General features: G+C 39.7%; 2 protein-coding genes across 4 annotated transcripts; both read left to right on the top strand.

The window, feature by feature from the left end:
* Positions 1-10904: 10904 nt before the first annotated feature.
* LOC116720277 (tubulin--tyrosine ligase-like protein 12) lies at positions 10905-30749 on the top strand. The gene is made up of 13 exons (XM_032563431.1): positions 10905-10963; positions 11663-11761; positions 11888-12004; positions 13663-13857; positions 14013-14124; positions 15451-15599; positions 15692-15773; positions 16195-16263; positions 18717-18855; positions 20904-23943; positions 25683-25782; positions 26016-26943; positions 28303-30749. The coding sequence occupies exons 1-10, from the start codon at positions 10905-10907 to the stop codon at positions 21053-21055; spliced, it is 1173 nt and encodes a 390-aa protein (XP_032419322.1). The 3' UTR covers positions 21056-23943; positions 25683-25782; positions 26016-26943; positions 28303-30749.
* Positions 30750-39924: 9175 nt separating this feature from the next.
* On the top strand, positions 39925-57617 carry caprin2 (caprin family member 2). Of its 3 annotated transcripts, none has more exons than XM_032558497.1 (21): positions 39925-40071; positions 40501-40751; positions 40834-40896; positions 40985-41071; positions 43236-43474; positions 44052-44134; positions 47519-47629; positions 48190-48224; positions 48311-48541; positions 48668-48709; positions 48792-48920; positions 49682-49766; positions 50363-50412; positions 50556-50663; positions 50746-50835; positions 50924-51055; positions 52406-52550; positions 52636-52809; positions 52965-53026; positions 53255-53306; positions 56436-57617. In XM_032558497.1, the coding sequence occupies exons 2-21, from the start codon at positions 40512-40514 to the stop codon at positions 57008-57010; spliced, it is 2733 nt and encodes a 910-aa protein (XP_032414388.1). In that variant the 5' UTR covers positions 39925-40071; positions 40501-40511; the 3' UTR covers positions 57011-57617. The 3 variants fall into 3 exon arrangements, with proteins under 3 accessions (XP_032414388.1, XP_032414397.1, XP_032414406.1); XM_032558506.1 differs by having other exon boundaries at positions 52636-52749; XM_032558515.1 differs by having other exon boundaries at positions 40501-40649.
* Positions 57618-67042: the final 9425 nt, after the last annotated feature.

Genomic DNA, 67042 nt, shown 5'->3' on the forward strand with positions numbered 1-67042 from the left:
ACTACGAAAAAAAACCCATTATAAGTCAATGGGAAAAATCCTGGAAATACCCTATTTTTGAGGATTTTCTGTGTCGTCACAAATTCACCTAGAAATGCCATTCAAATTTCATTTTGTAGATACGTCTGTGATCTCTTCGAAAGTGAAGACGGCTTGTCGATACCAGTTACGGTTTGTCCACAATTTGCCTCTAAGCGACCCAAAGTTTCTCATTTTTCCTAAAGTTAGAGTGCTTCTCTCGCTGATTAGAGTGAGAGATCAAGACAACTTTTTCCACCCAAATCATTTTTGAAATCGCCATCACGGCCACAAATATCGCACGATTAGTATCAAAATCGGTCCTGACATTGATACGCCTGTCTGCTCCGGTAAAATGTTTTCGAAATTTATCTAGACCGTACGGTTTTCTGTCACGGTGCTTCAGAGCAAAGTCATGCGACAGGATTTTCTGAGGCTCTCAGGCTCTTTCACTAACACTTCACACCTTGGTGTGAAACTTATTTAACATAGCAACGGAGCTCAAGAGGCTATTGGCTGCTGATTTGGACTACAAATACGCATCATTGTAGTTCTATCTATCCTCAGTTGAAACAGATCAGGACTGAACTGGCCTTTATAACTAATTGCTGCTATGGGCTGTATATAACTGATTTAACTCAGTAACTGTTACACATGGGATTAGTTTTGAACTTTAAAATGAAGCTTAACAAAAATTTCACAATAAAAGCCTTGAATATTTTTACATCATGTAATTGCTCTTTTTGGCTTTATTTGACTTTTTCATCCAAAGCACTGTTACACATTGTATTAGTTTGGCCCTTTGAAATGAAGCTTAACAAAAATTTCAAAATAAAAGCCTTGAATATTTTTACATCAGAAAATTGCTCTTTTGAGCTGTATATAACTGATTTAACCCAGCAATTGTTACACATGGGATTAGTGTGGCAATTTAAAATTAAGCTTGATGAAAATTTCAAAATAAAAGCCTTGAATATTTTTACATCAGGTAATTGCTGTTTTTGGCTTTATTTCACTTTTTCATCCAAAGCACTGTTACACATGGTATTAGTTTGGCCCTTTGAAATGAAGCTTAACAAAAATTTCAAAATAAAAGCCTTGAATATTTTTACATCATGTAATTGCTCTTTTTGGCTTTATTTGACTTTTTCATCCAAAGCACTGTTACACATGGTATTAGTTTGGCCCTTTGAAATGAAGCATACTGAAAATTTCAAAATAAAAGCCTTGAATATTTTTACATCATGTAATTGCTCTTTTTGGCCGTATATGACTTTTTCATCCAAAGCAATGTTACACATGGGATTAGTTCGGAACTTTAAAATGGAGCATAATAATAATTTCAAAATAAAAGCCTTGAATATTTTTACATCATGTAATTGCTGTTTTTGGCTTTGTATGACTTTTTCATCCAAAGCACTGTTACACATGGGATTAGTTCGGAACTTTAAAATGGAGCATAATAATAATTTCAAAATAAAAGCCTTGAATATTTTTACATCATGTAATTGCTCTTTTTGGCCGTATATGACTTTTTCATCCAAAGCACTGTTACACATGGTATTAGTTTGGCCCTTTGAAATGAAGCATACTGAAAATTTCAAAATAAAAGCCTTGAATATTTTTACATGACGTAATTGCTCTTTTTGGCTTTATTTGACTTTTTCATCCAAAGCACTCTTACACGTGGTATTAGTTCAGAACTTTAAAATGAAGCATAATGAAAATTTCAAAATAAAAGCCTTGAATATTTTTACATCATGTAATTGCTCTTTTTGGCTTTATTTGACTTTTTCATCCAAAGCACTGTTACACATGGTATTAGTTTGTCCCTTTGAAATGAAGCATACTGAAAATTTCAAAATAAAAGCCTTGAATATTTTTACATCATGTAATTGCTCTTTTTGGCTTTATTTGACTTTTTCATCCAAAGCACTGTTACACATGGTATTAGTTTGTCCCTTTGAAATGAAGCATACTGAAAATTTCAAAATAAAAGCCTTGAATATTTTTACATCATGTAATTGCTCTTTTTGGCTTTATTTGACTTTTTCATCCAAAGCACTGTTACACATGGTATTAGTTTGTCCCTTTGAAATGAAGCATACTGAAAATTTCAAAATAAAAGCCTTGAATATTTTTACATGACGTAATTGCTCTTTTTGGCTTTATTTGACTTTTTCATCCAAAGCACTCTTACACGTGGTATTACTTCAGAACTTTAAAATGAAGCATACTGAAAATTTCAAAATAAAAGCCTTGAATATTTTTACATCAGCTACTTGTGTTTTGAGCATTATATAACTATTTTAACCCAAGGACTATTACGCATGGGATTAGCTTGGCCCTTTGAAATGAAGTTTAACAAAACTTCCAAAATAAAAGCCTTGACAACATTTTAAATCGTACTGAATGGTGCACGTCCGCCTCGCTTAACGTTCTTGCGGTTCTCCGCGTGCCACTGATTACGTTGCGGCGTTCTTTAGCGTCGATGCCGATTTGTAGCGTGACGACGCCGGGCCCAAACCCCACGGGCGCGCCTTGGCAGGCCCCGGCTAAATTTCTTCCGAAATTTTCTAGTATTCTTTATTTTTCTTCCGTAACCGTTAATGCGGCTCATACCGCTGGGTGCACACCTACAAATGAGGTATCAAAACGTGCAGAAAATTCACGCCATTGGAGCTATTACTTCTGGTGGGATTTGGGCTTAACGTGGCGACATAATTCGTAAAAAACTACGAAAAAAACCCCATTATAAGTCAATGGGAAAAATCCTAGAAATACCCTATTTTTGAGGATTTTCTGTGTCGTCACAAATTCACCTAGAAATGCCATTCAAATTTCATTTTGTAGATACGTCTGTGATCTCTTCGAAAGTGAAGACGGCTCGTCGATACCAGTTACGGTTTGTCCACAATTTGCCTCTAAGCGACCCAAAGTTTCTCATTTTTCCTAAAGTTAGAGTGCGTCTCTGGCTGCTTAGAGTGAGAGATGAAGACAACTTTTTCAGCCCAAATCATTTTTGAAATCGCCATCACGCCCACAAATATCGCACGATTAGTATCAAAATCGGTCCTGACATTGATACGCCTGTCTGCTCCGGTAAAATGTTTTCGAAATTTATCTAGACCGTACGGTTTTCTGTCACGGTGCTTCAGAGCAAAGTCATGCGACAGGATTTTCTGAGGCTCTCAGGCTCTTTCACTAACACTTCACACCTTGGTGTGAAACTTATTTAACATAGCAACGGAACTCAAGAGGCTATTGGCTGCTGATTTGGACTACAAATACGCATCATTGTAGTTCTATCTATAGTGAAACCCTCAGTTGAAACAGATCAGGACTTAACTGGCCTTTATAACTACTTGCTGCTATGGGCTGTATATAACTGATTTAACTCAGTAACTGTTACACATGGGATTAGTTTTGAACTTTAAAATGAAGCTTAACAAAAATTTCACAATAAAAGCCTTGAATATTTTTACATCATGTAATTGCTCTTTTTGGCTTTATTTGACTTTTTCATCCAAAGCACTGTTACACATGGTATTAGTTTGGCCCTTTGAAATGAAGCATACTGAAAATTTCAAAATAAAAGCCTTGAATATTTTTACATGACGTAATTGCTCTTTTTGGCTTTATTTGACTTTTTCATCCAAAGCACTCTTACACGTGGGATTCGTTCGGAACTTTAAAATGAAGCATACTGAAAATTTCAAAATAAAAGCCTTGAATATTTTTACATCAACTACTTGCGTTTTCAGCATTATATAACTGATTTAACCCAATGACTATTACACATGGGATTAAAATAGACTGTTTTGCATGAGCAGCAGATAGATCCTCTATTGCACATGTGTCAAACTCAAGGCCCGCGGGCCACATGTGGCCGGCTACGTCATTTTATGTGGCCCTCTCCCCCCTACCACCGTTTTACAGCCCCATTGATTGACTTAAAATAGGTTTTGAGCACGAATTGACTACAAACTACATATCCCATAATGCCTTCCGATTCTTACCAACCAACATTACGGCTTCTCGCCACTAGAGTGCAGCAGAGTCACCTCAAGCTGATTATTAATTTTCCCAGCGAATAAAACTGAAACATCGACAAGCTAACAAGCTAAAGAGCGAAGTCCCGTGATGTTTCAATCGAGGACTTTTACCGTCTACTGCCCCCTGATTTGATGCCACAGCTTCGACTCCATGCAGCTCGTGTTTTGTCCACGTTTGGAAGCACCTATCTGTGCGAACAGATGTTTTCAATAATGACTTTAAACAAGGCCAAGCACAGATCGCGCATTACTGACGAAAACCTACACGCCGTTTTGCGGATTGCCACAGAATAGAACTAAAACCAGACATCGACGAACTGACCAGGGGAAACATTGGTAAGCACGAACAAACTAAATTTAAATAGAATGAATGTAAAACCAAAACTCAGTATACTGGAATATGCATATAGTTTATTGATTTTGCTTGTGTTTTGTTTATTTACAGAACACAACACAATGAGGATGTGTGTGAGTTGGTGACAGGGTGAAGAGGGATCAGCGTTGTGTTCAAGGACAGGCAACGTCACCTCATTGTTTTGTTCTTATGTGAAATGCATGTTCGTTGCGTAATAAATAACGAAAAAGTTTTGTGAATGAAGTTGAGAGTTAATATCAAAACTTGTTTTTTATTATTTGTCTGCTTATCTTCAAAGCAGACAAAGAATAATTTTCCCAGCGAATAAAACTGAAACATCGACAAGCTAACGAGCTAAAGAGCAAAGTTTAGCTGAGCAGTTTAAAAATACTGAGCATATTTTTAAACTGCTCAGTTTAAAAATACTGTAATTTTTAAACTGAGCAGTAATTTTACATCCATGCAAACTCAAATGTAATATTTAAAACTTGAATACATAAAATCAGTTATTTAACAATATGAGGTGTTGTTTAAAAATAAAAAAGATAGCAATTTCTTTTTATTGCAGAGACATTAGATTCTTAAATTTATGGTATTCTTTAAATGTTGTAATTTTGGTTCATTGTAAACTTTACCTGTAAAAAGTTTGTAGAAATCTTTAACATAAGGTCAATATATATTTTTAAACTGTAATATGTTGTGTGTGTGTGCGTTATTGAAAATTTATATTTGTGACAATCATTAGGTAAATGCTAATGAACTGCCTTCCTGCAGTTTATGAGCATTGAACTGTTACTAAACAGTTCAGTGCAAGGTTCATTAGCGTTAGCATTTTAGCTTCAATAAGCTATTAGCTATTTATTTTACTTTTTAGCAATGTTTAGTATACTGAATGGAGTAAATCAATTACAGAAAATATCCTAGTGATTTCCCACATACTGATGAAAGCAATGACGCTAACATTAGCGTTTCTGCTGATTTTAGCTGATATACTTACTTTATAATACTGAATGGTGCACGTCCGCCTCGCTTAACGTTCTTGCGATTCTCGGCGTGCCACTGATTACGTTGCGGCGTTCTTTAGCGTCGACGCCGATTTGTGGCGTGACGACGCCGGGCCCATGCCCGACGGGCGCGCCTTGGCAGGCCCCGGCTAAATTTCTTCCGAAATTTTCTAGTTGGGGCCTGCCATGCAAAGCAATGGCAGGAACCTATTACTATTGTCGGAGAGAAGCGTCTCTTTAATCTTTATTTTTCTTCCGTAACCGTTAATGCGGCTCGTACCGCTGGGTGCACACCTACAAATGAGGTATCAAAACGTGCAGAAAATTCACGCCATTGGAGCTATTACTTCTGGTGGGATTTGGGCTTAACGTGGCGACATAATTCGCAAAAAACTACGAAAAAAACCCCATTATAACTCAATGGGAAAAATCCTAGAAATACCCTATTTTTGAGGATTTGCTGTGTCGTCACAAATTCACCTAGAAATGCCATTCAAATTTCATTTTGTAGATACGTCTGTGATCTCTTCGAAAGTGAAGACGGCTCGTCGATACCAGTTACGGTTTGTCCACAATTTGCCTCTAAGCGACCCAAACTTTCTCATTTTTGCTCAAATTACAGTGACAGCCGATCTCGGTTCAGATCTGGGCGCAACATTTCTTTCTCTCATCGCTGTAAATGTTCTGAGTGAGGTACAGATATGAATCTCGGGACTATCGCAGAAGACATATTGAACTGTCATACGCTTAAAACGCTTTTCGAATATGTATTACGGTTCCCGAACAAGAAGGATTTGTTTCCAATGCTTTTTGTCAGTAAAACGTGTTTGCTCAAACACACAATTGTGTGTTTGAGAGCTCAGAGCTCAGAGCTCACACCCTGCTGAGACCATTATTTGCCATAGCAACGGATCTCAAGAGGCTATTGGCTGCTGGTTTGGACTACGAATACGCATCGCTGTAGTTCTATCTATAGTGGACCGCTCAGTTGAAACAGAGGTTGACTGAACTGGCCTTTACAACTAATTGCTGCTATGGGCTGTATATAACTGATTTAACTCAGTAACTGTTACACATGGGATTAGTTTTGAACTTTTAAATTAAGCATTTTGAAAATTTCACAATAAAAGCCCTGAATATTTTTACATGACGTAATTGCTCTTTTTTGGCTTTATGTGACTTTTTCATCCAAAGCACTGTTACACGTGGTATTAGTTTGGCCCTCTGAAATGAAGCATACTGAACATTTCAAAATAAAAGCCTTGAATATTTTTACATCAACTACTTGCTTTTTCAGCATTATATAACTGATTTAACTCAGTAACTGTTACACATGGGATTAGTTTGGCCCTTTGAAATGAAGCTTAACAAAAATTTCAAAATAAAAGCCTTGAATATTTTTACATCAGAAAATTGCTCTTTTGAGCTGTATATAACTGATTTAACCCAGCAATTGTTACACATGGGATTAGTGTGGCAATTTAAAATTAAGCTTGATGAAAATTTCAAAATAAAAGCCTTGAATATTTTTACATCAGGTCATTGCTCTTTTTGGCTTTATTTGACTTTTTCATCCAAAGCACTGTTACACATGGTATTAGTTTGGCCCTTTGAAATGAAGCATACTGAAAATTTCAAAATAAAAGCCTTGAATATTTTTACATGACGTAATTGCTCTTTTTGGCTTTATTTGACTTTTTCATCCAAAGCACTGTTACACATGGTATTAGTTTGGCCCTTTGAAATGAAGCATACTGAAAATTTCAAAATAAAAGCCTTGAATATTTTTACATGACGTAATTGCTCTTTTTGGCTTTATTTGACTTTTTCATCCAAAGCACTGTTACACATGGTATTAGTTTGGCCCTTTGAAATGAAGCATACTGAAAATTTCAAAATAAAAGCCTTGAATATTTTTACATGACGTAATTGCTCTTTTTGGCTTTATTTGACTTTTTCATCCAAAGCACTGTTACACATGGTATTAGTTTGGCCCTTTGAAATGAAGCATACTGAAAATTTCAAAATAAAAGCCTTGAATATTTTTACATGACGTAACTGCTCTTTTTGGCTTTATTTGACGTTTTCATCCAAAGCACTGATAAACATAGGATTAGTTTGGCGCTTTGAAATGAAGCTTAACAAACATTTCAAAATAAAAGCCTTGAATATTTTTACATCAGCTACTTGTGTTTTGAGCATTATATAACTATTTTAACCCAATGACTGTTACGCATGGGATTAGTTTGGCCCTTTGAAATGAAGTTTAACAAAACTTCCAAAATAAAAGCCTTGACAACATTTTAAATCATACTGAATGGTGCACGTCCGCCTCGCTTAACGTTCTTGCGGTTCTCCGCGTGCCACTGATTACGTCGCGGCGTTCTTTAGCGTCGACGCCGATTTGTGGCGTGACGACGCCGGGCCCAAGCCCGACGGGCGCGCCTTGGCAGGCCCCGGCTAAATTTCTTCCGAAATTTTCTAGTCTTCTTCTTTATTTTTCTTCCGTCACCGTTAATGCGGCTCATACAGCTGGGTGCACACCTACAAATGAGGTATCAAAACGTGCAGAAAATTCACGCCATTGGAGCTATTATTTTTGGTGGGATTTGGGCTTAACGTGGCGACATAATTCGCAAAAAACTGCGAAAAAAACCCCATTATAAGTCAATGGGAAAAATCCTGGAAATACCCTATTTTTGAGGATTTGCTGTGTCGTCACAAATTCACCTAGAAATGCCATTAAAATTTCATTTTGTAGATACGTCTGTGATCTCTTCGAAAGTGAAGACGGCTCGTCGATACCAGTTACGGTTTGTCCACAATTTGCCTCTAAGCGACCCAAAGTTTCTCATTTTTCCTAAAGTTAGAGTGCGTCTCTGGCTGCTTAGAGTGAGAGATGAAGACAACTTTTTCAACCCAAATCATTTTTGAAATCGCCATCACGCCCACAAATATCGCACGATTAGTATCAAAATCGGTCCTCACATTGATACGCCTGTCTGCTCCGGTAAAATGTTTTCGAAATTTATCTAGACCGTACGGTTTTCTGTCACGGTGCTTCAGAGCAAAGTCATGCGACAGGATTTTCTGAGGCTGTCTGAGGCTTTCTCCCATGTATTTGAATAGAATTTCAGATCTGGGCACAACATTTCTTTCTCTCATCGCTGTAAATGCTCTGAGTGAGGTACAGATATGAATCTCGGGACTATCGCAGAAGACACATTGCCCTCTCATACGCTCGAAACGCTTTTCGAATATGTATTACGGTTCCCGGACAGGAAGGATTTGTTTCCAATGCTTTTTTTCAGTAAAACGTGTTTGCTCAAACACACAATTGTGTGTTTCAGAGCTCAGAGCTCACACCCTGCTGAGACCATTATTTGCCATAGCAACGGATCTCAAGAGGCTATTGGCTGCTGATTAGGACTACAGATACGCATCATTGTAGTTCTATCTATCCTCAGTTGAAACAGATCAGGACTGAACTGGCCTTTAGAACTAATTGCTGCTATGGGCTGTATATAACTGATTTAACTCAGTAACTGTTACACATGGGATTAGTTTTGAACTTTAAAATGAAGCTTAACAAAAATTTCACAATAAAAGCCTTGAATATTTTTACATCAGGTAATTGCGCTTTTTGGCTTTATGTGACTTTTTTATCCAAAGCACTGTTACACAATGGAATAGTTTGGCCCTCTGAAATGAAGCATACTGAAAATTTCAAAATAAAAACCTTGAATATTTTTACATCATGTAATTGCTCTTTTTGGCCGTATATGACTGTTTCATCCAAAGCACTGTTACACATGGGATTAGTTCGGAACTTTAAAATGGAGCATAATAATAATTTCAAAATAAAAGCCTTGAATATTTTTACATCAGGTAATTGCGCTTTTTGGCTTTATGTGACTTTTTTATCCAAAGCACTGTTACACAATGGAATAGTTTGGCCCTCTGAAATGAAGCATACTGAAAATTTCAAAATAAAAGCCTTGAATATTTTTACGTCATGTAATTGCTCTTTTTGGCCGTATATGACTTTTTCATCCAAAGCACTGTTACACATGGGATTTGTTCGGAACTTTAAAATGGAGCATAATAATAATTTCAAAATAAAAGCCTTGAATATTTTTACATCAGGTAATTGCGCTTTTTGGCTTTATGTGACTTTTTCATCCAAAGCACTGTTACACATGGGATTAGTTCGGAACTTTAAAATGGAGCATAATAATAATTTCAAAATAAAAGCCTTGCATATTTTTACATCAGGTAATTGCGCTTTTTGGCTTTATGTGACTTTTTCATCCAAAGCACTGTTACACATGGGATTCGTTCAGAACTTTAAAATGGAGCATACTGAAAATTTCAAAATAAAAGCCTTGAGAATTTTTACATGAGATTATTGCTGTTTTGAGCACTATATAACTGATTTTATCCAATGACTGTTATTCATGGGATTAGGTTGGCCCTTTGAAATGAAGTTTAACAAAACTTCCAAAATAAAAGCCTTGACAAAAATTTTAAATCGTACTGAATGGTGCACGTCCGCCTTACTTAACGTTCTTGCGGTTCTCCGCGTGCCATTGATTATGTTGCGGCGTTCTTTAGCGTCGATGCCGATTTGTGGCGTGACGACGCCGGGCCCAAACCCCACGGGCGCGCCTTGGCAGGCCCCGGCTAAATTTCTTCCGAAATTTTCTAGTTTCTTCCACTGCTATCTGACTGGTCAGTATTCAGGTCTGGAGCATACAATTACCACAAAAGTGAGAGAGAGAATATGTCATATGTGTATTTATTATTATGGATGCGACGATGGGCAGGAAGTCGTGGTGGAGCCGTGGTTGGTGCTCTGTTGATGTCACTTACAGCAACACTTGAGGCCGTGGTTTAATGGACGCAAATAAACACAGATTATTCTTTTTGCCTTAGAGGCAAACAGCCACAAGTTCAATGTAGTTCAGATGGAAACCTAAAATGATGTTACATCTCATCCTCTGTCTGGGTGTTACCATGGCTGTCTCAAATAAACCCAGATATTTGAATTTGTCTTATAGAAATTCATTGCTGACCTAAACATAATGAAAACAGTTAGTTGTAGCTCTGACTCCACTCCGCCTATTCAGATTCACCTGTTTGTGGAGTTTTCTTTGAAATGTGACTCCAGATTATTCACAGATCTCTTTATAGAGCATATCTGAAATATTTGAAAAGAAAGTAGTGCTGGAAAGCCAAAATACCTAGGTACAATGCTACTTAATAACAATACATTATAGTTATTCATCACTCATGCATATGTCATACATGACAACATGAGGTTAACAGGAGCAAAAAGGCTAAGGCAGAGTACTGAAACCAAACAGACTAGACAGAAATCAAAAGTAAAAAACATAACTGCAAACAGCTAAATGGATAAACAACCTGAACAGAGCTCTAAGAAAACCAAAAAATGAGACTTGACAGGGAAACATGATAAGGCTGGAGAAGAGACAGACGAGGCAGCAGCAGAACCAAGATAAAAGGAACAAGTGAAGAACATTAAAACTAAGAAAAGGCATAAACTGCACAAAATGTAAAAACTATTACAACTGTGGAGTAGAATGAGAAACAAAGCAAAGGCAGTATCATGATGCTTTGAGGTACGGAACAACAGACAGGGAAACCAAAATACTTGAACTAGCAGTAAAAAGTAAAACCAAAAATACTGAGGAAACAGAACCAGGAAAATGAAGACTGGAAAAGAATCACTAGAGAAATAGATGAGCAAAGAACCAACTTAAACAAAATAACTAACACAAATAAAACTTGATAATCTAGACACAAAACTGAACACAAACCTACATACAAGAGTAAAGCAAAGTCTTTGAATAACAAACGTATGGAGCTACACTATGAAAAATAAAACTTCATAACAAAAACTCTTAACACCCAGACATCATGACAGTAAGCCTGAAGGGTTCCAGGTCAAGTCAAGTGCAAACTTTGAGTGACTTGAATCTGACTCCAGTCCACACCAGAACAATTCTGCATTAAAAATGTTTTGATCTTATGTAATATTTGAATTTTTAGTTTTCATTAGGTGTTAACCAGAATCATCTGAATAAATAGAAATAAATAGTTCATCTGCATCACTCTTTGAGCAACGAATTAGTTTTACTGTTTGAATTGAATTCTCATCGACTGAGATGCTTCTGCAAATCAAACAGCATATTTCCAGGTCTGTAAAGTTCTCCGGGTTTATATTTCCAGGCCATCGCACGAGAGAACAAGGAACAGCTTCCTGTTGAAATCCAGCCTTCTACTGTTCCCAACGACAAAATCCTCAAGTAAGTCTGACCTCAGCAACACACTGGTGGAGGATGGAAGCTGGAAACCATCGGACTTCAGGAGGTCTGCTGTGATACCAAGGCTTCAGCCGCAGATCTTTTAAGTTGATCTGCCTTTGATTCCAGAGTCTTCACTCAAATGTCTCAAGTAAGACACAACCTGACACATCCTCGCTTTATTCTGGTGGAGGAAGAGGATGAGGCTGACATCATTTGGAATTATGATCACATCAAAGACTACAGGTTAGCACCACACATCCTGGTCAGAGCTATGGAGGAGAAGAGAGTCATCAGGCCCAACTTAAGCAAACAGAAAATGTTTGGAATATCGGATTGCAGTTTAAAGGTAATCTCAGTAAATTAGAATATGTATTATTATCAGTTATAGAAACTGTTGAATGCAGATGCTGCCTCTTGGTAATTAGATGAACCTAGCAGCAAAACATTTTGTTGTTTCATTCCAGTTCTGTTTATTTATTTAGCAACCTAATCACAGAAATTGTTGTCAGAAGTCAAAAAGCCCATTCAATTATCATAGTAATAATAATCTATATTGTTCACAGATGTGGAACTCTGCCTTTGGCTTCACATGGTGACTAAAATATTTACAATACATAATAAAAAAGATCGCAACAAGCTCACAAACCAGCAGCCACAACGTCACATGTGACTCTTGGTGAGGAACCTTGTTGCCTTTGGTATAAATGAGTTGTTCTTACTGACTTCCAGAGCGAAGCGAATTGAGCCACCCACAATTCATTGGCCTTTAGTTTTGTTTGCCTTTGGTATAAGCCTCCCAGCATCCTCAGCTCATACTGGTGATTCTGGACTGTCTATTTTTGTCATTCAGACACTGGTGTCCCTAGCAGGTGCACATTCAATGAGATTTTTATACACAGTATCTAAAATCTTTTTGTTGCATGAATTAATTTTCCTGATTAAATACATATGCTATGTAACTTTTTTATGTACAGACATATAGTCAATTCATGCAGTCAAGTTCAGTTTATTATTCAAATTGGTGAAGTTTTTCGTCTATGGAAACCTAGAAAATTGCATTTAGTCACTCATTTTGCAGCAATCTCTCCTACTGAGCGTACCTGTAGCGATAATGGAGCGTGAGAGGCCGTCTATCACGACCAACACACAAAACAACGGCGCTCCTATCCAGGGTACCTTCTGTGTCAAAGACAAAGTAAAGAGTTTATGGCAGTAGTAGTAAACCCAGGCCTGGAGGGCCAGTGTCCTGTAGGTGTGTCTCTACTTCAACACACTTGAGTCAAATAGTGAGGTCATTAGCAAGACTCTGGAGAACCTCACTGCACTGAGAAGGTGATTCAGTTATTTGATTGAAGTGTGTAGGACCAGGGAGACATGCAACAAGAGTTGCAGGACAGCGGCCATTGAGGGCCAGGATTGATCTAGACCCAGTTAAACACATGAGCTCTGAGCCAGTTACATAATTTGTGCCATGAAAAGCAGATCCAGTTACAGTCAGAGGCAGACATGACTCATTGTTGGGATAATTACTCATCAGCAGACGAGCATGATTTAGGAAGCAGCAGAAAATAACATTTTCAATTCGATTTTATTTCAAATATGTAATGAACAGAAATAAACACAATTAACTCCACACTCGATACCCAAATGACACAGAGCAACGCCAAAATGGAACAATAAAAAATAATCAAACCAAACTAGTGTAGCTTACATATTTGAAAAGGAGTGGGAAGAAGAATTTATTTAATCTCGCCCCCTCTGCAAAACTTACTAACAATTTGCTTCTCTCTTCCTTATTTAAAATTATAATAACTTCAAAGGACTTAAACAATTATCTTAACATCACGGATAAGTTGGATTTGGGTTTGAGCAGAACTTGTGTGGGTGTGCGTGTGTGGTAGGAAGCTGAGTGAAGAGCGGCCTCATGTCATGCTGAACCAGTTCCCCTGTGAGAGCTTAGTGACAGTGAAGGACTGCCTGGCTGCCATGGGCCGCAGGCTGAAAGGCGGTCCCACATCTGACTGGCTTCCAGAGACCTTCAACCTCCAGACGGAGCTTCCACACTTCATCAAACATTATCAGCTGAGACGACTCAGGTTGGATCCTGTTTTTTACTCAGCAGTATCACGGCTTTGTTTTCTAAATCAGCTTGACGTTTGAAAATCTTGTGGCATCGTCACAACCTGCTGCTTAACCTTGTTGTCATACAGACTCAGATGGGAACCTTAAAATACCTCTTACTGGTTTTCAGGGGAGAAGACAACTACTGGATCTGTAAGCCGTGGAACTTGGCCCGGGGTCTGGACACACACATCACCAGTAATCTGAACTTCATCATCAGACAGAGAGAGAGCACACCAAAGGTACCAGCACACTCGTCAGTCTGAGATGAAACCCAAACGTGAAAACCAGACTGTCTGAATTTAACCCCTTAACTGTCAACCCTCAAAACACTTACATGTTAATCAATGAAGATACAGGTGTCATCATTACAGCTACGGGGTTAATATCTGATCTAGAATTTTAATTGAAGTCTATAAAAAAGATGAGTCTTTGACATCATTGGGCAGCTAACATCTCTGCAGACCCCACGCATCCTGGAGCCTCATGTATAAAGTGTCCAAAAAAATGTGAGGCGCCATATTTTAAATACAAGTCGACATGTATAAAAATAAACATGATGTGAAAGTTTGCATAAATATACACAAACTTTTGACCTGCCTTGAAAATATGCAGCAGCCATGCAAAGCTTTTCTCTGCGCAATAACAAACTACTAAAGGTCAAAACTCACCTACATACACTGATACCTGACTGCATTCAGAGTTATTTAACCCTGAAATGCACTGAAAAAGAAAATGCGGGTTAGGGTTAGGGAAAATGCAATTAACTCCAAACAGTTGGGGTGGATGATTTTAAGGTGAACAAGGTGTAGATAATCACACATACACAAATAGCTGTGCAAAGGTGCTGCGTAATTGTGGAAGGCTTTCGCTCTGATGGAGAAGATTGCCAATGGAAGGAATCAGAGGGAATTGGAGTTTTTATTTTTATAAGGTGAACTCATGTACCCTGAAATGCACCTTTTTATATAAAATATATAATTATTATGAGTCGAACTACGTGCTCCATTTCCTGCAAATTAGGATGTATTAAGGAAAGGTGCCTAGGCATGTGTGTTGTGCATTGTTTTATATGTCAGAATTTTTTTGTGTGCCTCACTTTTCTAGATTTGTCCCTACACCAACTTTTAGTGTGAAAGCTGCACATTCTGATATGTGAGGCCCCTGGTCACAGACTGGTTAGACTTTTAGCTTCAGATTGGCGAGACCAGGAGATATTTTGATTATATAGAACAAAACATGACAACTGAAAACAGATACAATGGAAATAAAAACACAGACAAACCAACCCATACATAAATTGGATCATGATGTCTCTGTAAACAAAACTGCATCGAGCTCATTTTAATTCATCATGCTATTAATTGCTAAAAGCCTGCCACAATTTTGTTGTTTCACTTTAAAACAAATTTTACTGAAGATAATTTTACTGCATCCATTACTTATGAATCTGAACAGAGTTTCTATGATGTTTTGTTTCCTGGGGCATCAATATGATGTTACACAGAGGCCCACTTCCCTACTGGCCTCAGGGTGTCTGCGTGTGTGTATGTGTGTGTTCTCCTCAGGTGGTGTGTAAGTACCTGCATGATCCGGTGCTGTTCAGCAGAGAAGTAGGAATGGTAAAGTTTGACATTCGCTACATGCTGATGCTGCGCTCGGTGCAGCCACTGCGTCTCTTTGTCTACGATGTCTTCTGGCTGCGCTTTGCCAACAAGTGAGGAATGTTTTCCATCAGGATGGAGAAACGGAATGGATCCCCTTCCCTACTCATTTGGCAGCAGAATGAACCTTTGTTCTGTTGTTTAGGCCCTTCTCTTTGGATCATTTCGATGACTACCAGAAACACTTCACTGTTATGAACTATGCAGAAGGAGTGCAGCTTAAACAGGTACATGCTTTACTTTTGGAATCCTTCTGCAAAATGTTGACTGTTGGTTATTTCTAATTTTATGACGATGGAATTTCATTTGAACACTCCAGCAGCTCTTTTGTTTCACACCTCAGTAGATTTGAATATCATAATTTCAGCAACTGGATTCAAAAAGTGAAGCTAATATTACTCTATATAGATTCATTCCACATTTCATTCAGCATCTACTTACAGTGGCTCACTCTCTCTGTGGAAGCTGTGTGTGTTTTATTGATCAAAAACAGATTTTAGGTTTTTATTAGCTAATCATTAATAGAAACACACAAGTTTCACTTTTTGAATTAATTTAATGAAATAAATGATTTTTTCACTGATCTTTTTGGTTTATTGAGATGCAGGTCTGAATGAATTTCTGTCCTCTCTTTTGGAATCATTGCAGGTTCACTATGATGAGTTCATCCCCATGTTTGAGCAACAGTACCCTCAGTATCCATGGAAAGACGTGGAAGTAAGCCTGAATACATGGACCAACTCATTTCCCCTTTTTGGTGATAAAATATTTAGCTTCAATTAATTTGGTTTAATTAATGCAGCAAATATTTAGCATGAGTACTTCTTAGGACACATACAGCTTCACCTCAAGTAAATGTAACTCACAATATCCGTCTATGAATCTAAATTATGAAATATTGGGAATATAGGCCTATTCTTTTGTTGGGAAAATTCTGAAACCACTTGGGTGACTTTTTTCAATATTTATTGTTAGATAAAATTATACTGTTTTGGGGGGAACATTTTACAAGCATATCATATTTCTTTCACCTGATGTTAGCTTGAAAACATCATTCAGTTTTCCTTCTGCATGTAGAGGGTATAAAGATCATGTTTAGTCTTAACCGCACTGACTGTACAGAGTGAAATAGAGAGGCTGAAGACTTCTGAATAAAGAACTAAATGACACAAACAGGTTTCTGTAGAAAAGGTTTACACTTTTAGGTATTTCCTCAACACAACTGCATAATTCAGAAAGCATTACATGTAAAGCTGCTAGTTTTCCTGCCATGTGACATTTTGAATGTTACTGCATCTTGATTTGAATCTGACATTGTGGTTTCCACTAAACTGAAGTAGAAGTTCAAGAGTGATGTAAGTTGTGGAAGTTTTTACTAAAAATGACTTCAAAGCAAAGGACTGGTAGTAGTTATACTTCAATTCAATTTGTCACAGTACACATGTACAATGCGATTAAAAGTCACCTCCAACAGTGTGAACAATGTAGGAAATGTATACAATATAACCGTAAATATGGTGATATTTGCATTTACAATATTAATCAGTTAGATTTATATATACATACACATATAACATGTTTTTGTGGGGTGGGTAATTTCTGATGCACATCTTCTCAAGGGTTGACATCATTTTGTTTGAAAGTGAAGGTGAGCTTGCATCTGCAGACTTCGCCTGAGAAACCTGCACTGATTTGGCACCATCTGTCTTTTCAAACAATCCAGCATAGTTGTAGGATTTGGTTTTGCCTGCAAAGTTCAAAATGGCAAAATCCCCAGCTACAGATTCATGTCACCATATCATTATCATTGTGATTCTGGACATCTGAAGTCTCGATCAGTGATCTCTTTTTTGTTACAGGAATTTAGCATTTATTATTATTTTTTGGTTTGGACCAAAACCCCGCTCTTCTTATTTTCATTCCTTTTCTTTTCTTTCATTTTCTCTATCATGTGTTCTCCTGATCTTCTTCTGCTTCCGCGATGATTGCCCATGGTGCTTTTTTCTGAGCTATTGTATAGTACAGTACACAACTGCTGTCTTTAATGTAGTTTAACTGGATTATTTGAGGGTCATTTTCTTTTGCCTTTCATTCTTTTTCTTTTCAGCCATTTGATCTTTTTCTTTTTATACATTCTCTAGCTCCGTTTTCATAGATGTGTCAGATATGATTTTTCATTTTGCTTTCATTCTCCTCTTTGTGTCTGACTGACTCTTCAAGAATGTGATTAAATGACCAATTTCTCCATAAGTCGCCCCACTCCTCTTCACTTCGTCATAATAATATTTGTCAATTCAGTCATTAACCAATCAATCACAGTCAATTAAGTGCAAAGCCTTCTATTTATTAGATTATTTTTTTTAGGATGCACAATATATCAGGACCAACATTGGTATTGGATGATATTAGTCATTTGAGTTAGACTGGGGTGTCTGGTCATGTCATGTTTCTTTGGTTATGTAACAGTGATGGTGATGCAGCAAAGGATTGTGGTGAGTTTAACTGAATTGGTGAAGCATTGGTGAAATCAGTGGTGTGGTATTTTTTTTAAGGTATCGAAAGTGTAGTGAAATAATTATGATATTGGTAGATATCAGGTATTTGCCAAACAGAAATATTACATTGGATATTGATGTCAGCCCAAATTTTCATATCAGTGCATCCCTAGTTTTTTGTTGCGTCATACCAATGAAAAAGATTTGTTTGAATTTACTCAAATAACTGCAACTGGTGTAAATTTGAATCTGTTGGAACTTGGATTGTTTGGAAATGGACTTCAACAAAAGGGGACATACTTTTTTCTCCAGTAGTACCCTGGGAATTTAGTTGCTCAGAGTTGCCAATTATCTTTGTAGTTCTTGTTTTGCTGACATGATGTTGGTGTAGGAGTCGGAAAGGAACACTACGGTCAGTTTAGCACCTGCTTCAAACCAACATACATGGACATAAATGTGATTTTTACTGGCCTGTCACTTGTCTTGTGGTTAATAACACATGTCAAGATTGTTGAAGATCTAAAGATCCATGTGGCAAAGTGCAAACAATTCAGCATCTTAGAACAAGCAGACATCATAGCTACAGTATTTCCCTTATAATCAAACAAATACATCCGGGCTTGCTCATGACTGTTCTAATGAAGACCTTCCTGTTTCCATTTGCTTCTCTTTCAGGCAGACTTATTTAAGGCTTTCAAGGAATTCTTCCAAGCCGCTTCATCTCGGCCAGCACCATATGGAATCTGTCCATATCAGTCATCCCGGGCCATCTATGCTGTGGATCTCATGTTGAAGTGGTGTCAAGGGCAAAATGGTAATCTTTAAAGCTCCACTATCATCACTATCACTTTTTGCATGTTTCTGTATTTCCATTTGAATATCTCCTACTTCTAGAAACAGTCCAAGAACAACAACAACAAGACAAAAATACACCTAGCTTTTTTGGGGGTTGGGAATATGTAAATTTTGTGCTAGTTTGTGCAAAACAGCCTGTTTCAAAGACTTCTACATTGTTGGTCATATTCTCCCAGTCACAGAGAACAGAGCTTCATTTTATTTTTGCTTGCAATGTCCCTGCAATCTTGCCAAAGAAAGTTGTAGTTTGAGCTGATCCGTTTAGGAAGGAGGTCTTTAATCACACCAACAGAGCAGGACTTGCCTAAATACATGCACTGAAGGAAGGTTATGATCCTACTGTTAGTCACAAATCTGCAAATGTAAGTATAATAAAATATTGTGTGCTTTGAATTGTTATTCAGCACGAACATGGTTTGACATTAGCACAAGCTAACACTGAACGATAGTCTCTGCTAGTCCCATGTCTCACTCTGTTACCCACAATATCTGTGCATTTACTGTCAAAAGTGAGGATCTACATTGAGAACTGATCAGGTGAAATCTCAGTATTTGAGAATGATTTTGTGTATTAAATGTAATGGACATGTTTTGTATAGGCCACAAACATATCCCAGCTTGTTCCAGGGAACATGATAGTTAAAGTTAGTGTTTGCATTGTACAATATAAAATAACAGTTATGATTAAGACTATAATGGGAAGCTTCTGCTGTAAAAGGTTTGTGCTTGATCCTGCTGCTCGGCACAGTGGGCTGTTGTAAACGGAATATTTTATTAATCGAGTAATCTTGCGATTATTCTTACGATTAATCGAGTCATCGGATTTAAAAAATGATTAAATAAAATACTGGTAAATCTAACATAACAGCAGTGTTACTATCAAATACCAATATCAGTCCAATTGTTCATATTTGAACTTCCCTAACAAGTTTAAGAAATTAACCTGTAACAATAATAGCTCACTTTCTAAGTTAACCTGAAGAAAAGTTATACAAAAATCTGAAATTATATTCAGTTTAATAATAAAGAAGCAGGCTCACAAATACGCTTATATATTTTTTTTTAAAAACAACTTTTTGTTTATGTATTCATCTCCAGTCAATTTAATAGATGAACTCTCACCTTACCCCAAACATTTATAGCTTTTCTGTTCATGTTAGCAATGGAATTTGGCTCCTTAGTTCGTCACAGAAATTCATCTACCAGCTCTGTACCACTATAATGCGTTCCGCCACCCTTTTGTTGAGACCGGGACCGGTTCATCCGTAAAGCTATAGTTACATTATAAGTATCAACTACACAACAGCCACCCGCAGTGTTCAGTCTATCCGCTCACCTGTATAAATACACCTGCAGCGCTCTTCCCTGCCGTTCCCTCTGAACCGCCACCAAGCAGCAGCTCCGGGAGGAGAAAAGCTGCCGTACTCCAAGCATCGCGCCAGTTATTTTAAGGATGCTTATTGGCCCCCCGAAAAACAATAAAACCCTGGACATTATCATGAATCAATAAAATCCTCCCAGGGTGAACTTGAAAATGCTGCTAACACTTAGCTTTCATCAACAACTCAGGCAGAAGTGAGAGCGCTGTGCAACACTAATATTGACCCGGCTGGAACACGGTGTGCTAAATAATAAAGCATAAATTAACAGATACATTTTCCTCAAGGAATTTTAATAATCGAGGTACTTGAATCACTCGAGGAATCGTTTCGGCCCTAGATTGGACTTTCGGTATTACAATAATTCTTGACTTGTATGGATTTATAACATTGTTGCACATCTATTTTGATCATAATCACTGCTCCAAAACTCTTAAATGTTATTGCTGGGAAAAATCATTTGGAGTCCCACTGTTTGATGATCCCTCCTGTACAGCTGGTTAAAATATCAGAAGGTTATTGATTTACTAACGCACCTTGTTTACCATTGATATGTTTTGTGTTGCTTTTACATTCTTCATTTTTATGTACAATTTTAATAACAGTATAAATGTTCTTCTTGGTTCAGGTGAGCGGCTCATGCAGCCTCAGATCCTGGAGTTGAACTTTAGCCCTGACTGTGCCCGGGCCTGCCTCTACCATCATGACTTCTACAACCACATGTTCCAGACTCTGTTCCTGGATCAGCCTGAGAACTGTCCAGTCACTCAGATAGTGTGAACAAAGCTTCACTACAGATGACTCTTTATGGTTTAGGCTTTTATCAGCTTTTTCAGTATTAAACTGGCTGATGTGTTTCACTGCAACATATTTTGTCCAATCAATTATAAGGTAAACGACCTGCTCAGAAAGTAGGGGTGTCCATGTTTTTTGTTTTCAAATAGGAAATCTGACCCTGGTAGATGACAAATGGCACACATCTACCGACTGAATTTAATAAAAACAGGAAAATAAATATATAAGCAATTAATACAGCTGTATTATAAGAAAATTGAGGTGTTTGGGAACAACAGCATCTCAGCCACGAAATATTAGGCCGCGTAAACTGACAGAGTGGGGTCAGTGGATGCTGAAGATCATAGTGTGAAGAGGTCACCAACTTTCTGCAGTAAATTGCTCCAGTACTTCATATGCCCTTCAGATTAGCTCAAGAACAGTGTGCAGAGAGCTTCATGGAATAGGTTTTCATGGTGACCAATTGCATCCGAGCCATACATCACCAAGTACAATGCGAAACATTGGATGCAGTGGTGTAAAACACGCCGCCATACAGTGGGGGCGCATTCTCTGGAGTGACGAATCGCGCTTCTCCATCTGGCAATCTGATGGCAGATTCTGGTGTGGATGGCCAATCAAGTTCATCCACCTGGTTGGTGCAACCCAATAAAACACCTTTGGGATGAATTAGAGCAGAGACTGAGAGCCAGGCCTACTTGTCCAACATCAGTATGTGACCTCACAAATGCACTTCTGGAAGAATGGTCAAAAATCCCCATGAACACATTCCTAAAGCTTGTGGACAGCCATCTCAGAAGAGTAGAAGCTGTTCTAGCTGCAAAGGATGGACCAATGTCATACAGAACCCTATGGATTAGGAATGGGATGCTACTTAAGCTTATATGTGAGTCAAGGCAGGTGAGTGAATACTTTTGGTATTATAGTGTATTTTACCACCATCAAAGAACACATTATTAAAGTGACTCAATAAGTCCAATGTCCAGACCTCTTCTAAACTTTTTCATGCTCAATTTATTAGTAATCCTTTACTAATGCAGTTAACTTACAGCATAATTTGGCTGCAGCAATCAGGGGATGATGCTAAATCAAATGATTATAATAAAAAATCATCTCAATCTAAGAACACATCTCCCTAACTCTGAAACTGAATTTGAGAGACTGTGCATGGAATGTGAACCCCAATACAGGCCTGATGGAGAATGAGACCCAACAAAGTGTGTGGAAGGCAGGAGGCAGTCCCTTTTAACCAATTGATGATTGATATCCTTGCTGGCCAGTGAGACTTTGCCTTGAACATTGGGGCCCCCAGGCCTCAACAGATGGTTGAGCTCCAGTTTATAACTGCAGTCTTTAGTCATTCCTGGGTTGTTTCCTCACACACAGAATAACCCTCTGCTGACCCTGCAAAACGTGGCAAAAAAAAAATGCATAAGAATGTCATACTGAGAACCTAATACACCATTCACATGGTAGTGGCAGCATCATGATGTGGTATGGTGGGGCGCTAGACTAACTTTTTGCACTGGTGCATCTAACTTTTTCTTCTTAGATTCACTAGCACAAAAGTTATGTGCACCCAAATTTCTGACCATGCTGCAGTTTTAAAGTTCCTTTAAAAAAAAAACACTATAATATTAAGGTAATATTGACCTGCAAATGATTAATGGTTTTCTTCATCAAGAACAGCTAAACTGATCACAGTTGATTGAAGTTGGTTGGATGTAATGGAGGACAATCCTGGAGAAAACCTGTTTGAGGCTGCAGAAGACCTGAGTCTGGGGTGGAGGTTTGCCTTTCAGCAGGTCAACCAACCTAAACACACAGCCATGCTGTAAATCATTTTGGTGTCATGGTTCAAATATGAAGTCTGACCTATTGGGTTAGATCAAAAATGGGTTACATTTAAGGATAGTCCTGTATTCCTGTGTGGTTCAGTCTAATTCCATGCCTAATCCTACTGAGAAACTGTTACAAGGCTTTAAAAAAATCCACAGTCCACAGATGCTGCCCATATCACTAGACTAAACGTGTGCAACTTTCCAAAGAAGAATCAAAACTTTTGAATACAAATGCAAAATAAAGCATAATTTCTACTTCATAATTGTAACCTCTGTTATATGTTATATAAATTATAATAAAGTCAAAATTTGTAGCAGTTGTACTTGCATCATGACAAAATTGAAAATTTCAAGCAATCTGAACACTTTTGTGTATGGGGTGTGCATGCGTGTGTATGTTGGGTGCTGAATTTGCTAGGAGTTTGCATTTTCTCAACATGGATTCCCTTGAGGTTCTCTAATTATAGATGGCCACAACCTCCACCAGCAACCCTGCACAAATAAGCAATATAACCTGTAAGATTCATTAGACATGAGATAAATTTAACAAACTACCAGAATTCCAAACAATGGGATCTCTGCTGTTTAAATATATGAAGAGAGAGCTTATTGACTTATATTTAGTTGTCTACACGTACTTTTGAGGCATTAATGGAATTCCATATATATATCTTAGAAAATAACTAGACCGTAAAATACTCGTTGCTACATTGGTAGCCACGCCTTCCCATGACACCGCCAATCAGAGTTGACGCTGGGGTTATATAAACCCATCGGTCCAACGGTTAAGGTTTGCCCCTCCCACTATGATTTCAGAGTAATGCTATGTCAGAGTTGGGGGACGTTAGGAGAGCTCGTGTGAGTTGAAGGGAAGGGCAGTGGAAGTCGCGTGACCTCAGTCTAACTTATGTTTGTGGATTTGCCCGGCGTGCATTTTGGAAAACCTTGCTCGAAGTTCATTAGCGGAAAAAACAGGAAGTAACTTTCAAGTTGTGAACAACTGTACGCCTTCAGTAGGAACCAGCAGAACGAGTAAGTGCTTTGTCTTTTTTTTGTTCAGACCACCGAGGCATTTAGAGCTGTACACGGAAATGAAGTCATTCTGCTGTACGGACCTGAAAATGATTAAACCCCGGTTTACTTAACAGAACTAATTCGGAAACGGTTTGCGTCACAGCATTAATGTTAATGTTTTCTTCACCAGCGTTAGATATTAGAATTTCCATCTGCAAAAGTTTCTTACGTTAGGGGAGCTAGCGGGCTCCTGCCTGTTTATAGTGTTTACTCTGATGGTTCATCTGCTAGAAAGCTAAAACCAACATGGTGCCCCATATCACAAAATTGGCCGGGGCTGGGGGTCGAGCAATTTTGCCCCCGGCCAGTCTCAATTAAAACAAAATGACAGTCGCAATACTCTTCCACAAATAAAACAATTATGTTAAGTGTGATATATGTTCAAAGGACCCTCATGTGAAAGCAATTTAAGACTGATCGTCACAATGCCAAGTTGGAAACAGGCCCATTTTGTCGTTTTTGATTAATTGAAGGTTTAATTGTAAGCAACCATTACTTAAGCTCAGTCAAAAAATTGAAAAATCTGGTTTTGTCTTCAAAAATTCTCTTTTAATTTGCATAAATTAATATGAAATCTATTTTTAACAATTAACACATTGATAAACAATCATCTGATTCCTTTTTGCCACTTTCTTGAAACATTTTCCCAATAAAACTTAAAACTTATTGATATTTTTGAGTCAAAATGGTTACCAAATATTACCAAAATATTTCAGAATGAGGACACATTCAGAACAAATCAGTGATAGACTCTGGGCAAAGGTTACAACAGGTATAGCTAGTGGCAATGCTAGAATTGAACTTCTTTTAGGTAGATTCTGTGTATGGGTTTAAAGGACTCTTCTTTTACTTAGTGAGAAGAAAGTGATTTTGGGAGCAACAAGGTAAAATTCCAAGACATATTAACTCGAAAGTGATTCTAATATGGTACAACAGCGGGAATATAATTCACCTCCTGGAAAAGGCATCAGTTTCTTATTGTTATAAAAAAAGAGGGTGGAGATATATTTTCCAACAGGAAAATGTATGAAAGAAAGAATGGAAAATTGATAACCAAGTCTTAGCATCTGTCTGAATAACATGCAAATCGCTGTAGAAATGGCACTAAAAACTTTTGCATATTCTGCAGATGAAATGGGAATATTACATTTAGAGAGAAATTCCTCATAGCTCAGCAACATAAGACATGAGATTTTTGTCATTATGTTTCTAGAATATAATGAAATTGGAGTGGTACCCTCAGCAATTAAAAAGACAAAGTCTTAATCAGTCCTTAGGGTGTAGCATAAGGGTGTGGCGTGTCTGCAGGGGGGCAAAGAAGATGGAAAGTGGACAGATTAATCACAGCTCTTGGTGGACCAGAGGAAGCTGTTCTTTAGCCACGTGGTTGTTGAGGTACAAACAGTTTGTCCTGGGTGGGTGGGATCAGCGGCAATACAACTGGACTTTCTATGCAGTCTGCCAGTATACATTAGGTCCAGATTCGGTAACTGACTCCCCACGATCCACTGGGCAGTTTTCACCACCAAGACTAAGTCCTTTTTGTCCTGGATTGTGCAGTTGCCAAACCACAATCATACTGAGGCAGAGGATGCTCCCAATCACGGCTCTGTAGAAGTTCTTAAGCAACTGAGCAGGAAGTCCACCCCTTTTCAATTTCCTGAGGAAAAAAGTCTTTGTTGACCCTTCCTTGTCAGAAAGAGGTGTTCAGTGACCAGGTCAGGTCCGAGGTGATGTGGATTCCCAGAAATTTGATGTTGCCTGCGCACTCCACTTCCTCCCCTTGAATTCTAATAGGTGGGTGCACTGTCCTTCTGTAGTCCAGTACTGTTACTGTCACACTGATTATCACTGGCTGAATCATTGGAGATGGGACAACTACTTAGTTTAGCTTCAGTGAGCCACTGTTGGAGTAGATGGCAAAAACTCTTTTAAACCCAGGCAAGAAGCTAGGAATGTATAGATCTGTGCATTTAGGACTGTGTTTCTACATTTAATCTTTAATTGGCTGTGTCTTTTTATTTCTCCAGATAAGTCAAGTGCTTCCTAGAAATGTGGGCGTTCCTTCGGCCAAAAGATGATTCATGATCCTCTGTGAAATTACATGCCGCTATAACCAAGGAATGACATTTTGTCAATATGTACTGAAGATTACAGTGACTTGTTGTTCTACTTGGAATCAACTGGACTGGGCACAATCATAACAGATAATCTCAGGAACCAAAGACCTACCAATTTCACTGAAGACCAAAGCAAGCACTACATTCCTTGACTCAAACCATGGAGAGCCTTACTCTTTAAAATAAGGATCAGAGCCAGAATTTCCATTTCACAACTTTGCAATTTGGATGCCTCCCAGAGAAAACAGACCCTACATGTATGGTGGATAAGAAGGGACAAACTAACGAATGCTCAGCTGAATGGGCCTTCGGTCTTTGGTGTGTTTTAGTGTCCTTAAGGAAGAAGTACTTGGAGGCTCAACAAAGGATCCCTTGAACAATTTAGTGATGGAGTCTCCCCATTCAGACCAGTAATAATTTCACACCATTGTTTTATTTTTTCTAAGAAAAGTTCTGGAAGATTCTCAAAGCTTCCATCAGACAATGTTCTTACATTCACCTCTTCATTGTCAACCATCCACTGTCAGTGTCTTAACAGACAATATACTGACAAATGACCAAATATGTGAATGGATTGCTTCCATGGTTTCAGAATTTAGGTATGCAAGAGAACAAGGTGTGTTCACCAGCAGAACCTCTGAGCAACACGACTCTGAAACCAGCACATCACCTCCCAACTTGGTAGTCACCTCCCCCCAGGCCTCCACCTCTGATAAAGACGATGAGCACAAGCAAAATTTTAATCTGACTTTTTCTCAGCTGGGTTCTGTCACAGTTGGTCAGTCACCTGAAGAAGACGGTTTAAGGACAACTACAAAATCAAGTTCTGAGAAGAAAGGTGAGCAGGCTGGTGAACCAGATGACAATCATACATGTGACCTTTAACCTCCAGAGGTGTCTTTGGAAGAAAGATGGCATTTTTCCTGGGAATAGACTAAAGTAAGGGTGCATCAATAAATCAATCCCAATTTTCTTAATTTTAGGATATCAGCCAATATTTTCATGTACAACCAATCTTGTCTACCTCTGAAAAGGCCTGAAAATCAGCCAGTGAGCCTCTATTGCCCTGCTGTGAGAGGTGGCAGACTGATGACTTGCCCACCAGGCCACGTCGGCACTGCACAGTTAACAAGTTTCAGCAACTTTTCAGACAAAACAAATCTGTATCAGCCAAAATCAGAATTGGAAGATTAGGCTTTTTGATATTGATTGCCCAAAACACTGCAATTGGTGCACTCTACTAACAATGATTTTCTAAGCTAATAACAATAGAAAACGTTTGACCCAAAATGTTATGAAGCTGTACAATTTCTCAAAAAAATGTTTTCTTTTTCCCAAAACATTACATAAACTTGAGCAGATAAAACAGAAAAAAAATCACAATATTTTTGATGGATGTAAAATAAACTGTGACCCCCCCCTCCAGAGTCATTTCAACTAGCTGACTTTTGACCTGTAAAGTGGAAAAGTTTCACACAACTGATCTAAATCTTTGTTTGTATTAAAACATAGTGCTTATGCCATTCTTCCCTTATACAATGAGCAAGTTAGAATTATGTGTAATATGACATCAGCAGGGATTTTTTTTCTCCACATTTGAACCTGGAGAGATCTTCACTTTGGTGATGGTGTAATTTACAAGAGGGAAAAGGCATCACAAGTGGTCAATTGGCAGTAGGAGTGCACCAGTTTTTCTGGCCGATAACCAAACTTTAAAAAGACTGACCTGCCGATTCCGATTTTGGCCGATACCATTTATTTATTTTTTTGTCTGAATTGTCACTAAAAGTGTCGAGAAAGTCAATTGGCAATAGTGGGGTGAGTATTGTTAACTGCAAATGTGCAGACATGACCTGGTGAGCAGGTCTGCCAGTCAAACCTTTCACAGCAGAGCAAAAGACAACAGCAGTTGATTTTTAGACCTTTAGGGTAGATGAGATCAGGGATAAGATCGGCTTCACATGAAGAATCGTCCGATCACCGTTCTCCCAAAATTAAGGAAATCAATGCCGATGAATTGGTGCACCCCTACTTTCCAGATATGTTTATGGAGTAATGATGGATTTTAACGGAAAATGACATAACTGCACAAATGTTTATTCATTGTTCTGGAAAATGTACAGTTTATTCAAGAGTCAACTAACAATTATTCCATAGTGTGTAGGTAACATTTTTTTTTATCTTTGAACTCCTACAGAACATTCACAGATCCTGTCAGAAGTCTCCAGCACCCATGAGAAGAAGGATGAACAGAGTTCTGTCATTAACACTACCATTGATGACTTTAGCAGTGATGAACTGACAAAGGAGTCCGATCGAACAGTGACTGGCAATTCATCAGATAAAGACTCCATGTTTCGGTTAGATGGCAGCAAGACTTTAGATGACAAAGACGGAAAAAGTGAAGTTTGTCAGCAGCAAAAGGGGTATGAAATCAAAGAGTGGAGAGTAGTAGTTGCCTCGAGGTCAAGTACAACCAAAGAAGAGTCCAGGAAAGCTGGTAAAACTCAAACTGATGGAGCAAGCTCATTGGGTTCACGCCAACAGAACTCAACCAATGTATTGGACAAAAGGCTCCAACAAACCAAACCTAACCATCCAGCACAAAGCAACACAGATGGAACACCAAATTTTCAAATTCTAACTGATCCCCAGTATGATAATATTTCAGATGTGGAAGAGCCCTTAGGGTTGACTGCCAGATTTCTGAGGGTAGAGCAATATGAAGACATAAGTGAAGATGAGAATCAGGGCAGTGGAAAACGAGCTGGGAAGATGGGCTCTACCCCACCTGTTGTATCTGAGGCCTGCAGTAAAACATTAGAAAATGTGCAGATTTACGATTCCCCCAATACACCCACACTCGATGAAATAACAGATGTCCATTCTCTGCATTCTGTTGAAAATGCTGATGAGTCAGAACATAACTTGTGTATTGATAGAGATCATGGAGGGCAGACAAGCCACTTCTATGAGGAATTTAGCGATGAGTCTGATGAGGAGAGTGAGGTTGAGTTTGAAGTGGTACCTGTAATGATGTCAGACCTTAACCCTGAACCGGTGGAAGAGGAGCCTGCTTCAGGAAAAATTATGCAACATGACTGTTATCATGAAAACCAAATTCACCAGCATGACGTAAGTGCAAGACAAAGTTGTGCTCCAAAGCCAGTACCGGCATCTGCATTTTCCCAGATGGCCATCTTTGACACGCCAGACGATCAAGAACAAGCCATTAGATGTGGTCAGGTTTCCTTTGTCGCACTCCCCTGTGGCAGCCCTGAGTCAACATCAGGACAAGGTGAGGACAGTTGTGCCACTGAGGACAGTTGTTCTTATTCATCTGGTCCTGAGTGCAACTATATGACTGCGTCTAAGGAGCTATATAAGAGCATATCATCTGCCCAAAGAAAGACTGGCCACTGCGTCCCTGAAAACAGGGAGGATGTGCAAATGCCTCCAGATGATGGTATAATTGACAACCTGACTTTGGATGTGGAAGATAAGCACCGTGAGTCAGAAATGAAGAAACAATCTCAAACTTCACAGAATTCCAAACAAAATGATGAAAGTGTTGTGATTATTTTGTCTGACTCGGATGAAGAAGGTAGAGAAAAATACAATATCGCAAAGATGACTTCGACAGCAACTTCAGTAGACTGTGGCAGAGGTTCTTCTAGACAAGAGAGGAACACAGCAACTCCTGAAGTAGCAACATTGGACAAGAACCAAAAGAGCAGCAGGTCAAGAGTGAGTTGGCAACAGTCTGGCAATGAAGATCCGACAAGAGAGGTTATCTCAGCGGAAGCAGAGGACAGTGACGACTTCTCAAATGCAGGTGTAAATGTTTTGGTTCCTGAAAGGAAAAAACAGAGAACAGCCTCTAGCCACCCCAGACGGTTATCAGAGGCAGACATCACTAAAAATTTCTGTATAATTGATCGCATGATTGTTATAGAATCTAAATCTGGTGAGCCGGCTACACTTGTCAGGGTACCCAGAGACCCCAGGCAAGGTCTGCGTCAATCCATGCCAATGGCAAAGTCTTCATTTACAGAGAGGGATAGGATTAGAGAGCAACCTGACAAACCTGCCTCCATCCCCACTAGAACTCATGTAGAAGCCCACAAGAACTCTCGTAGACGCATCATGCATACTTCACAGTCTCCCTCCTCTGACAACCCTTCAGCAATGGATCATCCCTTCACTCCTGCAAGGTTTCCATCATCTTCAGCTCCTGTTCAGTCAATGCCAGTCACCAGCCATGCAAGGGGAAAAGTGTTTAGAACCTGGAAAGATCAGCATGTCCCTCTGCGCAGGGAGAAAAAACACAAGAGGGCAAATTCCTTCCAACGTCCTCGCTAGATGGTTCACCAGTAGCTCAGATGGCAGTGGTTTTTCCCAGGATATGATGATCACTGAGAAAAATTCTATTAGGTCATTTATATTTTATTCATAATTCTATTAAACAGTAAAATATGTATAAAGTATCACATTCTGGATGTTTAAATATATCTTATTGTCTTATTTCCAGTATTGTATCTCATTGTTTTTTGGGACAAATGTAAATTTGAGATGTCACATGTGAATGTTTTATCAACCTCATGTTGTACTGAACATTTGACTAAAATCCTCACTTTTCACCTACACTGAGTTTTGTTCTTTTCCTCGAGTGCAGCTTTGACTTCAAACTTAAACTTCATATGCCTTCGGAGCTGTATCACTGCTGTGTTTGTATTTCACCACAGGGTAAGCTGGCATGAAGGTTTTATTTCTTTATGATGCATTACTGAGTAAGGTTTATTTCATGTTTCTTCCTCATTTTAATACAGCAAAGTAACTGAAACCTGGAGGAGAGTAAAGGTTTTTACTGAGAAATTAGGTCCTACTAAGCAGTGTGTCTGTGTATTGGACAATATTTGCACTTGCTACTTTTGTTTTTGATACATTAGAACTGGTACGGAGAAAATCAACTTGTGATTGGCTCGTTTCCAAGTTATCCCGTTCATACTTGACGTCTTCTCTCTTCCGAAAAGTATCCTCGTCGCCAGTTGTAATGTCTTAATAAACAGAGGAGGCTCGGGCTACATTCATATCTCTTTATTGTCGTGCTATCCTCCTTGTAACTACAGAGAGAGAGCTTGCACGTCACAGAATACAAGGACTGTGTGAAGTTGCACAAAATTCGAGACCAAACTTCAGCTTTAAAAGAGAACAAACACAGCTTTAATTAACATTTGCAAATGGAGAAAACATACAAAGCTCACATCTCAGTGAGAATCGGATGAGTTCTGACTTGGGGCTGAACGTCCCCTCATTTACATAGGATACATCACACATTACTTAGTCACACCCCCTGGCTCAAGTGTCAGGTAAAAATCTATACGTTACTTATCTGTAAGTTTCCAGTGGAGCAGGGTTGCATACACATTCACAGCTCAACTTTAGGCGTTTCTCCAAAAAGGCCTCTCTGCTGATGGCTAAACAGATACTAGTAACTGAACTTCTACAAACTAGGCTTATCACCTTAGCCATGTCTCAGATTTCTAACTGCTGAACACCCTGTTCTTCACTTATTTGAGGCGGGTCAGAAGAGCATATGTCCTGTTGAGCTGCAACTGAGTGCAAACCTTTAATAGAAACATAAAGTGTACATTCAAATTTATTTAAACTTTGTTACTAATTTTTCCCATCACAACTGTACCAACTCAGGAAATCACAGGGGTAAATACACCACAGCAAGTATCAAAGGAAGTTGGCCATTTTGGATAGAAGTTCCGATTTTGACCCCATTTTTGACGTTTACAGTCTTCTTATTTGATTGAACTCCTCCTAGGGATTTCGATTGATCGGCTTCAAACTTTTTCAGTCTGTTCATAAGGCATGGCCGATTTTTAGTTATCCAAATGGTGAGTTTTTGAGCATGCTGAAGGGGAGTTACCAGGGGTCAAAGTTCACCTACTCGCCAGGAAAAAATAAATTAATAAAATAAATTATCTCCTACACAAAAACTCACAGAGACACTAAACTTTCAGTGATTGATCATCATTGGGTGTCCTACAATACCCTATGGTCAAATGATGACATCACTTAGGCCATGCCCCCTGAGAACAGGAAGTGTCATATTTTACTGTGAACGGTCGCTATCTTACCCCTTTGACCTAATCAACATGAAACTGTGTCCAGAGACAGAACACATGTTGGTGTGTTGTGGATTCCAACCCCGACCGGCTTCAATGGAGCAGGTGGGTGTGGCGGCGTGGCGAAGTGACCTGTAACGCCGTTGCCATACGTCTGGCTCTGAATTCCACAGTTTCAGGCCGAGCTGCTCCAAACTCACTAGGATGGATCCTTATCCACCCGCCGACAAGTACCATAACAAACTTTGGTGGGCATGGCCTAATTTCTCTATAGCGCCCCCTAGAATATTTTAAATGATCAGCCCCAAGCCATGCTTTAACCTAGAATTACGAAACTTGGTACACATGTGTATCTTGCCAGGACGTACAAAAAAGTTTTGGAGCCATGGTCTAAACCCAACAGGAAGTTGGCCAATTTGGATCAAAGCCGTCATTTTCTCTTTTTTATAGACGTATCTGATCGAACTCCTCCTACAGTTTTTCACATACAGACTTCACAATCACTTAGCACACTCTTGATTGATCAAAGGTCAAAAGTTATCATAGGATTTCTACTACATCAAAGCATGTGGGCGTGGCTAAGTGTCAAACTTTGACTATTTGCTATGAAACATCAAGGTACAATAACTCCCACATTGAAGGTCACAGCTGCATAAGACTTCATATGTCTCACTACAAACAAGTCCTGATCACATTGTGATGGTCATTTTATGTCATCACGTTAGCCCCGCCCACTTCCAACAGGAAGTCACCTGTTTTTCCTGCTGTATGTCTTACTTTTGCTCTGTTGTTTATATGGGTTTAATCATGTGCAAACTGATATAAATGATAATATGATGAACTCTGTCAATGCTCACTGCTGGCTGAACCGTGTGGGCGTGGCCAAATGGCGAATATCAGTCCCTCGCCATATTCATACAATTGTCTTTAAATCACACATGGATTATCCGATTGGCACCAAACTCGATATGTAAGACCTTTGTTCACCTCTAAAGAGCCCCAGAGCATTGAAATGTAATTTGACTCCGCTGCTCCCCCTAGGGCCTAGGGTTAATCCGTCAACTATATCTCCTCGCTACATCGACCAGATTTTTTGTGAGTCGCCGAGGAGCGCTGCCGAACGCATCAATGTGTATCGCCTGGTGGACAGGCGCGGAAATTGCTTGACAGCTTCTGCGGTGGCTAGCGGGCAGCAGTGCTGGAAACTGCGCGAGAGCTTCTGCTGGGACCCCCACGGTGGCCAATAGGCCGGAGCGGCGCTGAGCTGCGAGGGCCATACGAGGCTGCTCGCAGCTTTAGTTATTCTTCTTCCACCCAAAAGTTATTCTTCTTCCACCCTAAGTTAATACATCAGCTGTATCTCCTCGCTGCATCGACCGATCTGCACCAGATTTTTTGTGAGTCGTCGGGGAGCGCTGCCGAACGCATTCATGTGTATCGCCTGGAGGACGAGCGGGGAAAATGGGTGACAGCTTCTGCGGTGGCTGGCGGTCAGCGGTGCGGGAACCCCCGCGGTGGCCAATAGCCCGGAGCGGCCCCGGAGGGCCGTACGAGGTTGCTCGCAACTTTAATGCATTTTATGGTCGCCCACACAGTCACGAAGACATGGAAAATAGTTGTACCGAACATTAAAATGAAATCTGAAGAAAACTATGACGGTATATTTTTAATGGCTGTCCATATATGTTGTACAAAGCAAGGTATTATTTAGTTTTGTGCTGTTATGGATTCTGTTTTCCTCTCTTTATCTGCTTACACGCACAGAGTTATGCAGCTTACATAACCCTGTTTTTACGTGACTTTCCCCAGTCACACATAAACAGACTCCTAGTACATTTCTGCTTCTGTAAAAAGTACACTTTTTACAGTAGCATTTGATTAAAAAAAGTGTACTCAAGTACCCAGTTATCAAGTTATCAATTATTTAATATCTAAAACATTACACAATTAGAGGGCCCAAAATATATAAAGTTCAGTGGAAATGTTGGTATTTTAAAGACAAAATGACAATTTTGTTCAAATAATAGTGATGCTTCACAATAAAATTACTTGAGTAAAAGTAAAAAGTTCAGCATAGTAAGAGTAGTCTTAAAAGTACATTTGTGTTTCGAAAAGTTACTCAAATATATTTGAGTAAATGTAATTAGTCACTCCCAAACTCTGCCCTTCTCAGGGAACAAGAGAAGGAACTGTTAAGGAAATAAATTAATCTTATTTTGATATGAGACAAACGAATCAGAAATAACACCTAGAACGTATTCTGTTATTATGTTTATTCAGGAGTCAAGGAAAAGAATGATTGTTGAGATTCTAGCTGAGAGAGGGCCCATGGCTGACATGGTGAACGATGAGCAGAACCGTCTGCATTGTGAGCAGCACCAGAACTCCTGATGGATCTCCTTCAGGAAGAAGCAGAGAGATGGCTGACCCCCACAGAGAAGAGTTCAGCCAAACATCAGAGGAAAAATAAATGCTGGTGTGCTCAAACAGAGCAACCTCTTTTCTTAAACCCAACACACACACATGCACCCCCCCCCCACACACACACATGTTGTAGTTTACATGGTGTTGTGGCCCGGATAAAAACCTGTGCTAACTTCAATTTAATTGAAACAAAGAACAACCAGAAATGTGATAAACTTCAGACACAGAGTGAAAATAACACAATGAGATGAAAACTTTTGCCTCTATTATACTGTTATAAAGAACATTAGCACTGCCCTGCACATTTTAAAGTATCAGAACACCTGATACAAACGATAGCATTAGCTCATCCATTAATCAGACATTTATTGAGGCCAGGTGTATGACAGAAGGAAACACCTGAAACATGCAGAACAGACAGACCTGAGGACTGAGTGGTTTAAAGTATTTCACTGACACTTTCAGATTACAGATTTCCAAATGAAAGCATCCGTAAGTGAACACATTCATTATTCAATAAACCAAACAGTTTAAAAATAATTGTTAGGGTTACTATTAAGAAGAACCTAATATGTCATGTTTGTTCATTTCTACCTTGTAGTACATACAAGGTACTCCACTCACTGTTTAGTTGAAGAATCTTCAGTGTGATATGAAACCAAAAAATAAAATGGCTCCAAAACTTTCAATCTGTATCCTATTTTTGTAGCTTTGTTCTATTAAGATTATGTTGAGTTTATTTTAAGCCCCAAACAAACAATCAATTTTATTGTCTCTGGGATGTGAAAATATGAGATTTGATTAAATTAGAACTACACAGAGTAGAAGGAACACAGCTTTCATAACAATCAAACATATTTTGTTTATTCAAAACAGTAATATACAGATTGTTCTTGCATATCAATGCTATAAGAACAGCCAGATTTTGTTAAATGAATGTATTTGGCCGGGTGTTCCTGCTCCAGAAAGGTGAAGGTCTCTGGTCATCCTGAAGTTGTGAACCCACTGGGAGTCTGAAGGAAGACACTGAAACAAGAGGCCTGCAGGATGGTCTGCTGTGACAGCTTAACATCTGAAAACATACATGATAGAAACATTAATTAATGTGCGGCGACAACAAGCTGTACTTTTGAAAAAAAAAACAACAAAGGTTTCATAGTAGTCATATTTAATAAATTAGAATGAGTTCCAAAGAGGCTTATTAGATTAAAAGTACCTTTTGAAAATAACATTTAAGCAGGTGATCAACATATTTTTCACCGCTGATGTAATATTCTAATCCTCAATGCCATGTTTTCATTAACTAAGAAATCAACATTAACTTAAATAAAAGCTTTAAATGGTCTGTGTAATAATTACTCTATAAAGGGTTTATCTGAGAGCTGAGTTTCTGAAATATACTTACTTTTCATTAACACAGCAGTAATCAAACCACTTATAAAAAAGAACAATCTGGACAAATCACTAATGCAGAATTACAGGCCGATCTCCAACCTCCCATTCATCAGCAAAGTTATTGAAAAAGCTGTGTGTAAACAATTAACTAGCTTCCTAACTATAACCAACCGCTTTGACTCCTTCCAGTCTGGCTTTCGTGCTCACCACAGCACAGAGACCGCCCTCGTAAAAGTGTTCAATGACATCCATATAAATACGGACTGTGAGAGAACCACAGTGCTGGTTCTGTTGGACCTCAGTGCAGCTTTTGACACTGTTGACCATGACATATTACTGAATCGACCGGAGAGTTGGGTCGGACTCTCCGGTCCAGTGCTTAACTGGTTTGAATCTTACATAAAGAACAGGGATTTCTTTGTTTCAATTGAAAACTTTTCATCAAAGAGGTCAAAGGTCACATGTGGGGTACCCCAAGGTTCAATCCTAGGACCCCTTTTATTCAATATTTATATGCTCCCACTAGCTCAGGTTATAACAGGAAATAATATTAGCTACTATAACTATGCAGATGACACACAGTTCTACATTACGATGTCACCAGGTGACTCAGAGCCCATCCAATCACTGAACAGATGCTTAGAACAGATAAATGTGTGGATGTGCCAAAACTTTCTCCAGTTGAACAGAAACAAAACTGAAGTTATTATTTTTGGACCTAAAGAGGAACGATCTAGAGTCAATGCACTGCTTCAGTTATTACAACTGAAAACCAGCGATCAGGCCCGAAACCTGGGAGTAGTGATGGACTCTGACCTGAACCTCCAGAGCCACATAAAGACAGTTACAAAGTCGGCCTTCTATCACCTGAAGAACATTTCCAGTATTAAAGGACTAATGTCTCAGCCAGATCTAGAGAAACTCATCCATGCGTTCATCTTCAGTCGTATTGATTATTGCAACAGCGTCTTCACAGGTCTGTCCAACAAATCAATCAAACAGCTGCAGCTGATCCAGAATGCTGCTGCTCGCGTTCTCACTAAAACCAGGAAGATAGAGCACATAACACCGGTTTTAAAGTCCCTACACTGGCTCCCTGTAGCTCAAAGAATAGACTTTAAAATACTGTTGTTAGTTTACAAATCACTGAACGGCTTAGCACCACAATACATTAAAGATCTGCTGTTGTTGTATCAACCTTCCAGATCTCTCAGGTCTTCTGGTTCTGGTTCTGCTCTGCATCCCCAGAACCAGAACCAAACAAGGAGAAGCAGCTTTCAGCATCTATGCACCACAAATTTGGAACAAACTTCCAGAAAACTGTAAAACAGCTGAAACATTGACTTCTTTTAAATCTCAACTAAAAACCCACCTGTTTAGAATTGCATTTGAAACTTAATCAATTACAAATTTATTGATGGAACTTGACTTAATGCTGTGTTTTGATTATTGATTCTATGTTGCATTGTGTTTCTGTGTTTGTAATGATGTAAAGCACTTTGAAATGCCTTGCTACTGAAATGTGCTATACAAATAAAATTTGATTGATTGATTGATTGAACACTCAGGTGCCCAAACGTCTTGAGACCAAGATCTAGTTTTTCTCTCACCAGCCGGCTGAGATCTACCTCATGACACAAACACATAACAATTGTAAATTGAACTTTATTGACTTATTTTATATGCAAATATACATCAGTTATAGCAGAAATATTAAGGTAATAGAAAACCTAATGCAGTTTCTTCCTCAGTGAGATTCTGACACTGGGAGGAGGTTATTGGTTTCTCAGTCAGAAGCTGGTTGCAAACCTGAGGCCAGCAGGTGTCAGTCAGTTATAGCAGATCTGAACTCTGGCTTGATGACCTCAATATGAGAAATTTCATACTGATAGGAGGAACCACAGAGCTCTGTGCCACATCTTGTGAAGTTGGGATATTTTTCCTCCAACAGGTTCCAGAGGAATCACCTCAAAGATGGAGAAGCTGGGATGGCAAAACTGAGCAAGAGGTTTGGTACCCCACAACTTACTGAGACTATGTTCCCACATTCAGGGCGTAACTGAACCTTTTGCGGTATCTGTCTGTGTTTCCCCATCAATGTGCTCTATCTACTGGGAGCATGTTGATGGGGGAGGGGAGAATGCGTGCTCACACTCAACCTGGAACCAGTGCTCTCTTCTTGCACACAGAGGGACTAAACTCAGGAACAAGAAAACAGGACACAGAATGGAACAACAGCTTAAGTGGCATATCAGTTGAAACACATGAGGATGATGAGGTATTGCAGGTAATATCACAAAGTGTCCAAGAATACAATAAAAACATGAGGCAGCCAAAGTGAGAGAAACTGAACAGGACATAATAAACCAAGAAAGGATAATACTACAGGACTAGGCTAAAAAAGTAAGTAGGAATGCACAGCGAACAAAATGCAAGAATAAACTAAGAAAGTTAATGCATAGACAATTAAGCTATATGCCAAAGCCTTTTGCACAATCATTTATAGAGGGGACTGAACAAATTATGGCAAGACCATTACTGAATCAAAAACAGTAGATTATGATAAGTAAAAAAAATATAAAGGAAATAAAAATTCAGGAATGGGAACACAACTAACTGAAAATTGACCTCAAGGAAAAATTAAGATGGCCATAACTATGAAGCATGATTTTCCCAGCAGAGGTAAGTGAAGGAGCAAAAAAAATGTGATAAGCTAAGAAAGGCACTACTTCAACATATTTTAATCAGGTAAAAGTAAGCAGTATCCATCCAAGAATTTACTCAAGTAAGAGTAAAGAAAAAGTTTAAAATATTTGGTAAAAAGGTTACTCAAGTATTCAAGTAGGTATTTGGCAGCAACAGCTAAATACCTATAATGAGTAAAGCAAGTTCTGAGAAGTCAGCTCAGTGTCCAGGCAGTCAACAGCTGTGCTTTGCCAGTAATCAGCAACTCTAATGGGGTTCAAAGTTGCCCAAGGGAGGAAATTCAGACCACTAAGGTTAAAACATGAAAGCTCCTCACCACACATGTTGGATTCCACTCCAAGTCCACTATCCACAGGCTAAACACTAAACGCACAGAAGGAGCAGTGATCTGGTGAGCATCAGTGCTATCATCAAAGATGAAATATTGCAATATTTCAAAAGATTTCAGTCCTAGGAATAGCTAGGATACTGCAAAAATCCCTCAAGCTCCCAGGACTCTGGTATAGGATCTGAGCTTGAGATGAAGAGCCACCCAGGAGAGAGAGGGCTGGGTAAAAGAGTGGCTTATAAATATATATTCACTACAAGAGCGTTGAGCATATATTTAATGTTAGCAGTAATTGTTACTTTTACTACCTGTATTCTAATTCACTCAAAGGCACCCTTACATTGACTTTCTTTAGATCTGTTTCTGGAAAAGATTTTGAAAATAATTTATGATTTTTCTTCAATTTCACAGTTATGGAATACTTAGTCTATCAGAAAAAAAAATCATTTTATGATTGAAATATGACAAAGTGTTCAAAGCATATATTATTGTCTCTTGTAAGACAATGTAAAATACTTCCTTGTGAGAGATTAACTGTTTTTGTTGTTCAGTGTAAACCTGGAGATACATGGTTACTTCCTCTTTTAAATTTCCATCTTTGATCCTCTTTTTGTGCTCTTTATAGCTTAGAGTTCTTATTTGCACTGTTTTTAATTCGATTGTAGTGGGAATTTGTGCATTTAATTGGAATTGGAATAAAGTGCTTTCTATTTCACTTTTCAGATTATGAGTTTTGCTTTCCAAAAGCAGGGCTTTTTATGTGCTTTCCATTATGAACGTGTTACCTTTAAGGGGACAATCAACTTGAAGTTTCCAGAGAATCAGGTGCTTGAACCGGATGTGTTCCGGGTGGATGCTGCCGCCTCTAGTAGAGTATATAAAGGTATGGGCTGACACGGCATGACCTCCGTGTTCCCAAACATCCCGGGGGAAGTGCAGTTGAAACGTCGTCTCTGACGGAGCGGACAGGCGCGAGGTGCGGTTGTTTGTTTTGTTGTGTTCTTAATTAGCCTAGCTTCCTCCGGAAACTGTGACGGGCTTTCTCGTCCGTTTACCTCGCGCTTGATGTGTGGAATATTTAAAGAAGTTCACAAGAAAGCTGACAGCAGCCAAGCATAATTGGCCCCAAACGGAGATTTAATTGCTTCACCGATTACCTAATTTCCCCTTTCTGACGGCATGAATCTGAGCCAGCCGCCAGGAGAGTCAGCTGGATGAAAAGACAGTTTTTTACCGCATTTCTGTGTGTTTTGTTAGGTTTTGAGCTCCTATTGTCTGCGGTTCTGTACCGTCTGTAAATGCACCGTCACTGCGCTGGCAGCCGCCCAGACTGCGCTCAACCTGCCCGGGTTGAGACCAGTAGCTCCTCATTCCTCCTCCTGTTACCCTGTTCCTCCTCTTCCAGGAGTTCTCATCATGGTGCAGCTGTCTCCGTCTCATACCCTGCCTGTGACACAGGACTCAGCTGATGGGGAGGACAGGCATGGGGATCAGCTAGATACTATTAGTAGCCCGAAGGTGGAGGACCTGCCAGAGGGGCTGAACAGCCCTCAGGTCAGTCTGGAGGTGTCCACAGCCTACCATGGCTATGAAACATATATAGAAGATGGCCTCATCTGCCTGAAGCACAAAGTCCGTAACTTGGAGAAAAAGAAGGTAAAGTGTTTGCTGTGTACCAGCAAACACTGCAGGAAACATGTCTCCTGCACTGTTCATCATGCATCTTATTTACCCTCAGCTGAAGCTGAAGGACTACCAGAAGAGGCTGAGCCAGGGGGAGGTGCTCAACAAAGATCAGATGGTGAGACCAAGTTGCTAAGCAAATAGGTACTTGAAAAATGGCAAGTTCTTATTTCTATGTCTTCAGACGAATATGTTTTGTGCTGTAGGTTGCTGTAGAGAAGTATGACGAGGTGCTCCATAACCTGGAGTTTGCACGGGAGCTGCACAAAACCTTGGATGGTCTTACCCAGAATGCAAGTGTTCTTTATGTTTGCTCAGTTCCAGGGCTGTAGGGAACTTCTTTTGTATTTCATGAACTTGATAAATTAACACTTTGACATTCGACCATAAATTGCAATATATGCATGTCATTTTTATTAAAAAATATTTTTTGACATTTGTTGCTATTCCCACTGTTGTGGCAGTATGGTCTGAAACACATCAATTGTGAGAAAATTGAGCTCCTCTGACTCCTCCCAGGGCTAACTAGAAACAATCAATCAGAGCCAGGAGGTGGGACTAAGCCCTGTCAATAAGTCTTGTGTGGTACTGCTCATCCAAACCTCTCCCCTTGTTTTCTGCTGCCGCTGCAGCTTTCCCCCCCCCATCAGCAGGTCTTATTGTGAATGCTCAGGCTAGTTAGCATAGCCACCAATAACGGTGGATATGCGGTTTTCCTGTAACAGTAAGTTGTTTCACAAGATTGATTGACAGTGCTAAGACCCTCCTCCTGGTTCTGATTGGTTGTTTCTGGTTGAAGTTTTGCATTTCTTCAGATGGCAATATTGACTTGGGGAGGTGGAGAAGAACAATCTTTTTAAATAATCTGTCTCATAACAAACTGTCACGACATGGTGACAGTTTTAACAAATATGTAAAAACATTTTTATTATAAAAATGACATGTTTCAGCTTTAAAGTGAAACTTGCCTCCAGATCAACTTTTTTTTTGCTGATAAACTAAATAGCTTGTGTAAGGTTTTGTTTTTGTTTCGGTGCAAATTTTGCCATTTTTGTGCAATTATTTTAGTTTGACATTATTTACCTTAAAAATGTTTTACTGCTGGTCTCTTGGGTCAAACGGTTCTTAGGCAGTTGAATATTCCTGTGGTTGCAGCGGTACGGTACAATCGCAGCACTCCCTCCCTCCCAACCTCTCTCTCTCTCTGTTGCCTGCCTTGTGGTGAGTCAGGAACTGTAGCGAGTGTCGCCATGGCGAATAGCGAGCATTGGTCGATAGCTTTACTCAGCTTTACAAGTACGTGATTTATTTGCAATGTGGACACGGAGTGGAATGGATCTGCTCCGCTCTGACTGTTGGTGAAGGTTTGATATTGAACTGATGACTGTCAGACTGAGGAAGGAGGAGAAGCTAATGGAGGCTAATGGCCGTTCTCACTGCTAGCGCTCCTTAGCAGGTTGAAGCTGAGCTGCAGAGCATTGTCACCAACAACAGAGTTTCTAGATTTATCTATAGCTGTTGTTTTAAAAATGTCACTAGGAGTCTGAAAAATTGATAAATATAGCAACAAAGTGGACAAGGTGACTAAGTGCTTCTTTCGTCCTGATCAGCCTCACTAATCCCTCCCTCATCCCCACATTCGGCCTTGGCCCTGCCTACTTTGCTGAAATTTTTCAAAATTTGCTAGATTATGCTTTCAGAGGTGGGTTAGTTGCATCCATCCATCCATTTTCTTACACCGTTATCCCTTTGGGGTTGGGAGGGGTGCTGTTGACTATCTCAACCTGTCAATGGGCGAGAGGCAGGTTAGTTACACTTTAAGTTAATTGCTTACATGGTTGCAAAGGAAATCCTATCCTGTTTTGGCGTCCAGGGCGAACAACCCCGCTGGTTCCAAAGCTCCGCCTTAGAGTGGCAGTCCCCAGCCAAGCTCTGCCCTGTGGGGGCTGCACTTAGCAAACACCTGGTGGAACTGCATGTCTGCTGAGCTTATAATATGAACTACAACACTGTTGCAACAGAATTGTCATAACAACTACAATGTTATGATGTACTGAATAGGGAGTGTCTCTATGAGGTTATTAAAGAAACAGAGGCCAAAATCAAACATTGGATACAGCTGTGAAAGCAAGTTTCTTTTAAGATGTTTCTGATCTATACAGCATTTTTATTACTGAAGGTAATATAGTTACTTGATGGTACGATTTTATAGCACAATGTGCCTGAATGCATAATATGGCCCCCACCCCCAGTTAAAAAAAACAACTAACCATTATTGAGTTTTGGGGAAAAATTAGATGAATATAATGAATAGTATTGACATTAAGAATACTTCTGTAGAGTTAGATTTCTTTGGTATTGACCATGCACATTAACATTTCTGTAAATGCACCAGAATTAGCCAAAAGCTATTTTCCTCTCTTGTTCCTGGACAATGAGTGAACATCTTGCCTGCAGTTGCTGAAGGCACAGAAGAAGGTGGTTAAAAAGGAACAAATTGCAAAGATGGAGACTGAGAGGAGGCGTCTGGCCCTGGTGCTTCAGTTTCAACACCTTCTTGGTGGCCTACAACAGGAGCACATAAGGAAAGACATCATGGCAGGACGCAATCATGCACCCTACATCCCAGCTCACCAGCTGCACAGCCTGAACCAGCTTGCTGCTGTGATGGGGGTCAAAAGGGATGGCAGAATGAGGTGAGGTGCCACTCTACACATGACTTTTCATTTTCTATACTCACTATTTTGAGCAACCACAGCTATACTGCAGAAATGATTAAATAATGTTCTTAACTTAGTGTTGTTGCAGGTACTTTTCAACTCTATTGGTTGAAAAGTTTGTTGGCCTGTGGTTGACCCCTCATGAAGGCAAAACAACACAGAACATTATTGTTGTTGTTGGCCAAAATAACTCGTTTCAGCCTGACAGCCAAGAGTCCAGAAGTAATAATTCCAGTTGTATTCTAGATAACTGGGTGCTGTTTACGTTACACAGCACGGAGTATTGACTTCTCAATACAGCTCTTTGTATTTGTCACAAAATTGTTTTTAGTATTTGTGAATGTGGGCCTTTTCCCCACAAAATCTTCAAGCTGCTTAGTTCTTGCAGCTGAAAAGAAAAACATTTTCTGTTGGGGGGTGGGGGATGCTTTCATGTTTCAAACAATTTCAAGTATAGAGTAGCTTCCCCCACAGGCTAGTTTTGCAGAAAAGTGTAAACCATCTGAATGCCACCTGTTGACATCTTATAGCTCCTCTTTGCTTTGTGCTGCAGCTTGGCGGAGCAGATGGACCAAGCTGCCCTCGTCTACATAGACCTTCTGGATGGGAGGGACAAACCTGTGGCTGGATCCACATGTGAGTTATACTGTCACAGATAATTGTCATGTCTGGGAAAAAGCTTTTGAGATTTGTTTTAAGGTGCACTTGTTTTGCTTTCATAGAATAACCAGACTTTAAATGGCATACTTGATGTTTGAACTCATAATGCCATGTTGAAGAAGATCATTTCTATAATTCAGGAGGATGTGGAAGGATGATGACTTCATGTCTGCAAAATTTTATGGGTCAGGAGTTGACGTGTTCAGAATGATGCAGAGTTATGTTCACCTGTGGTGCAGCTGGAACTGGTGGAGAAGGTTTGCTCTGCACAAACATCCCTGTTGTTGTTGCAGGTACTTTTCTTGGTAGGAGAGTTAATACCTGATCCAGCTATAGCCCATAGCAGAATTTGGGGAGAAGCTTCTTAGCTGGATTTATGAGTGGAGAGTCAGCTGGGATTAATGACCTTCGACCGAGTGTCCCATCTCTCTTTATTCCATAAACTAACTTATTAGCAACCAGAGTTCTCACTGACCACACTTGTTAACAGATGCTCTCCTCTTTTTCACAACGGGCTCTTGGAATTTGCCCAGGTTTAATTCACCTTCTCTAATTTAGCATTAAAACAATATTAATACAAGTATTTTGCATTGGGTCTTCTTCAATTATTCAAAATGTTTAGATTCATTCTTTAAAACTTTCTGCAGGCTGGAAACTTATTTCCCCCTTTTTCAGGAAGCCTGCTGTTCCTGTTTCATGACACTGTCTCTGTCTGACTATGATTTCTTATGATTAAATACAGAAACAGAATTAAAGCAAAGCTTGCATGACACAAAACATAAAAGTACAATTTCAGTGATCTTATTGAAGTTTGATTCTACTATTAGGTCCCAGGGGTGTCAAACTCCAGTCCTCAAGGGTTGGTGTCCTGCAACTTTTAGATGTGCCTCTGCTGCACCACACCTGAATAGAATAAGTAGGTTATTAGCAAGGCTCTGGAGAACTTATCTACACAAGGAAGAGGTAATTAAGCCATCTGTTTTAAGCCAGTGTTTTGTACCTGTGGCACATCTAAAAACTGCAGGACACCGGCCCTTGAGGACTGGAGTTTGACACCTGTGCTTTAGACCCACCATCTATAGGGGTTGGACAATGAAACTGAAACACCTGGTTTTAGACCACAATAACTTACTAGTATGGTGTAGGGCCTCCTTTTGCGGCCAATACAGCGTCAATTCGTCTTGGGAATGACATATACAAGTCCTGCACAGTGGTCAGAGGGATTTTAAGCCATTCTTCTTGCAGGATAGTGGCCAGGTCACGACGTGATGCTGGTGGAGGAAAATGTTTCCTGACTTTCTCCTCCAAAACACCCCAAAGTGGCTCAATAATATATAGATCTGGTGACTGTGCAGGCCATGGGAGATGTTCAACTTCACTTTCATGTTCATCAAACCAATCTTTCACCAGTCTTGCTGTGTGTATTGGTGCATTGTCATCCTGATACACGGCACTTCCTTCAGGATACAATGTTTGAACCAGAATGGTTCGGTAGTCCTTGACAGTGACGCGCCCATCTAGCACAAGTATGGGGCCAAGGGAATGCCATGATATGGCAGCCCAAACCATCACTGATCCACCCCCATGCTTCACTCTGGGCATGCAACAGTCTGGGTGGTACGCTTCTTTGGGGCTTCTCCACACCGTAACTCTCCCAGATGTGGGGAAAACAGTAAAGGTGGACTCATCAGAGAACAATACATGTTTCACATTGTCCACAGCCCAAGATTTGCGCTCCTTGCACCATTGAAACCGACGTTTGGCATTGGCACGAGTGACCAAAGGTTTGGCTATAGCAGCCCGGCCGTGTATATTGACCCTGTGGAGCTCCCGACGGACAGTTTTGGTGGAAACAGGAGAGTTGAGGTGCACATTTAATTCTGCCGTGATTTGGGCAGCCGTGGTTTTATGTTTTTTGGATACAATCCGGGTTAGCACCCGAACATCCCTTTCAGACAGCTTCCTCTTGCGTCCACAGTTAATCCTGTTGGATGTGGTTCGTCCTTCTTAGTGGTATGCTGACATTACCCTGGATACCGTGGCTCTTGATACATCACAAAGACTTGCTGTCTTGGTCACAGATGCGCCAGCAAGACGTGCACCAACAATTTGTCCTCTTTTGAACTCTGGTATGTCACCCATAATGTTGTGTGCATTGCAATATTTTGAGCAAAACTGGGCTCTTACCCTGCTAATTGGACCTTCACACTCTGCTCTTATTGGTTCAATGTGCAATTAATGAAGATTGGCCACCAGGCTGGTCCAATTTAGCCATGAAACCTCCCACACTAAAATGAGAGGTGTTTCAGTTTCATTGTCCAACCCCTGTAATCCTGTGTAGATGCATCTAATAAATGTCTGGAGAGGAATGAGCTGACTGGTGTCTCCTTAATCAGAAAATAACACAATTTTTGAAACTTAATCTTTAGGAAATAAGTTAAAATACTTTTAATAGATTCTAAAAGGTGTGGGCTGGTTTAAGAAAAACTTCTTAGAGAACATGATCTACTGCATGAAGTTTGCATTTTCCAAAGAGGCAGTGAGGGATGTAAATGATTTTGAGCATTTCATCATGTCATGATGTTAATCCAGGGTACCTCTCTGTGTATTATAAGCCTGGTGGGCCACCAAGCTTTCTCCTCACTTACCCCCACCAGGCTTAGATTTTTTTTTTTCCAAATATTGTTTTTTGTACATCAGGAACAGTGATGGTAAAGACTGATTAAGATCGGTTTATAACTAAGGCATTGAACTAGGCTTGAGGGCATGCTCACCAACTGTGCTTATACCTGTCTATTGGCTTCACATGATATTTAAAAATGATGATGCCTACTCTTGCACCTCTGAATTTGTACCTTAACATTTCTTTACTTAACAAAAACACTGTGGGCTGCTGGTGAACTGCACTGGCCACCAGACTTGGCAGAATTTCTGGTGGAAAGTAATATATTACAGTAATAGAACTGTTGTATTAAAAAAACATACCTGGAGTGTTGTTTGGTTGTTGTCCACTGGTGTGGACTGGTGAGGTGTCCAGAATACTATTCTGCATCTGGCACCAGCTGCATCATCTGGAGATGTGCACTAGTCCACTCACTACTACCCTACAAGGATTAGGCAGGTGCACATTATGGATGAATCATGTAAAAGTTTGTTATACGTTGCATATCAACTGTAGTTTTCAAACATTGTTGCCCTGTGGAGAGTGACAGGTGGCACTCTCAACCAAAGTTACCATGCTGTGATATACTGTATATATCAATCATTGGCTCACTGTACTAGAAGCTTTTTAATGTTTTGAAATAATAACTTTTTGAAAATGTTTGTATGCCTTTGGTAACCTGTCTGTTGTTACTTCAGATAAGCTGTTGAAAGATGAGCTCATCAGACTGTTAAAGTACAATTTCTTCAGTTGTCTCCCGCCTCCACCCAAGGCTTCAGAGTTGTCTCTGACCTCAGCCAACCCGAGTGGTAAGATCATGGTAGCATAAAACCATTAAGTGGACTTCAAAATGTTTAGAAACTCAGGCCCATATTTGCCTCTATGCAGGTATGTTTAGATTTCATAAGAAAAGCTAAATGGAGCTGGATGGTTTACTGTTTTGCCAGGCTGCCAAACTTTATTGGCTGCTTTTTATGCAAATTTCTACAACAAAAAGTGCTTTGTAGGATTAAAAATTGTTTACTTTTAATCTCATAGGATCTGGAAGACCATTCCAGAAAATAAAGTACTGTAGTTATGGTGTGTTAGTTTGATGGCTGGTTCATCAGAACCAAGGAGTCTGGAGGGCCGGCATCCTGCATGTTCTAGTTCTCTCCCTGGTGGTAGTAACAACTTTCTCAGTATGTCAATGTTCTTTTCAGGACTTCTAATGAGCCATCATTTGATCCAGGTGTGTTAAACCAGCTAGAGAACTAGAACATGCAGGATGCCGGCCCTACTGCTTTAGATACTGCACTTTCACATTTCTGTTTTTTTTTTTTTCTGCTTCTTGGCATTTAATTTTTTTTCTTTTGTGCCCTGCTGTCAGCCTTAAAATCGATGCCTAAAGAAAATTCAAAGGAGGTAAAATATTCAATCTTTTCACCTATGTAGTTTTCTGTGACTGCAGTTATGCTCAAAAACCTTCTTACCTATTGGGTTTACCTCAGCTTTTCAACAGGCTCTACCTGACTGATTTGGAAACTTTGAACAGTCAGAACTGGAAGGAGGACTTTCAGGCTGTGAGAGAGCAGGAGCCTCCAGATAGCTGGGATTCAGAATTCCCAGATGGACCTCTGTCACCTCAAATTGCAGTTAACAAACCATGGAAAGGGGCTGCCACTTTCATACCCAAGGTTGTCCAAGTCCCCTCTAAAAAACACTCTACTGAAAGCAAACAGGTGAGCTTGAACATGTCCAGAATGGATTCAACTTGAACAATAAATGACTCTTTCAAATTCTACACCTACAGTTCACCTAAAATGTTGTTTGCTAATGATTATGTGACTTTATAAAATTATCTCCAGAGAAAAGAGAAGAAAACCAAAGGACAGCAAAATGCCAAGTTGGTGAGTGTGTAACATCTAGCTGACTGAAGAACTGTTTCTCCATGCTTCTCTGCTGTGAGACTGTATTTCTGGTTCCCTACAGCCCAACCAAATGAATTTACTTGTGGAAGTTTTCAGCTCCCCCTCTGCCTTACCCAAAGACCCCGTACTGCGGAAGCAGCACCTTGAGGACCTCATGACTAAGATCCATGGCTCCTTCAGTTTTATGCAGGTGGTCTTTAACTGTGTGTAAATCTAGTAAGTAGGGATAACTCATTTTCCTATTTCCCAATGAAGGTGAGCAGATGTTCATCTTGACATAACGATTTCAGGCTGCTGGAACTTGTTTAAAAGCTATAATCATGCACACAGTGTACTGGTCTCTGAACATGTAAACATAAAGAGCATCAGTACTCTAGTTTGACAATAATACCAGTAATTGTTTTACTGGTAATATTTGAAATTACCAAAATTACCCAGAAGAGAGGGAAGATTTTGTTGGAACCTGAGTATATCAAACCGATCACTATGGGATTGAGTTTTGGTAACCTATTGGAGTTTAAAACTACATATTAGCATCACCAGGTTGAGTGATAAATGAACTGAAGTGAATGCCTCTTCATCATAGCACCTGTTAAAGAGATGGATATACCGGAACATCCTAAAAAAAACAAATCTGAAAAAGTTTCAGATGTTTGGTCATTAATTTAATAAAGGTGAATCTTTCTGTTTTTATATAGATTCTTGCACTTGGCTGAAAATGAGCATCCAAAATGCAGTGTCTCAGAAAATGCAAATTTTATATACTGGTTATAAAAAGGATAATTTAAACAAGAATGTTAGGCTTCTGAAAATAATGTTCATGTTCATCAATGTGCCATGACAATGAGACCATCAGCCTGTGGTCCTGCTGAGGTGTGATAAGAAGCCCAGATTGCTTTAACTGCCTTCAGGTCATCATTCACTGGTAAATAAGCCAGCTGTTGTTTACAGGACTCCCTCCTAGATGGTGAGACCTCTGAGACCAACCGTACTCCCAGGCTAAATAGGCGCTCATCTGGAGCACTCTCTCCTCTAGGTAACAGAAAACACAGCCAGTCAGTTTTGTGGTCATTTTTCACTCTGATTTAATTACATTTATGGATGGTTAATGACTAAAAATGCCATAGTAGCAATGTACTGTGCTTAGATTTTGTTGTGGTCAGAAACTTGCATACATTCTTCATGGGCATAAATGGTATATTTAGACTTATAATGATGTAGGGGAACTGTTAGGGTGGATGTCAGGCCCTCGTATCATCCTCATGGAGTCTTTGTCTGGTAGTTTGAGAAGAAACATGGTAGTATTGTGGTAGTTGACTCCACTGGAGTCAACAGTCCTGCTGCTGGGTTATTATCCTCCCACAGTCCTTATGATCTTAAGTTTTGTCTGAGTAAACGGTAGCAGCAAGTGGTTTTTACAACTGTTTTGAATATCTGGTGGGTCACTATCAGGATAGATTGGTCTTATTTGACACTGTATTTTCTTTTTCTTAAACGGGCAATTCAAAGTGAGCAGGACCAGAACCTCTGAAGATGAGGAACTATAGGGTTGATTGCTAGGGCTGTCAACCTTTTTGTTATCTTTTTATTATTTTAACCTATTCTGTTCTTCCATTTTTTTTCAACAACCAGCCCAGGGATGCCTGAGAAGCCCTTCTGATATCCTGGCCAAAACAATGCATGTAAGATAGTATTTTCTTATTTGTACTACTGCAGTGTTGGTCACTCTAATATGTATAATAGGGCACTCTAGTTTGTGCCCTGTTCTTCTGTAATTATCCATTTGTTATAGAATAATTTGAATTTCTTGTTTTTCCACATTCAGTCTACCCCATTACCTCCCAGGCTGATGGATCGCAAAGCCAGTGTGACAGTTGTTGATTCAAACGTGGAGACTGGAGCCCTGGAGCCATCCTCAAACAACCACTCCCAAGTAAGTTCCAATACTGCTATTTACACCAAACTGGCTCAGACTTTTCTTCTTTTACTCTGCTTATGCTGTCATCTTGTTGTAGGTGTCAATAAAGCTGGTTGACAGAAAAGGGTATTCCTCACCACCACTTTTCCACGGGGAGGCTACCATTGCAGACCAGGAAGAGAACTGTGTAAAGTAGACTTCTTGGTCAAGTTGACAGAAAATTACTCTAAAGCATTATTTATTAATAAATGACCAACACGTTTAATCTTTCTCAGACTCCAGGAACCGAGTCAGGGAAGCAGTCTCCCTGTAACGGACTGAGATCCAACACCTCCACTCCACCTCAGGCAGACTCTTTCTCTACACCTCCCATGAGGCGAGCTCTCACTACATCTCAGTTTCACTCTGTAAGTTTTTCACAACTTAATCCACTAACCTCTGTCATATATTTCTAAGAGTTTTGAACGTACATACCCTGATTCTGCTGTAACACCCAAATTTCCCCACTCTGGGACAATAAACGATATTTCTATACCATTTCATCAGTTGCTCCTGAGTCTGATTCACTGACTGAACACTTTGTCCTGCACTCTGGAGGTCACTTTTTCATCACTCTGAGGTTTTTGAGTTATTCTTTTTTTTTTTTAAAAAAAAGCATATTTGAAATGAAACAAATGTAGGCTTTAATCCTTTTTTATCACACTTTGTAATGTGATCTTAAGTTCCTGGGTCAGACTTGCATCCTCCAGGCTACAGTGAGCGTCACCTGCCTCCGTTTCATCTTTTGTCCTATCACCAGTGCTCTTTTTCCAAGGCCTAAGATTGCAAGACAATCCAATGATCAATGACTTTTACCTAATTTTTCATCTTATCATTTTATACTTTGGGCATGTTTACTTGTTTTATGAGAAGGCAGTTGTTCTGAGAAACAGGGCCAGCTAAAGGCATAAGCAAACTACTTGGCTGCTTAGGGCCCCAGGGCTACAAGAGGGCCCATAAACTTTCAGTTTTCGGGCCAATTACTGATTGCGGATCTTTAAGATGCCTTACCTTCCGGTTCCAATTTTGGAAGAGGAAAATTTTCTTTGCCTGAAATGTTGCTAAATAAAGCAAGAAATTGGCTGAGTTGTCAACATTGGAGTGATTAGTTTTAACTGCAAACATGCGGACATGATCTGATGGGCCGTCTGTCAGTAAAACGTCTCACTGTAGAGCAGAAGAGGACAGTGGGTGATATTTTAAACCCACTAAAGTCCCCTCCCAATTTTTTATATTTAAATGGTTTTCCAGTGTTAAATGTCCTTTTGAAATTAGTTTATTGACCTCTGAGAGGGTGTATTTGCATTGTTATACAAATTTTATGCCATTAACAATTGTCTAAAATAACAACATTAAAGTTTATCGCAATAATTTCTAGGACAGTTTAGTTGCCAAGCAAAATTTATCATGACGGGCCTGGTTTTGGCTCATCACTGATCTCCCAAAGTTCTGAAAATTGGTGCAGATAAATTGGATGGTTCATGAATTCATCCTGTAAGATACAAGGATATACAGTGAACAGCACTGTCAGAGATGCAATAAGTTTATAGCAGGTCTGTGAATGATCTAATCATCTGACTTTTGATTTCAGCAATCCACATTATTAGCAGAAATGGAGGGGCCCAAAACTGAATTTTGCCTAGGGCCCCACAGAGGCTTGATTGAAAATCTTGACCAATTTCTTCAGCTCTCTTTTGTCAATTTCATATTTTCTGCAGGTCTTCAAGGTGGCCACATCTTCACCCCAAAATGGAGAACTGCACTACAAATCCCACACTGCAGTTTGTTCCGGGTCCAAGTACAGCACCGCCAGCACCCAAACACCCCCAGAGTTTGCGCCCCCAGATGATGAGCCTCAGATGGGTATGTGCAGACTCATGGAGCCTATAAAGTATTTGCAAAGTTCTTCATACCTTTATTATTGCATGGAATTTGTTTCTCCACATAGTGTATCAGTCAGAATACTCGGCTGTTAATGGTGGACAGATGTTCCTGTCCCCTGGCCAGACAGGTGGAGGTTTGAATCGAAGCAGTCAGTCCTACAGTAGAGGATCTGTCAGAGGTATGGCACGTGGTGGCAAGGGACTGGCTCAGAACTGTCGGTCCTCTGGGTGGCACAGAGGTATCCAGCCTCGACTCACTTCCTTTCTTTCCCCCACCATGCATGTTTAACTTCTCGATGATCTGTTCTAATTAAGGAATGCAATAAACATGACCGTCCTTTAAAAGTTCAAATGACTATTCCTGAGGTTTCTCTGGTTGATTTCTTCTCTTCAGGAGGATCCTACATCCCTCCCTCTCACCTCAGGGAGTCTGTTCCTCTTCTCTATGCAGCTAGAGTAAGTCGGTATCTAAGGTTTATGATCCTAGATGAACTCTGATGGAATGCATCCTAAATTGGTGTAGAGATAATCCAGCTCATTAGAGCAACCTGTTTGCCCTCAACTGATTCTGAGGGCAAACAAACAAATCTCTTAGATTCATGCAAACATTTTAGGTTGATGTTTGACATTGTCAACCATTCTTCATGGGTCCCCCCCTCCCCTAAGCATTTGTTCTCTTCTCAGGACTCAGGATATCAACACGTATACAGGCGAGGAGGAGTAAAGCATGGCTCTGGTAAGAACATCAGGCAAAATCCATTCCCCATTCCAGCATGATCTTCCTCTACCTGCTGTACTACTGCAGCTCAAATAATTACGATGTATAAAAATGCAATATGTCTTGCCAGTCATCTCCAAGAGAAACTCTTCTAGAATCATCACACAGCGATGTATTAAAAGCCTTTGTTTCTTGTAATTTTGATGATTTTGTCTACAGCTAATAAAAACACAGAATCTGGTGTCACAGAAAATTTGAATACTGTGAGATCATTAATGGAAACTTATGGTGCCACACCATAATCAACTAATTAACTCAAAACTCCTGCAAAGAGCCATTAAATGCTCTCTTAAAAGCTACATTTAGCTCAATGTCCAGTTCAGAGATGATACTCATGGAGGTTTTTTTTGGTGAATTAGTTTTACACCGTGTTCCAAATTATTATGCAAGTGATATTTTCTCAGATTTTCTTAAATGTTCAATGCAAATGATGGTCAGTATAATTTCCAAGTCATGAACTATTACAGTATAAATCAAATTTTACTGAACAAAGCTCCACATAACATTTTTTTTTCAAAAATAAAAAACTCAAAATGCACTTTTCCAAATTATTATGCACAGCAGATTTTCTAAACATTTTATGTTTAGAAAACATTTTATGTTTAGAAACTCCGTTTGGAGTTATAAAGAACTCCAAACGGTCATTCTTAGAATGTGTAACATTAAGTGGTCACATGTACTAAAATCAAAAGCTATTTCAATCAAAAACATCTTAACAGACCGAGTTACATGTTAACATTGGACCCCTTCTTTGATATCACCTGCACAATTCTTGCATCCATTGAACTTGTGAGTTTGTGGATAGTTTCTGCTTGAATTTCTTTGCAGGATGTCAGAATACCTTCCCAGAGCTGCTGTTTTGATATGAACTGCATTCCAACCTCAGATCTTCTGCTTGAGGAAACTCCAAAGGTTCTCAATAGGGTTGAGGTTAGAGGAGGATGGTAACCACACCATGAGTTTCTCTCTTTGCAGCATGAGATGGTGGATTGTTATGATGAAGATGATTTTGCTACGGAAGGTACGGCTCTTCTTTTTGAACCATGAAAGAAAGTGATCAGTCAGAAAGTCCATATTTTATTTCCTGAGGTCATTTTCACACCTTCGGGGACTCTGAAGGGGCCGACCAGCTCTTTCCCCATGATTTCAGCCTAAAAAATGAGTCCACCACCTCCTTGCTGACGTCACAGACGTGTAGGGATGTAGTGGCCATCCACCACCAATCCACTACTGCATTCATCTGGACCATCCAGGGTTGCACAGCAGTCATCAGTGAACAAGTCTGTTAGAAAATTAATGTTCATGTACGGCTGGGCCCACTGCGGCCGCTTCTGCTTGTGAGCTCTGGTTAGGAGTGGTCGAATAGTAGGTTCATGCACCGCAAACCTCTGGAGGATCCTCTGCCTTGAAGTACCAGAGGCACCAGCAGCTTCAAATAACTGTTTGCTGCTTTGAAAGGGCATTTTAACAGCTGCTCTCTTAATCCGATGAAGTTGTCTAACAGAAACCTTCCTCATTATGCCTTTGTCTGTACAAACCCATCTTTGTTCTGAATCAGCCACAAATCTCTTCACAGTACGATAACGCTTCAGTTTTAGGTAAATATCTAATGTTTTCATAACTTGTCATACAGCACTATACTATCTGATGATTTTCGTCAGCAGAGAGATCCTTTTTCTTTCCCATATTGCTTGAAAACTGTGGACTGCTTAATAATGTGGAACATCCTTCTTGAGTAGATTTCCTTTAATTGAGCTCATCAGACAATCTAATCAACCCAGCTCTCTGAAATTAATTATAGTGATTCAACGAGCCCTGACGCACAATACCATCTATAAATTTTATAGCACAACAAAACATTTATTCTTTATGACACTTGAATCCAATTTGCATTATAATTTGGAACACAGTGTAGTTACCTTTGTGATGTACTCTATGCAGATGTGCAGACATTTTCAACTACACACAGCGGTCAGGTGTGTGAATTGTAAACTGACAAAATGATGGCTGCCTGTAGGTTTTTCCCGTCAGCCTTCCAAATGGACAATAACTTTAAGCATACAAGTCTAGCGTGGTTACAAAGTGGCATAAGGTGTTTTTGTGGCCATCACAAATCCCTGATCTCCAAGTCCTATGGCGAAATTGTGGGCAGATCTGAAAAGGTGCTTCCTAGCCAGGAGGCCTACAAACCTGACTGCTGGAGTTCTGACCCATTCCTCCTGACAGAACTGGTGGAACTCAAACTGTTGAGAGAAGTTTGAGGACGAAAACTGAAAAAATGTGATCCAAGTTAAACAGTTTAAACCACAATTATCCCTTATACTGAACAAATTTGTACACACTTCCGAAAGCTACAAAACATCTCTTTACAAAATTCTTTGCTGCGTTTTCTCTCATTTAGAAATAAATAGAAATAATTCAGGTAATTCTAACTGACCTAAAACAAAAGTTTGGTCTGATTTTAACTTCAAAGTGAGAAAGAAATGTCTCTATTCAGTCTGTGTAAACTTCTAGTTTCAATTGTATGCGTTACTGTCACATACAATTGTAAGTAACCAGTCTGTAAGTAACCTTTTCAGGGGTGGTTGCTGCAGCAACCAACCTTTTCAGAGATGGGTCAGAGGGCATTTTATACCCTATCCTCAGTGTGTGGTGAGTCACTGAGACACCTGGCAGGTCATCTGTCTTCCTATAATTGGGTAGGCTTTACAATATATATGTAAAAGACATTTATTGAGTTTTTAAGAGAATTTTCTGATGAATATGTTTATGTGCTGGAGACTCTACTGAAAGTAGCAAAGCAATGACTGTGTAATGAGTCTTCAGTTCTCTTTTGAATGGAATTGATGAATAAATTATTCTAATTTGCTGATAAACACTTGGGTATATTTTCTTCGCAATCACATTCTGCAAGAAGGTCTCAATTTGTTCATCATTAAAAAATTTTTTTAAAACTCGTCTTAAACTGATGCTACCATATTCATCAAGGCTGTTGCTTCATAAGTCTCACAACTGTTTATCTGAAATTCTCATCGACATGTTGCCATCCTTGGGGTCTAAAACGATCTTTTATTTGTTTCTGTGCAGCAGCCTGGAGTGACTCTTCCCAGGTGAGCAGTCCAGACCGGGACAGAGCCTTTACTGTTGTGGACTCTGGTCATGGGGATTCCTTATCTGTATCGACAGTGGAGGTCCCACTTACTCCACACAGCCATCCGCCTACAGCCTTACTCCCCATGCCGCTTTACCCGCTCTCACAGCCACTGCGTGTGGCCTTCACTGCCTCTCGCACCGCCAACTTTGCACCCGGCAACCTTGACCAGCCCATTGTGTTCGACCAACTGCATAGCAACCTGGGGGAGATGTACGACACTCACATTGGTCGGTTCACCTGTCCTGTGAACGGAACGTACGTTTTCATTTTTCACATCCTGAAGCTGGCCATCAGCGTCCCCCTCTATGTTAACCTCATGCGCAACGAGGAGGTGATGGTATCTGCGTATGCCAATGATGGAGCCCCTGATCATGAGACCGCCAGCAATCATGCCATTTTGCCTCTTTTTCAAGGAGACCAGGTGTGGCTCAGGCTGCACCGTGGTGCCATCTATGGCAGCACGTGGAAGTACAGCACGTTTTCAGGCTTCTTACTTTATCAGGACTGAACTGTGAAGGCTGGGTGAAGGCCACCTTCCTCCAGCATGGTTTGCTTACAGCTTATATTTCAGAACTGGTCAGGCAGCATGCCTGTGTATCAAATCTATGAAAACCAAAAACGGTTCCCAACTAAATGGTGCTGTCTACACTTAAAGCCATTTCCGTTTGGGAAGTTAAAAATGGTTATCATACAGCTACTGTAGTCAACTATTTTTTTTATTTATTTTTTTTCTTTCGTCTGATGCTGGCTCAGCTGGACCGAGCTGTCGTCACAGAGATGTTAAACCCACAGGTCCTGCAAGCAAAGAACAACAAGGTGGCCACTCTTATGGAGTATTCTAAATGTGTTTTTTGTTCTGAATGGCTTTTGGAAGATTTTCAGACCATGTTGAGTGAATATCTTCCTCATCAGGGACATTACTGGCATCATTCTACTGGAGCCTGGCCTCTAAAGGATTCCTGCTGATGTGAAACATACAGCTAAGGAGATGAGTTGTGTTTTTTTGGTGGTGGGTATGGTGTTGTACATGAGAGTGCTACCAAAAGGTAGCACTACTGATATGACTGTCAAGAGGTCCTTTGTTGCCTAAATAAAATATAAGCAGTATCCTTTGAGTCGTTAGTTGTCTATAAAGGCTACAGGGTGGTTTATGTTGCAGTTGTAATTCTTGGCCTTGCTCTCAACATGATCCATGCTGCTTTAACCAAATTGGTTGTCCTTTAAAGCTTTTCCATAAACTTTTCTTTATAAAATTTAAATATAATAGCCCTCATGTCCATATTTGACAGGTGAACCAAGTTTTAGAAGTGGCATTTAAATAAAGCAATACTTCCTTCATGTTTTATACAGCACTACTTTACTTTTCCAAATTACATAGATTACTTTATGAAGAGCACCATTTTCTCTCAAATTTCCTAGTTTTCTGCTTCAAAGTATGGATATCTAAGTTAAAGCAAGGAGCCAACCTGTGGATAATTATTCTTTTATATGCATTGAGTTACATGGTGAGGGTAGTCTGGAACAGATGGGTTTTAGGTCTGGTCTTAAAGACACAAAACAGCAGTAGTTAACAATATTGTATGTGGAGCTATAATCAGAATACAATCAGATTATTTCAGTTGTGAACCATGTGAAATGCAAATGATGGGTCGAGGTCATCGGTTAAGGGAGACCTGTTATTTATTGTTTTTATCAGAACAAGTTTTAATTCTTAAAACCCATCAGCCATTTTCTTCTCTTCGGCTTACAGAGGTGCCCAAAATCAGTCCTCGAGAACCGGTATCCTGCATGTTTTAGTTCTCTCCCTGATGGTAGTAACAACCTTCTCAGCATGTCAGTATTTTCCCTATAAGGCCACTAATGAGCCATCATATTTTTTTTTTTTTTTTTGTGGGCTCTAGTGTCCCTTATATGACAGTGGGCTGACAGGAAACGGGGAAGGAGAGGGGGGGAAGACATGCGGCAAATATCGTCGGGTCCGGGAGTCGAACCCGTGACGGCCGCGTCGAGGACTCAAGGCCTCCAAATATGGGTCGCGCTAACCACTACGCCAACCACGGCACGCCCATGAGCCATCATTTGATCCAGGTGCGTTAAACCAGGGAGATAATTGAAACACGCAGGATGCCGGCCTTTGAGGATCGACTTTGGGCTACACTGAACAAGTTGCAAAAGAAGGAATTACTTCAGCTTTTCTGAACATCATTCAGATTTTATGGCCTCTTCAGATTTTTTGGAGATTTTCTTTCACTTTATCTTGGCGAAAGAAGTGAAAAATGGACAATCTGTGAATTCTCAGCTCTACATTAAATTTTCAGCCTTGCTAGCTATGAAACAGCACAGAAATGCTGAGAAGCAGCAGTTCTGGTTGCTAGAAAATAGAACCAACTCTAAATCTTTTCTTTGATAAGAGCTGAAGGTGAGAGGCCAAGCAATCTATATCTCAGGGAAAGAAGTGAAAAAGTGACAATCAGTGAATTCTCAGCACTACCTTCAATTTTCAGCCTTATTGGCTTGGGAAAAGCATAGAAATGCTGAGAAGCAGTAGTTCTGATTGTTTGAGGCTGGAACCAAGTCTAAATTTTGAGTTTCATGAGTTTTGAATGTTAGAGACCAAAAAAGCTTTATTGTCAGTTTTTCACTTCTCTCGCCGAGAAAACGCTTTTTTGGTCTCTAACATTCAAAACTCATAAAACTCAAAATTTACACTTGGTTCCAGCTTCAACCCGCCAGAACTACTGCATTCTCAGCATTTCTATGCTGTTCCAAAGCTAATAAGGCTGAAAATTGAACGCAGTGCTGAAAATTCACATATTGTCAAATTTTCACTTCTCTCGCCGAGATAAAGCGTTTTTGGTCTCTTACATTCAAAACTCATGAAACTCAAAATTTAGACTTGGTTCCAGCTTCAAACCACCAGAAACCAACAAACCAACAGCATTTCTATGCTGTTCCCAAGCTAATAAGGCTGAAAATTGAGTGTAGTGCTGATAATTCGCATATTGTCACTTTTTCACGTCTCTCGCTGAGAAAACGCTTTTTTGGTCTCTAAAATTCAAAACTCATGAAACTCAAAATTTAGATATGGTTCCAGCTTCAAACCACCAGAACTACTGCATCTCAGCATTTCTATGCTACTCCAAAGCTAATAAGGCTGAAAATTGAACGCAGTGCTGAAAATTCACATATTGTCACTTTATCACTTCTCTCGCCGACATGAAGCGTTTTTGGTCTCTAACATTCAAAACTCATGAAACTCAAAATTTAGACTTGGTTCCAGCTTCAAACCACCAGAACTACTGCATCTCAGCATTTCTATGCTACTCCAAAGCTAATAAGGCTGAAAATTGAACGCAGTGCTGAAAATTCACATATTGTCACTTTATCACTTCTCTCGCCGAGATAAAGCGTTTTTGGTCTCTAACATTCAAAACTCATGAAACTCAAAATTTAGACTTGGTTCCAGCTTCAAACCACCAGAACTACTGCATCTCAGCATTTCTATGCTGTTCCAAAGCTAATAAGGCTGAAAATTGAGTGTAGTGCTGAAAATTCACATATTGTTACTTTTTCACTTCTCTCGCTGAGAAAACGCTTTTTTGGTCTCTAACATTCAAACCTCATGAAACTCAAAATTTAGACTTGGTTCCAGCTTCAAACCACCAGAACTACTGCATCTCAGCATTTCTATGCTGTTCCAAAGCTAATAAGGCTGAAAATGAACGCAGTGCTGAAAATTCACATATTGTCACTTTATCACTTCTCTCGCTGAGATAAAGCGTTTTTGGTCTCTTACATTCAAAACTCATGAAACTCAAAATTTAGACTTGGTTCCAGCTTCAAACCACCAGAACTACTGCATCTCAGCATTTCTATGCTGTTCCAAAGCTAATAAGGCTGAAAATTGAGTGTAGTGCTGAAAATTCACATATTGTCACTTTTTCACTTCTCTCGCTGAGATAAAGCGTTTTTGGTCACTTACATTCAAAACTCACGAAACTCAAAATTTAGACTTGGTTCCAGCTTCAAACCACCAGAACTACTGCATTCTCAGCATTTCTATGCTGTTCCAAAGCTAATAAGGCTGAAAATTGAGTGTAGTGCTGATAATTCGCATATTGTCACTTTTTCACTTCTCTCGCTGAGAAAACGCTTTTTTGGTCTCTAAAATTCAAAACTCATGAAACTCAAAATTTAGACTTGGTTCCAGCTTCAAACCACCAGAACTACTGCATCTCAGCATTTCTATGCTGTTCCAAAGCCAATAAGGCTGAAAATTGAACGCAGTGCTGAAAATTCACATATTGTCACTTTATCACTTCTCTCGCCGAGATAAAGCGTTTTTGGTCTCTAACATTCAAAACTCATGAAACTCAAAATTTAGACTTGGTTCCAGCTTCAAACCACCAGAACTACTGCATCTCAGCATTTCTATGCTGTTCCAAAGCCAATAAGGCTGAAAATTGAGTGTAGTGCTGAAAATTCACATATTGTCACTTTTTCACTTCTCTCGCCGAGATAAAGCGTTTTTGGTCTCTAACATTCAAAACTCATGAAACTCAAAATTTAGACTTGGTTCCAGCTTCAAACCACCAGAACTACTGCATCTCAGCATTTCTATGCTGTTCCAAAGCTAATAAGGCTGAAAATTGAGTGTAGTGCTGAAAATTCACATATTGTTACTTTTTCACTTCTCTCGCTGAGAAAACGCTTTTTTGGTCTCTAACATTCAAACCTCATGAAACTCAAAATTTAGACTTGGTTCCAGCTTCAAACCACCAGAACTACTGCATCTCAGCATTTCTATGCTGTTCCAAAGCTAATAAGGCTGAAAATTGAACGCAGTGCTGAAAATTCACATATTGTCACTTTATCACTTCTCTCGCCGAGATAAAGCGTTTTTGGTCTTTTACATTCAAAACTCATGAAACTCAAAATTTAGACTTGGTTCCAGCTTCAAACCACCAGAACTACTGCATTCTCAGCATTTCTATGCTGTTCCAAAGCTAATAAGGCTGAAAATTGAGTGTAGTGCTGATAATTCGCATATTGTCACTTTTTCACTTCTCTCGTTGAGAAAACGCTTTTTTGGTCACTAAAATTCAAAACTCATGAAACTCAAAATTTAGACTTGGTTCCAGCTTCAAACCACCAGAACTACTGCATCTCAGCATTTCTATGCTGTTCCAAAGCTAATAAGGCTGAAAATTGAGTGTAGTGCTGATAATTCGCATATTGTCACTTTTTCACTTCTCTCGCTGAGAAAACGCTTTTTTGGTCTCTAAAATTCAAAACTCATGAAACTCAAAATTTACACTTGGTTCCAGCTTTAAACCACCAGAACTACTGCATCTCAGCATTTCTATGCTGTTCCAAAGCCAATAAGGCTGAAAATTGAACGCAGTGCTGAAAATTCACATATTGTCACTTTATCACTTCTCTCGCCGAGATAAAGCGTTTTTGGTCTCTAACATTCAAAACTCATGAAACTCAAAATTTAGACTTGGTTCCAGCTTCAAACCACCAGAACTACTGCATCTCAGCATTTCTATGCTGTTCCAAAGCCAATAAGGCTGAAAATTGAGTGTAGTGCTGAAAATTCACATATTGTCACTTTATCACTTCTCTCGCCGAGATAAAGCGTTTTTGGTCTCTAACATTCAAAACTCATGAAACTCAAAATTTAGAATTGGTTCCAGCTTCAAGCCACCAGAACTACTGCATCTCTGCATTTCTATGCTGTTCCAAAGCTAATAAGGCTGAAAATTGAGTGTAGTGCTGAAAATTCACATATTGTTACTTTTTCACTTCTCTCGCTGAGATAAAACGTTTTTGGTCTCTTACATTCAAAACTCATGAAACTCAAAATTTAGACTTGTTTCCAGCTTCAAACCACCAGATGCAGTAGCATCTCAGCATTTCTATGCTGTTCCAAAGCTAATAAGGCTGAAAATTGAGTGTAGTGCTGATAATTCGCATATTGTCACTTTTTCACTTCTCTCGCTGAGAAAACGCTTTTTTGGTCTCTAACATTCAAACCTCATGAAACTCAAAATTTAGACTTGGTTCCAGCTTCAAACCACCAGAACTACTGCATCTCAGCATTTCTATGCTGTTCCAAAGCTAATAAGGCTGAAAATGAACGCAGTGCTGAAAATTCACATATTGTCACTTTATCACTTCTCTCGCCGAGATAAAGCGTTTTTGGTCTTTTACATTCAAAACTCATGAAACTCAAAATTTAGACTTGGTTCCAGCTTCAAACCACCAGAACTACTGCATTCTCAGCATTTCTATGCTGTTCCAAAGCTAATAAGGCTGAAAATTGAGTGTAGTGCTGATAATTCGCATATTGTCACTTTTTCACTTCTCTCGTTGAGAAAACGCTTTTTTGGTCACTAAAATTCAAAACTCATGAAACTCAAAATTTAGACTTGTTTCCAGCTTCAAACCACCAGAACTACTGCATCTCAGCATTTCTATGCTGTTCCAAAGCTAATAAGGCTGAAAATTGAGTGTAGTGCTGATAATTCGCATATTGTCACTTTTTCACTTCTCTAGCTGAGAAAACGCTTTTTTGGTCTCTAACATTCAAAACTCATGAAACTCAAAATTTAGATATGGTTCCAGCTTCAAACCACCAGAACTACTGCATCTCAGCATTTCTATGCTGTTCCAAAGCTAATAAGGCTGAAAATTGAACGCAGTGCTGAAAATTCACATATTGTCACTTTATCACTTCTCTCGCCGAGATAAAGCGTTTTTGGTCTCTAACATTCAAAACTCATGAAACTCAAAATTTAGACTTGGTTCCAGCTTCAAACCACCAGAACTACTGCATCTCTGCATTTCTATGCTGTTCCAAAGCTAATAAGGCTGAAAATTGAGTGTAGTGCTGAAAATTCACATATTGTCACTTTTTCACTTCTCTCGATGAGATAAAGCGTTTTTGGTCTCTTACATTCAAAACTCATGAAACTCAAAATTTAGACTTGGTTCCAGCTTCAAACCACCAGAACTACTGCATCTCAGCATTTCTATGCTGTTCCAAAGCTAATAAGGCTGAAAATTGACCGCATTGCTGAAAATTCACATATTGTCACTATTTCACTTCTCTCGCTGAGAAAACGCTTTTTTGGTCTCTAACATTCAAAACTCATGAAACTCAAAATTTAGACTTGGTTCCAGCTTCAAACCACCAGAACTACTGCATCTCAGCATTTCTATGCTGTTCCAAAGCTAATAAGGCTGAAAATTGAGTGTAGTGCTGATAATTCGCATATTGTCACTTTTTCACTTCTCTCGCTGAGAAAACGCTTTTATGGTCTTTAACATTCAAAACTCATGAAACTCAAAATTTAGCTATGGTTCCAGCTTCAAACCACCAGAACTACTGCATCTCAGCATTTCTATGCTGTTCCAAAGCTAATAAGGCTGAAAATTGACCGCAGTCCTGAAAATTCACATATTGTCACTTTTTCACTTCTCTCGCCGAGATAAAGCCTTTTTGGTCTCTAACATTCAAAACTCATGAAACTCAAAATTTAGAATTGGTTCCAGCTTCAAGCCACCAGAACTACTGCATCTCTGCATTTCTATGCTGTTCCAAAGCTAATAAGGCTGAAAATTGAGTGTAGTGCTTATTCTTATTATTCTTCCACCCAAATGAATTGCCTTTTTGGGGGCTTTATCATATTCAAAAACTCACCAAACTTGGCGGTCGCGACTAGAAAAATTCAAAATTTTGAATTTTAAGGTTGTCACAAAAATCGCAAAAAAAATTGCTCAACGGCAGCAACTAGCAATTTTCTGTTGACACAATGGTATGAACGTACTTCATCGTAGAGACATGAAATTTGGTACACTTGTAGAGCTCACCAAAGACTCAGAACTTACATTTAATGTTATTACCCAACTATTCACAGGAAGTCAGCCATTTTGTCTTGAACGTCCATTTTTTTCCTCGATTTTGACGTTTACAGCCTTCGTATTTGATCGAACTCCTCCTAGGGATTTCGATTGATCGGCTTCAAACTCGGTCAGTCTGATCATAAGGCATGTCTGATTTAAAGTTATCAAATTGGTGAGTTTTGGAGCATGTTGAAGGGGGGTTAGCAGGGGTCAAAGTTCACCTACTCGCCATGAAACACGAAACTCTTATATTTCCTATATAAAAACACATAGAGGGACCAAACTTTCACTGATTGATCGTCATCGGGTGTCCTAAAATACCCTGTGGTGAAATGATGACATCACTTAGGCCACGCCCCCTGAGAACAGGAAGTGTCATGTTTACTGTGAACGGTCGCTATCTTAGCCCTTTGACCTAATCAACATGAAACTGTGTCCAGAGACAGAAGACATGTTGGTGTGTTGTGGATTCCAACCCCGACCGGCTGCGCTGAAGCAGGTGGGCGTGGCGGCGTTGCGAACGCCATCGAATTTCGTTTGGCTCTGAATTCCACAGTTTCGGGGTGAGCTGCTCCAAACTCACTAGGATGGATCCTTATCCATCCCCGAACAGGAATCCATAGCGATATTTGGTGGGCGTGGCCTAATTTTTCTATAGCGACCCCTAGAGTATTTTAAATGAACAGCCCCAAGCCATGCTTAAACCTAGAATTACGAAACTTGGTACACATGTGTATCTTGTCGGGACGTACAAAAAAGTCTCTTAGAGCCATGGTCGAAACCCAACAGGAAGTCGGCCATTTTAGATTGAAGTTCATTTGACCTCGATTTTGACGTTTACAGCCTTTGCATTTGATCGAACTCCTCCTAGGGATTTCGATTGATCGGCTTCAAACTCGGTCAGTCTGATCATAAGGCATGTCTGATTTAAAGTTATCAAATTGGTGACTGTATGAGCTTGCTGAAGGGGGGTTACCAGGGGTCAAAGTTCACCTACTCGCCATGAAACACGAAACTCTTATATATCCTGCACAGAAACTCACAGAGATACCAAACTTTAAATTATTAATCATCATTAGGTGTCCAAAAATACCCTGTGGTGAAATGATGACATCACTTAGGCCACGCCCCCTGAGAACAGGAAGTGTCATGTTTTACTGTGAACGGTCGCTATCTTAGCCCTTTGACATAATCAATATTAAACTGTGTCCAGAGACAGAAGACATGTTGGTGTGTTGTGGATTCAAGCCCTGACCGGCTGCGATGAAGCAGCTGGGTGTGGCGGCGTGGCGAAGTGACCTGTAACGCCGATGCCATACGTTTGCTTCTAGATTCCACATGTTTCGACCGAGCTGCACCAAACTTGGCCTGACTCATCCTGGTGTGATACCTGACAATGCTATGTCATCATATTATGACATCATCTAAACCCCGCCCCCTCAGAATGAATTAGAGAGATCTTCTGTGTAATTACATAATAAACAGTCCATGTTCGTTGTTTGTAGGGCAATGCTGCCCTCTGCTGCCCACTGAAATAGTTTCATTATTTCAGTAATTCGACACCAGAGGGCAGCATTGCCCTACGGAATGACAGTTCAATGTTGAATTAAAGAGGAAAAAATTAAATAATTTGTAATTCTAACACAAAAACTGACAGAGACACCAAACCTTCAGTTATTGATCATTATCTTGTGTCCAATAATATCCAATGGTTAAATGATGACATCACGTAGGCCACGCCCCCTGACAACAGGAAGTCTTGTATTTTACTGTGAACGGTCGACAGCTTCTGCACCAAACTTTGCACGAGTGACCCTGGTGGGATCCCTGACGACCCTGTGTCATCATATTATGACGTCATCTAAGCCCCGCCCCCTCAGAACAGGAAGTGTCTTTTTTTTCCTTGGAAAGCTCTGTTTATGGCTCTCTTGACCTAATCAAGGTAATTCGGATGATGAGCTCTGTCAATGCTCGCTTCTGGCTGAACCGTGTGGGCGTGGCCAAATGGCGAATATCAGTCCCTCGCCATATGCATACGTTTGGCTCTTATTCACGCATAGATCATCCGATTGGCGCCAAACTGGATATGTATGACCTTTGTTCACCTCTAAAGAGCCCAACGGGTTTGAAATGTAATTTGGGGAAAATGCGCGACAGCTTCTGCGGCGGCTAGCGGGCGGCGGTGCTGGAAACTGCGGCAGAGCTTCCGCGGTGGGGAGCGGGCTGCGGCTCTGGAAAACGCGCGAGAGCTTCTGCGGTGGCCGGAACCCCCGCGGTGGCCAATAGGCCGGAGCGGCGCTTGCTGCGAGGGCCGCCCGAGGCTGCTTGCAGCTTTAATTAGGCCCGAGCAGCAAAGCGCTGCGAAGGCCTATTGTATCTGTACTGTTTATTATTATTATTATTACGATTCTTCCCACCTCTTCGTGTGCCTTTTTGGGGGCTTTATCATATTCAAAAACTCACCAAACTTGGCGGTCGCGACTAGAAAATTTAAAAATTTTGAATTTTAAGGTTGTCGCAAAAATCGCAAAAAAAATTGCTGAACGGCAGCAACTAGCAATTTTCTGTTGACACAATGGTATGAACGTACTTCATCGTAGAGACATGAAATTTGGTACACTTGTAGAGC

Source organism: Xiphophorus hellerii, chromosome 1 (genome assembly GCF_003331165.1).
Source record: "Xiphophorus hellerii strain 12219 chromosome 1, Xiphophorus_hellerii-4.1, whole genome shotgun sequence".
NCBI lineage: Eukaryota > Metazoa > Chordata > Actinopteri > Cyprinodontiformes > Poeciliidae > Xiphophorus > Xiphophorus hellerii.

What these genes read in the sequence shown, in the direction of transcription:
- caprin2 (XM_032558497.1), top strand. Translation starts at nt 40,512, where the DNA reads ATGGTGCAGCTGTCTCCGTCTCATACCCTGCCTGTGACACAGGACTCA. An exon ending in ACTCTACTGAAAGCAAACAG is followed by an intron (nt 48,542 to 48,667) that starts GTGAGCTTGAAC and finishes AATTATCTCCAG; the next exon opens with AGAAAAGAGAAGAAAACCAA. An exon ending in CCTCAAACAACCACTCCCAA is followed by an intron (nt 50,664 to 50,745) that starts GTAAGTTCCAAT and finishes ATCTTGTTGTAG; the next exon opens with GTGTCAATAAAGCTGGTTGA.
- LOC116720277 (XM_032563431.1), top strand. Translation starts at nt 10,905, where the DNA reads ATGATAAGGCTGGAGAAGAGACAGACGAGGCAGCAGCAGAACCAAGAT. An exon ending in TGGCTGCGCTTTGCCAACAA is followed by an intron (nt 15,600 to 15,691) that starts GTGAGGAATGTT and finishes TCTGTTGTTTAG; the next exon opens with GCCCTTCTCTTTGGATCATT. An exon ending in GTGGTGTCAAGGGCAAAATG is followed by an intron (nt 18,856 to 20,903) that starts GTAATCTTTAAA and finishes TTCTTGGTTCAG; the next exon opens with GTGAGCGGCTCATGCAGCCT.